Source organism: Parasteatoda tepidariorum, chromosome 12 (genome assembly GCF_982258835.1).
Source record: "Parasteatoda tepidariorum strain Cologne lab strain chromosome 12, Ptep-v5.0, whole genome shotgun sequence".
Taxonomy (NCBI): domain Eukaryota; kingdom Metazoa; phylum Arthropoda; class Arachnida; order Araneae; family Theridiidae; genus Parasteatoda; species Parasteatoda tepidariorum.
The window spans coordinates 29,518,822-29,590,910 of record NC_141766.1 but is presented as its reverse complement, the minus strand read 5'-3'; the positions used below and the strand labels follow the sequence as shown (position 1 = coordinate 29,590,910).

General features: G+C 30.0%; 3 protein-coding genes across 5 annotated transcripts; 2 read left to right on the top strand and 1 right to left on the bottom strand.

The window, feature by feature from the left end:
* The first annotated feature begins 11,767 nt into the window (after positions 1-11,767).
* LOC107450206 (E3 ubiquitin-protein ligase MARCHF3) lies at positions 11,768-26,941 on the top strand. 2 transcript variants are annotated; one of them, XM_016065953.5, is made up of 6 exons: positions 11,768-12,029; positions 15,880-16,244; positions 18,849-18,979; positions 20,863-21,089; positions 24,402-24,595; positions 26,513-26,941. In XM_016065953.5, the coding sequence occupies exons 2-5, from the start codon at positions 15,884-15,886 to the stop codon at positions 24,592-24,594; spliced, it is 912 nt and encodes a 303-aa protein (XP_015921439.1). In that variant the 5' UTR covers positions 11,768-12,029; positions 15,880-15,883; the 3' UTR covers position 24,595; positions 26,513-26,941. The 2 variants fall into 2 exon arrangements, with proteins under 2 accessions (XP_015921439.1, XP_015921440.1); XM_016065954.5 differs by lacking the exon at positions 11,768-12,029 and adding an exon at positions 12,553-12,701.
* Positions 26,942-31,486: 4,545 nt separating this feature from the next.
* Positions 31,487-49,087, bottom strand: Fpps (Farnesyl pyrophosphate synthase). The gene is made up of 9 exons (XM_016065947.4): positions 48,592-49,087; positions 45,054-45,225; positions 44,811-44,945; positions 44,638-44,718; positions 44,436-44,558; positions 39,652-39,816; positions 36,913-36,990; positions 33,528-33,662; positions 31,487-33,319 (listed from the first exon to the last, which is right to left on the bottom strand). Exons 1-9 carry the CDS (start codon positions 48,765-48,767, stop codon positions 33,116-33,118), a joined length of 1,269 nt encoding a protein of 422 aa, XP_015921433.1. The 5' UTR covers positions 48,768-49,087; the 3' UTR covers positions 31,487-33,115.
* Positions 49,088-49,265: 178 nt separating this feature from the next.
* Positions 49,266-70,598, top strand: LOC107450204 (uncharacterized). Of its 2 annotated transcripts, XM_087156095.1 has the most exons (5): positions 49,266-49,381; positions 51,771-51,948; positions 54,198-54,419; positions 65,357-66,252; positions 70,410-70,598. In XM_087156095.1, exons 2-5 carry the CDS (start codon positions 51,776-51,778, stop codon positions 70,415-70,417), a joined length of 1,299 nt encoding a protein of 432 aa, XP_087012221.1. In that variant the 5' UTR covers positions 49,266-49,381; positions 51,771-51,775; the 3' UTR covers positions 70,418-70,598. The 2 variants fall into 2 exon arrangements, with proteins under 2 accessions (XP_087012221.1, XP_087012219.1); XM_087156093.1 differs by lacking the exons at positions 49,266-49,381; positions 51,771-51,948; positions 54,198-54,419 and adding an exon at positions 54,768-55,004.
* Positions 70,599-72,089: the final 1,491 nt, after the last annotated feature.

The window sequence follows — 72,089 nt, the reverse complement described above, 5'->3', positions numbered from 1 at the left end:
TACTGCATTGTTGCGACTAAAATGTTGTAAAATCAGTAAATATTTTGTGATAAGATCTCATCAAATACAACAATCAAAACTGTTAAAAACGAACTTGGTACTGCATTGTTGCGACTAAAATGTTGTAAAATCAGTAAATATTTTGTGATAAGATCTCATCAAATACAGCAATCAAAACTGTTAAAAACGAACTTGGTACTGCATTTTTACGACTAAAATGTTTTAAAATTAGTAAATATTTTGTGATAAGATCTCATCAAATACAGCAATCAAAACTGTTAAAAACGAACTTGGTACTGCATTTTTACGACTAAAATGTTTTAAAATTAGTAAATATTTTGTGATAAGATCTCACCAAATACAACAATCAAAACTGTTAAAAACGAACTTGGTACTGCATTTTTGCGACTAAAATGTTGCAAAATTAGTAAATATCTTGTGATAAGATCTCACCAAATACAACAATCAAAACTGTTAAAAACGAACTTGGTACTGCATTTTTGCGACTAAAATGTTTTAAAATTAGTAAATATTCTCATCAAATACAACAATCAGAACTGCTAAAAACGAACTTGGTACTGCATTTTTGCGACTAAAATGTTGTAAAATTAGTAAATATCTTGTGATAAGATCTCATCAAATACAACAATCAAAACTGTTAAAAACTAACTTGGTTTATATTGCTCTAATATTTAAATTAGGAGTAAAGTACCAAACTGTTTTCTTATCGTTATTCTAGTTTTGTCTTAAAATATGAAGAAATCTTGAAAACAATTAAGTAAAGTTACGATAGATCAAGTGAAACAGAAAAAGAACTCTTCTGCGAAAAATTTATATTTTTCTAAAAATTAACTACCTGCTCCATTGAAACTCTCATCTCATCTGTCAAAAACCAAAAATTTTCTTATAAAATAATCTTCAGTTAATGAACAGATGTTAAGATTTCTGCTCGCGGGATTGAGAGTAATTAAAACTATTTCAGATAATTTAACGATAAGGAAATTTTTTGAGAAGTGGCTTTAGCTGCATGATGTTATTGATCCAGAAGGTTCTAGGCAGAAAAGATAGCACGCAAATCACTCTTACTCACGTATTCAATTAAATAGCAGCTACAAAAAGATAGTAATTCAAACCAGCATTTACGGAAATTCTGAGATAATTAATATGAAATATATTTAACATAAAAGATGGAGTCTTTCGGTTCATTTGATTTATTGCTTACGAAAAGGTATATTTATGTGGGTCACTTTTTTATTATTCGGTTCATTAATCATTGATAATTACATGAACAAACAGACAGGGTGCACATAAAATAACGCGTGGTGTTCAGAGTCTTATAACACGTAATGTATTAAGCGCAATGCACAGAAATTTGACGTACCTGCTCGCTCAGTGAAGTATGCGGTTTCAATTTCAGAAAAAGACTAATTTAATACATATGGGATGAAATTTAGAACTTTAAGCATGATAAATGAGTGCGTATATTTTTCAAATTGAGCAATAAATAAGAACTTTCTTAATTAATATAAATTATTAATATAAATGGGGTTTCTATGTAGCTGTAATCCTGATGATGTGCCCTGAAGTTTATAGCAACATATATACCACCCTCTGCTAAATATAACGTTTTTGAACTTAACATTTCGTCAAAAAATAAACTAAAAATGTCATTTTTAAAAAATGAAAAAAATCTGTAACTTGTAAAGAAAAAACGACTGTAAATTTGAAATCAGTGACTTAAAAATATCCAAGATTCATTAAAACAAATTTCATGCTGTAGAAAATAATACAAATTTCCCGGTGCTATTAATATTTGCCATGGTGGCGCAATAGGACCAATAGGACAGAACGGGGATTCGAATTCCAGCGCTGACACCACAATATTTCATCCATTCTCTTTCACGCATGAAAACTCTCCAGTGTCCAGCACTCCTTAATTTTGAAACCATGCTAGTTGTAAATGGTCAAAAACCATAATGGTAAGAAAATACTCGTTACCGTAACCTTTACGGATAATTGTGCGGACAGACTGCTGCCGGTGATTTTACCATATTTTAGAATGAAAATTCTAACAGTGACATTAGTTACATTTTTATTTACACTCTATAACAAAAAAATCGACGCACCAAGAAGGAGTAGTCCGATTGAAACGAAAATTGGTGGATAGGAAGACAATGTACAGAATAGTAAATGATTAAAATTTCAGAACAATTGAATAATTTATTGCAGAGTTACAGTAACAAGTTCAATAAGGTGTTGATCCGCCTCTAGTTTGAATACAAGCTGCTACACGGCGTGGCATAGACCGATAAGGCTCCCGGATGGTCTCTTGCGGTATTTCCTGCCAAATTCGATTCAATTGCCGAACGAGGTCATCAACATTCCGTGCCAGATGCAATCGCCTTCCCATCCCAGACATGTTCGATGGGAGAGAGATCTGGTGATCTGGCAGGCCAGGGAAGAGTTTGACAAGCTTGCAGACAGTTCATAGCAACACGTGCCGTATGTGGTCTGGCATTGTCCTGTTGAGAAACCAGCCCAGGGCGTTGCAAAAGGAACGGTACCAAAACAGGTCTTAGGATGTCGTCGACGTACCGCTGTGCGGCTAGTGTGCCTCTAATGACGACCAAAGAGGTCCGGCTGCCAAAGGAAATGACACCCCAGACCATAATGTCCTGTTGAGGGCCGGTGTGGCGTGCAATAGTGAAGGCAGGATCCCCCCTCTGCCCTGTGCGTCGCAAGCCCTGTGCGTGCCCAAGAAGCAATCGGATGATTGCTTCTTGGTGCGTCGATTTTTTTTGTCATAGAGTGTAATTTTGTATATTTGTAGAGAATTACACTTTTAAAAAAAAATTTAAAAAAATTTTTGTGCTTGTATTGTTATTAATAAAAACTATATTGTAGAAAAGTATGGTTTTTAAATACGTTATTTCATTTTTTTTTTTTTCGTTATTCAAGATTATTAATTGACTTCAAAAATCATTTTTTCATTTTTGGAAAAAACTGATTCATTTTAGGTAGCCACAACTGTAATTATATTTAATATAAACAATTGATGCAACATTATTTTTAGTAATTTTATTTACTTAATATTTGTTTATTACCGTACGCACACAATAAAGCACGTTCTTTTCTCGCTATAAAATGATTCAATTATTTGATAAAAAATATTATTCTTAGTCATTAAGGTAATAAAAATTTAAAGAATTACTATGACTTTGCTGAATAAATATGGAATTATAGTCTCCCGCGTCCTAAGTATATTTTTCTACTCCTAATGCCTATAAGCATGAACTTAATAAATATGCATTTTGTGCAGATAATTTGCGCCATTAAATTCTCGCAGACAGATTACTTTAATACTTTACGTTAAGTACGTAACTCAGTACTTAGATAGTGGAGGTAAATATCTTTCATTTCATCTTAATAAGAATAATTAATTGTACAAAGTTAATTAACTATGAAAATTCAAATGCTTGATGAAAACACTGTTTTAATGGTTTATTTTTATGTCGTAGAAAGCATTTTTTATATTGTATTACGCGAAAAACATCTTAATAAGTTTTGATCTAGTCAACAGATTTTTACATGCAAAGATGCATTTATTAATTATTCTAGGGGTTAATTTTAAATATACAAACTGTCTGTATTCTTGATTATCGAAAAATTGGAAATTTCTCAATATATTAGAGGTAGTCGCAATCTGGAAAATAGACGACTCTCTATTAATTTAGTCAAGACACAATAAAGAAATTTTGATATTATTTTTTAATTATGTAGTTTGATTGTACTAAGTTTTAAATAGAATCAGTCGAATGGTATCTGAGGAATTTAGATCTAACTTTTTTAACAGTTTTTGTTTTTTATTTTAAGTACTGTACATTTCTGCCTTACAAAAAATAAATAAATAAGCTTTAACCTTTCATTATTTGAGTATATTTAGAATGTTTATAGATTATTGAAAGTCTTTCAGAATATTCATAGATTATTTGAATATTTTCAGAAATGCCTGAATTTATTTATATATGGTAATTATGTACTGCTTATTGACTCAGAGATGCCAATTTGTTAAAAATATTTTTGTAGCTGTAAGTGCTGTACATTTCTGATTTACAAAAAAGAATTCATAAATAAATAAATACGCTTTAACCTTTCCTTATTTGAGTATATTTAGAATGTTTATAGATTATTGAAATATTTTCAGAATATCCATAGAATTTTTGAATGTTTTCAGGAATGTCTGAATTTATTTGGTAATTATGTACTGCTTATTGCTTATTCACTCAGAGATGCCAACTTGTTAAAAATATTTTTCTAGCTGTAATAAAATTTTTTATTTAAATAAATTTGTCTTAAAGTTAGTTTTCTGCCACTGCATATAAATATTTCACACAAAACGTCCACTTATCTTAAGGATAAAAGCGAGAAGCATAAATCAGCTTCATCAACTCTACTCAAATCCAAATATCTCGAGGTGAGCCTTTTCAATTTTGGTAAAATTAATAAAAATTCTGCGAGTTTTGTTTTTATCTTTCCACCACTATATGAAATATTTCTGACAAAAGCACAGCATTTAGCATCCCTGTTAACCCAGTAACATCCATTTGTGCCCTTTTTAAAAGACGCAAGTGGGTTAAGAACAGAATTGAATTCATGAAAGCAAAACTTATATGATTTTAGCCTTCTGTTTGTATAGTTCCTGCATTTGTAGTGAAATTCCATCGGATTTAACAACAGTTCAAATAACTTAATTAGTAAATAATTTTTATAAATTCTAATTTTACTAACGTCTTGTCTCTCTCTCTCTCTCTCTCTGTTTTGTATGCCTGTTAAGGCAGAGGGATGCGAGTGTTCTTGTTTTCCTATGGCGCCATCTATGGCCAAGGTGACTTCTGCCACACCTGTACGTCAAGCCCGTTTATTGGTCGGACCCATTCATACATCCATTCATTCTTCCAAAGATCGTAATTTTGACCAGAATCAGAGAACAACCAATCTCCAATTAAGTACCCCCAGACGTATTGATTTGTTATGGGAACATGGAGGACTTTGCGAGTCGACAGATTTAACGTGCATCAGTCACCATTTTACTACACGGGCAGTCTTCGGCCGGTAGGGTTCGAACCCTCGAACTCATTAACGTCTTGTACTTTAATTTATAACAAAGATTCTATTTAATGACGAGAGTGAAAAGTTCGGCGTTGAAATAATTGTTGGCAGCTTTTAACCACATCTTATTAGCTTTGGCAATTTTTTTTCTTCTTTTTTTTTTGGGGGGGGGTAGATGTCACAGTGGCCATACTTTTAGGGGGGAGGAAATTAAATTACACAGTCTTAATAGTTTTCTAAATTTTACACATACGAAAAATTTTACACATTTCTTCCTTGTTTTTAACTTTAAGGAATTTAAATTTATGATAAATAACAAAAATTTTCTTTATTTGTCCGAAATGGTGAGAGAAGATTTTAGAGATTTCTAATTATTGAGGGGGACATATAACCGCCAACCTTCCCCCCATCCAACGACATCTATGTTTTGGAATACATCTAAATAAATAATACTTTTCCCATTTTTATTCTGAATTCTGACATATTTTTTTTTCTGCAATAATTTTATTTTCTATAATCTCTTAATAGAAATAGGAATGAGTTTTTACACCACAAATTACTTAAATTCTTTAGCAAACCAATTTCATTTCTTAAAAAGCCTGTTTCTCAAAAAGAAAAGCTAATCAAAATTTCTCTTCATTGGGAACAAAAATAAATACTTAGAAAAAATATATATTTTGACGAATGACCAATAAGAGCCAATAATCTACTTTAGTCGCATTACACGGCAGGCACAGCAAAGCACTCGGAAAAACATAATTCGGATTTGTAATAACTTTTGAATATTTTATGAAGAAAGAACAGAATTCGAAAAAGAAAAAAAAGAATAACATGCAGTGGAAAGTCCAATTACTAATCTTCGGTTTTGATTTAATTTCAACAATACTGTCATGGTGCTGCCATCTATTGGAAAGGTGTCAACTAATTTTATTTAAAATTTTAAGACAATAAAATTAGCTTTTCTTTCAACTCAAGCATAAAATAATATATTTTATAATAATCCTTCATACTTAAAAGAGTTTCTTGATCCTTTTTTTAGATTAGAAAAAATCGAAACTTAGTGGTTTTCGCATTTTGCTGCTTTTGTATTGAAATTATCAGGACGGTTATGCCATCTATCGGCATTTATTTAAATTTTTTACTATTCAACAACTTTTCTGGAAAAAATTTATTGTTCTACATTTTTAACAGTAATTTTTTTCTGTTGCGATGCATATTTATCTTTATATGGCATAAGTTTCTCTACTTGCTTGACAGCACGTAAAAACGATTTTTACGAAATCTGAAATAGACTAAAAAAATTTCACAATATCTTTTAAAAAAATTCTTTGTGTTTAATTATTATTGAAAAATAACTACACTAATAAAAATTTTAGGTTTAGTTTGAAAAATACTTCTGAGTTAATAATTTTATCAAAATAATCATCTTAAACGCTATTATATAATGACAGCTCATACTTTATCTGTCAGAATCCTTTTCAAAAAATAAGTTCAAAAAGTATACACATCAGAAGTAGCAAATAAAATTTAAGCAAGAAAGAAATAAAAACGATCAAAATCTGACAGATCAGTAGCAAGGAAGTCTCGACAAAAACATCAAAACCAGTTTATTTGTCGGGTGAAAGTTGTAGGTATTTCTAATGATCATCTTTCAAATTCCCTCTGTTTCCTCGCATTATCCAACAGATTTTTGATGTTGTTTTTTATAACGACATTTTCAATAGTGATTTGTAAGATTTCATTTTGTTCTTCCCGATCTTTAATATATTTTATGGCCTCTAAAGTGCATCTTTTTTTATATACAGTTTTTAACGAGAATGAGGTGTTAAGAGTGGTGATTACGAAACACCGAATCATGCTGTATTGAGGACAGTCACAAAACTTTTAAGAAAAATTATATTTTGTAATTTTAGGTATGTTAAATTCTTGTGATCACTCATATGTTACTATATCATGAGGAGATATAAAAGACAAAAGTAAAAACATTTAAAATAGAAAAACAATGTTTTTAAACTCGTGTTTTACTTATTAATGACAATTTGCATGATTTGCTGTCAGCAAACTGTGGCTAGCGAGCCCTGTGTGATATGTTTGCGATTCGAGAGACTTGATGTCATTGGCGTCTTACTAAGTGGGAATACTGAGTGGTTCTACTTCTCTGCTACTTAGGGAGTCGTAGGAATGTGATAATTTGATAATATATTTCAGTTTATGATGCGATAGGTTAATGTCGTTTATTTTTTGTCTTGAGAGTTGTTTTCAAGGGAGCAGACAAATGTAGATTTATGTTTATAAACCGATACTTTATTTATAAATACATTCAGACAAAAAGCTAAACTAATTAAAGCTCAATTAGCTCAAATAAATTAAAATCTGTAGCTTACTGAACAAATCTAATTTCAAATTTGAGATCGCTATAACGGAATCAATTAAGATGAAATGCTTGTATAAATGCAACAAAAAATTTGTTCTCCATTGTAATTTATAATTTAATAAAAGACATCCAATGATTAGAAATCCATCCAATCTTTCGAAATAAACATAAAAAATTATGTATATTATTCCGTAACCTGAAACTCTATAAAAAAAAATTAAAATTCAGCCCGAATTTCGAATAACACTTCCTTCATGTTCGACAGAAAAAGGATTTTACATCCTACGGAAAATTTTACCTTCGCAATTCTCTTAATACTATTTTTTTTTTCATTTCAATCATTGATATATTCCCTATTGAATCTAGTTATCAAGTTTTTAGGTTGTATTTTTTTAACTTTTACAAAGTTCAAGTTTTAAAAATACTTATAACGACCCTAAAATTTTAAATTTAGCATTTCTATGAAAAATAAGAAACAAATATTCAAAATATTAATTAGTTACTGAATAAATAAATTCCGGTGATATGAAGATTAAAAGATTATTTCTTCCGAATGAAATTCCGAAGATTAAAATGAGCTAAGAAGTTAAATCCCTTTTCCATTTGAAGGGGACCAAAATTACAAATTTAAATATTTAAACAAAATAACTTTTTTTGACAAAAAAATTATTTTTTTTTATGAATAAAAAAAAATATTTTAAGTTTGCTTACAAGCTACTTAAATCAAAAATCCATTAATGTTGAGAACGTCAAATAAAAATAAAATTCTTGAGGAGGAGTCAAATTTAAATATTGTCTTTTCAAGACAAGAAGCTACAAGATTGATTGCTTTTAAATGGGTGGGTGGGTCAGAACTGATAGCTGTCTATATCCTTTGTTTAAAGGTGTAAACTAAAATGTTATTTCTTCAATTTTATGAATAGCAAACTAGAGAGGGAAGTTTGTTTGGAATATATATTAATAATCGTTCTTTTTTTTATTTCGTCATTTTATTAAGCATATACAACTTTTTATACAATGTTATTTCATTGTCGTTCGCTTGTTTAACATCATTTTAGAAAATTAATGGAAAAACTTGCATCTTGGAATATTTTTATTTGATTGTTGCTTCTTCAGTTTTCAAACAATCAATCATATTTTTTTCTCTCTTGTTTTGTATTTCAATCTGCTATTTGGTACAGATCAGTCACGTGATTTATTCTCGCCGTCTCGTAACCTAACAAATAGTAATTTTCCTCGTATTTTAAACATATTTGCGCCCCGCAGTGGACTGATCGTTAAGACAACGTTCACAGCAGATCACCGAAGTCAAGCATCACTGTCTGCGGTCAGTGTGCGGGTCGGTAACCACTTGGATGAGTCTGCGTAGGAGCCGAAGGTGTGCGGTATTGTTCCTCGTTAAACTGTTCTACTTCGCGTGCAGGTCGTCGGGCTACCGAAGAAGGGGTGCCATCCCCTCTGCAGAAGATGAAAATTGAGATGGCATGTATTCGGATCATCCTCAGGGATGTTTCCCAGACCGTCGCCAATAGCCCATTGTGCAGCTCTAGTGTGACGTAAATGAATTACTACTACTACTTATACATATTTGCCTAACACCGCTTAAGCTATCATTTTGTCATGTTTTCTAAATCAAACAATCGTTTTGACCGGGTCCCACAATGGACATATTGTAAGACCCGGTTCCCACTCAGTCACCGAAGTCAAGTATCACTGGCAGTGGTCAGTGAACGAGTGGGTGACGACCACTTTGTTAAGCCTGTGATGGTACCGAGGTTGAGTGGTATCGGTCCTCTTATCGGTCTGTTCAGCCGTAAAGTGCTCAACTTCGAAGAGGCGGATCGTCGGATCACCAAAGGAGTGGAGCCTTCCCCTCTGTATCGGATCAAAATTGCGATGGCATGTCTTCGGATTCTCCTCTGGAATGTTTTCGGATCGTCGTCAATAGCCCATTGTGCAACTCTAGTATGACGCAAATAAGAAACTGCAACTACTACAAACATTACTCTACCTGAAAATGTTCCTTATTAGGTGCTGAAGCTCAAACTCTGAACTGGTAATCTTTTCTTTTCTCTTCTACGCCATGTCAATAGAATATTTGTTTGATTGTTGACACCACATTAGAGCTACCGAAATGAGCTTCTGGCGATTGTCTTAATGATGATCCCAAGAAAGAAGAAGTACAAGTGCACACTGTACTGCCTCAATTTAGATGCATTTTTATTCATTGGTACACATACATGCAAGCTTATGTATCCAAATACATAAGTACAGCTTATAAGCCTTTGTTCAGTCGAAAGATGGATAGTACAATTCAGAGAAAGACAGCACAGAGATACATCCATTGTTACGGTGATATTTGAACCCATATCCACGATACAGCTCATTTAGCGGACGATGCCGCTCGGCCAGTGATGCCTCTCGCTGTTGTTGTTGTTCATTTGTGTCGCACTAGAGCTGCACAATGGGCTATTGGCGACGGTCTGGGAAACATCCCTGAGGATGATCCGAAGACATGCCATCGCAATTTTGATCCTCTGCAGAGGGGGTGGCACCCCCGCTTCGGTAACCCGACGACCTGCACGCGAAGTAGAGCACTTTACGGAAGAACAGTTTAACGAGGACCCATACCGCACACCCTCGTTCCCTACGCAGGCTGATCCAAGTGGTCACCCACCCGCACACTGACCATTGCCAGTGATGCTTGACTTCGGTGATCTGCTGGGAACCGTGTCTTAACGATCAGTCCACTGCGGGACGTGATGTCTCTCGCAATTAAGATCATAATGCAGGTGGTGATAGTAATTACCCAGTCTTCTCACCGCGTGCTTAAACCATACCACTACAGAACTGGACTTCAACTTATCTAATTCTAAAATTTACCATCAAAATAAGGATCGAACGTACAAACTTCTAATAGCTTCGAATTTCTTCTATCTCCAATCTGAAAATGAGAACGTTGACAGAGGCAAGAGACATATCTAGTTTTGTATTCAGCGATTGTCAGCTTTGCTTGTAGGTAGGTAAGACTTAGAAACAACAGATCGGCTGGTCTCGAATGTATTCCATCTGAACTTTTAAAAGTTGATGAACGAGAGCATATTAATGCTATCCATAAGATCATGCATTAAATTTGGAACATGGAGAAATTGCCCATTGAATGGGAAGAAGGATCTGTCTGCCCCATCGTTAAAAAGGGAGACAAACTTGAATGCCGTAACTGCAGAGGTATTACTTTCCTCAGTCCTGCAGTGGACAGAACGTTAAGACACGGTTGCCAGCAGATCACCGAAGTCAAGCATCACTAGCTGCGGACAGTGTGCGGGTGGGTGACCACTTGGATCCGTCTGCGTAGGAACCGAGGGTGTACGGTATTGGTCCTCGTTGAACTGTGCTACCGTAAAGTGCTCGAATTCGCTTGCAGATCGTCGGGCTACCGAAGCAGGGGTGTCATCCCCTCTGCAGAGGATCAAAATTGTGATGGCATGTCTTCGGATCATCCTCAGGAATGTTTCCCAGACCGTCGCCAGTAGCCCATTGTGCAGCTCTAGTGCGACGTAAATGAGCTACTACTACTACAACAACAATTACTTTCCTCAATAAGGCATATAAAATCTTCTTCAATATTCTTTTTGCTAGAGTCCAGCCTGTTGCTGATAAAGTTTTTGGAAACCACGAATGCGGATTGCGTAATTTCGATCCTCTGCAGAGTGGATGGCTCCCCTTCCTTAGTAACGCCACTTACGTCGAACTTAGCTTACGTCGAACAAAGAAAGTACTTTGCATACAAAGATATTCGAACGTATTATCTCTTGATTGTCTAATGGAAGAGCAATACTTCACAATCATGAGCATAGTTGCATTTAGTGAACCTTGAATTCTGCAAATAGAAGTTTATTGGTTTATTGGAATTACATACATTTTCTGATTTTTGTGCTCAAATTAGGCGTATTAACCTTTCTCAAATAGAAAGACAGATAGCACAATACAGAGAAAGACAGCACAAAGATACATCCAGGATAACAGCGAGTTTCGAACCCGCTACCTCCACGCTTTGCACAGCGTTTGGCAGTTGATACAGCTCGATTAGGGAGACCCTTAAGTGGAAGCAGATCTTTTTTATTTACTTAATGTTACGCATATATTTGTGCAGGCTTATAAGCTTTTGTCAAGTTAACAGACAGAACAAATTAGAGAAAGACATAACAAAGATACATCTAAAGCTGCGGTGGGGCTTGGACCTGCTACCTTTAAGCTGCAGAGTCTTTGGTGGAGTAGTGAAACCTCTCGGCCAAGAAGGTCCTGAGAAGCAAATCTAAGGATATCTATAACAAATTGATAATAGCTAACTTATTAACCCATTAGTTGCTGGTCTTTTTAAAACTTTAAAAACAAATACTTGAAACTAGCATTTTAAAGCAAACGCTTTCTGATTAAAATGAATTAAGCTTTTATCTTTGTTTGTTTTGCGTTTAACGTTTTTTCTTATTTTTTAATTTTTTTTTAAAAAAAAACTGAATACTTCTAGGAAACATTTGATAATCAAGTAAGTTTTGTAATTTGTTTATTTAAATTCAAACTGTGTGCCTTAATTAGCAAAAAAAAAATTTATATATTTTATAATATCCTTAAAACGAATTTTAATTAGGTTAAAACATTAAGTATGCTGATTTAAAGCGAAAAAATCATTGAACACTGGTATATTTCGCTTCCATTCAATTTAAGCTGTGAATACCATTTACAAAAATCATTCAGGCAAATCTCATAAGGTTGAAATATCTTAGTACAAAAAGTGAATACATAAACAATTTGATGCATATTCATAAAAATTCCTACTCAAAATTATATTTCTTGTCTCTTCATCGTGAATCACCCTAAACTGCGAAAAATAGTGTGTAATCAGTTCAATCTCTCCGGATTTAATGTTGAACAACCCAAAAAATTATGTGAAAGAATACTTTTGTCAATTTAACCACAAATTTAGCTTTCATATACAATTTAAAGAGTGTATAAGAATTCTAAACGCCGAAGAGATAAAAAGTTAACATTAAGATCTCGCTCCTTCTGCATAAATAATTTTGCTTTCGAAAACTCCAATGTTGGCAAGTTTTGATATCGACTGAAATTGTTTACAATCTATAACGAATTGACTAGTGTTTGTGGTCGTCTTCAATGCTGTTTTTCATCTACAGAAACGTAAGTTCACCATTAAAAATATGTATGTTTTTAGTTGCAGAATAGGGATTTTTATATTTTAATTTTCAAGTGTCTGTAAACTGTATTAAATAATTTTAAAATGTATAATTTCTATTCTACTTCGTTAAGCCTAAATCGAATTCTTCTTAACCTTTTTTCTTAAGGCTGGTACAACATGTGGACCACATGTAATGGTACAAATGATACACCGTAAGCAAAGAGTTCTCTCTGTGCTACACGTATGTTTGGTTTATAAATTAATTTGATTTTAAGAATTCGTGTATGTATATAACCTAAATTACTGATTCTTACTTCATATTGTCACCTAAAAATAACTGTTGATTCTTATGTGTATCATATCTTACTGCAACTATAAATTTTAGTGTTATTGAATAACAACCATAGTGACTAGTAGCTGCTACTTTACACCAAGTAGTGTAAAATAAAATTCAAGGTGTTTTATTTTCAGCAGATACTATCCTTGAGTATAAGTGTAGTGGGATACCACTGTGGTGTAAATTAGTTGCCGCTATTTTTAATGTTCAGATACATGAAAATTTTTTACAAAGTAACGACATTTTTAACCATACACTGTAAAAACTGTATTGTAATATCTCTTCGAATAAGGTGGAACACCAAATAAGGTACAATTTAAATCTAACCACTTAATAAAGGAAAAGTTTATACAAAGTTCATGCACATTCACACCATGCGTGAATTATAAGTTACGAAATCAGACACAAAAACGTACTTTCTCTAAATAAACATACCTTTTCTTTTTTTCCTTTTTCTACAAATTCCGATTTCTAATCCCTAAGTATAAAGAGTGGATCTGGGAAATATAGTCCCCATAGTTTGGTCAGAAGAGCACTCCAAAATTTGGACCCCTTAATGTTAATTTCACTTTTTACGTATTTCGCTATAACTCAAACTTTTTAGCGAATTCCAAAATTTTTGCGCGCAATTATCAAATTCGTTTGTGCAAAGATAATACCGTGCAAAAAATAATTTATGGTCAATATTAATTTTATTTAGTAATAGTTGAAAAGTTCAGAAATGAATGGTAAACATTTTTTTGCATCATCTTAAGGAATATTATTTTAAAGGACAAAATACAAATTTTGAGCAAAATCGTGCGAATAGTTTCTGAGAAATCGAATTTTAAATATCTGACTTTTTTGAATTTCAATTTCTCACGAACTTTTCGACCGATTTCACTCAAATTTTGTATATTTCCATGTAGCATGTGATCTCAATTATTAGCATATTTAAGATCACCCCCTCTATCCATCATGTCCTAGAACTTTAAGATCCGATCATTAGATCAAAAGTTTTTAGCGAACTATGTAAACAGTTTGCAAATGCAAAACTACTTAGCTGAGATATTTTTAACCCAGAGTCTAGAGTCAATTTAAAGGGACTGTTACTCTTTTTAAAGCAGAAAAATATGTAAGCTCAAGATTTACTTTAACCTCCTGAGAACCAAGATTTAAATAATGGCAGAAAAAGCGGCTTTTGCTAAAAAATATTAGCTAGGCAGGAAGAAAACTCATGAAAATAAATGCAGCTCATAAGAGCTTTTAAAAAAAAATTAACAATTATAATTAGTTATTGCATGAAAAAATTAAAAATTTTAATTTCTAGCATTTTTTACATAATGAAGGATTCTTTTAAACAATTTTTCTTTACACTTTGGTCATGAAACAAAATTCACTAGACTTAATTATGATATCTATTTGCCATAAAACTGCCCAAAATGCAATTTGAATGAATCTTATAACCTTTTATGAACTTATAACTTGTAACTTATTAGCAATTAAGCAATTTGAGTGAAACTTATAACCGTCGTTGTACAGCCGACCCAATTTTGGGTTTACGACTACTAATGTTATTACAAAAGAATTTTTATTCTATACTTTTTGCGTCTTTTTAAAGAATGTGATTTTACATTTAAAAAAATACAAAATTTGAGAGAAATTGGAAGAATTGTTACTGAGAAATCAAATTTTAAAAATGCGACTCTTTTTTTAATTGGTTCAACGATGAACCATAACATACGTACCTTGAGCCATATTTAAATGCTAATTTACTGCAACCTTTGCAATGTATTTTATAACTATTGTATTATATGTATTATATAAGTTTACGACTATCAATGTTCAACTCCATGACTTAGTAATTTTGAACCCAATCCAGAAGACAAGGGAACCCTGTATCAAGTATTGGGCTAAATTTGTTTTCGTGGAGGACTTTTTGATGGAACTAATCCGCATTTGCGTTACATGGAGAGGAAAACCACGAAAACCACCTATGATTAGGCTGATTGAAAGAGGACTCTAACTCACGATCAGATATTTTACGTTAAGCTCCTGACCTTTCTCATAAATTTTATTTGCTATTAAATATTCAGACCAACGAGAGTAAACCCAAATGCATTTTTACATAGACAATCGTTTTTTAATGGCATAGAAAAAGAAAAAAAAATCAAAAATCATAATTTTTTAAGTGATGAAATTATACCAAATATTGTCCTCTTATTGGACGCCAAATCTACGGAGATTATTAGGACTTATTTGGCAGAAACAAGGTAGTTTTGTCCACGCAAAAAAATTATATAGTGCTTTTTTTAAAACTAAAGTCGACAAATGAAAGACATATTCACTTGTCATCTATAAACTATCAATACTACAAATATAAACTATCACTTTTTCCATATTAATGACATTGGACCACTTTTTATGGCTTTTTCATGATTTTTTAAAAAATTGTTTTGGAGTAGAAAATATTTTTTAAAACAGCTTCCTGATATTTTTATATACTCTTTTTTTTCCAATTTCAATATTCAATTCTTTTTTTTTCCAATTCAATTTATTTTTTCCAATTTTTACCAAATTCAAAATATAGTTTTTCTTAAAATTGCTCTGAGATCTCAACATATAGAATTGTTTCTTGACATTTTGCATTTTGACTAAAAATGTTACGAATTTTTATTAATTTTTATTATTTAAATGCTTTTTTTTATAATTTATTAAAGCTCGTATTGTTAATAATTGTTCTGGCAAGTTCACCTTGGCTTTCCAAGGCAGGAAATATTGCAGCGTAAAAAGGGCTGAAAAACCAAACTATCAACAACAACAAAACAAAACTACAAAAAAAAAGGAAAAAGCTAAATTTTATTGAACCATCATACTTTTTTTCAGAAACATGGCGTATAAGGCGAAAGAAACAAATTTGCAACCCTCACTATCAGATGAAAGTTTGAATTCACCTTTCCAGCAAAAACCGGAATCTCATGCTTTTCCAGAAAATCAACCAACTTGCTCGACTACACCAAATGATCAGAGTCCAAGAGAACAAACAACATGCCTGATTACTCCAAATATTCGCATTAAGCATCTTTTTGTTTACAACTTCCCATCTGAAATAAGAGAATCTTCACCATTTGACACAATTGTCAAATTCCCATCTAAACTTCAGTCACCAGCAGCCAGTAGTGGTCCTATTTGTCGTATATGCCACGAGGGTGACGATAAAGAAGATTTGGTGTCGCCTTGTAGATGCACTGGTATAATTAAATTTTTTAACTCTTTTATAGGTATTTAACTGTTTATTGTGAAAAAACTGGCACTCTTCCAGACTAATCAATATACACATGGTGTTCCGTAATCACAGCCTTTAATATATATTTTGAATATTATATATATTTTAATAATTATATATATATAAAATAATATATATTTTAAATACTTTAATATTTAATATATATTTCATTAAAAAATGCATTAATGATTTCCAATAGTTGAGAAGAAACATTCTTCGAAATTTTTTAGTAAATATTGAAAAATGAACTTCAGGAACAATATAATTACAATTGTAACTGTCGTGTTATTTAGTTCAGATAAAGAAAATTTTTATCTGTTTTATGAAAACTTTTGCTATAATGGAAAAATAATTCGCGAACATAATTATTGGAGATGGAACTGCTAACAGGGCTGTCAACTTTCTATGCTTTTTGGGAAAATTTCTTCCAGTGGTAGCTCATTAATGCTTTAATGTATTAATCTTTGCTTTTGTAAATTTATTTAAATTTATTTTCCACACCACTGCATGAAAATAATTCAAAATTTTATATAAAATGCCACTTTGTTCAAGCCCTCTGGTGGTTAAGTTCAAAAAATTTTGCAAAGTTGTGAAATCTCTGAACGTTTTAGTTTTTAACAGTCTACGCCCCGCAGTGATCTGATCATCAAGACATGGTTCGCAGTAGAACATCGAAGTCAAGCATCGTTATTTGCTGTCAGTAAGCAGGTCGATAACAACTTTGGTTTGCTTGCGTAGGAACCAAGGGTGCACGGTATCTATCCTTTATTAACTGTTCTACCGAGAAGTGCTCGATATCGCAAGCTGGTAGTCGGGCTACCAAAGCAAAGGAGCTATCTCCTCTACAGAGGATAAAAATAGTGATGGTATGTCTTCGAATCATCCACAGGGAAGTTTCCCAGATCATCTCCAATTGCCGATTGTTCAGCTCTAGTACGACGTAAATAAAGTACTAACCTATCTCTAATAACCTACAATTCTGTAATATTTATATATATGACCGTCGTTGAACAGACGACCCAATTTTGGGTCAATGACTACGAATACTCAACTCCGTAGCCTTGTAATTTTGAATCGAATACGGAAGACAAGGGAGCTCCTGGATCAAGTATAGGGAGAAATTTGCCTTCGTGGATGACTTTTTGATTAAAATAACCAACATTTGCGTTACATGGAGAGGAAAACCACGAAAATCTCCCACGGTTAGCCTGACGGCAAGAGGACTCTTACTCATGATGCGTCTACTACTGGGTGCGAAATTCGTATCAACCAGCCATCGCTGAGATTCGAACCCGGTTCGCCTCATTGGAAGGCGAACGCTCTATCCCCAGAGCCACCACGGCTTAATGCAAAATTATTTGGGAAAAAAAAGCGTAGTAGTAGGCAGCCCTGTATACAAGAACTGTTAACACAAGATACCAATTGGAGTCTTCCTGGCCAAGCTGTCACGTCTTTCAGCCAGGAAGGTAATGAGTTTGTGATGTCCTTCTTTAATTAGTGAGCCATCTGTTCTTCAATTTGACAAGATCTTATTAGACAGCTTTGTAATGAGCATACAAGTCTGCGTATTGCAGTTATTGACATTACAATTTCAGAGCACTGTGTGAGTTAAAACTGATTTAAGTAAAAAATAACATGACTTAAATGACGCGTGTACCGACGGAAAAAAATTGTGCACAAATTTTAAATAGTCTTCTGTTATTATATCGTTTTTAGATGCAAACTTTTATAACTCTTTCAATTTTTATCCGATTTACTTCCAATTTTTCTTACAAAATGCAAATTCGATTCCACCTAATTCATTACGAGTTTCATAAATGTGAATGAAATAATAAAATAAACTAAAATACTTTGGGACTAAGCAAAGGAAGTTTCTGACACCTTTAATTTTGAATACTGTGAACATTTTTTGTGAAACTGAATATTGAGAATTGTTATCTTGAATTTTATACGGTATAGCCATATTTGATTTATTATTAAATTAAACTCTTTTCGCAATCTTGTCCAATCAATATTCTAATTCATAATTTGAGAATATTAGAATGTTCAAGTATTGTTACGCATTGAAAGCTACGTAGGGAAATATCAAATGAAATTAAATATTTTATTAAAAAAAATAAGGCATTGAATAAATAGAAAAGCATTTTTTATGGTATTGTATATTATGTCAAATTTTTCGATATAGTTAAATTGAGAACCTTTTTGAGAAATATTTGTCAAATAATTTTTGCAACTTTTAAATTAGCCATATATGTATCTATTTTGCCAATATTTATTTAGCATGCAAATATAAAACTATTTCATAACATGAAAAGAATATATTAATAAAAAGAATAATAAATTAAAAAAAACAATAATAAAGAATAATATATGCAGTGAATAGCATGAAAAGAATAAACTAGCAAGAATAATAGATAGAAAACAATAATAATAATAATAAAGATCGAAACCAATAATAAAGATATTAATAAAGATAAAAACCAATAATTAAGAAGAATAGATAAAGAAACTATAACAATAAAGAGGAAGTTATAAAATATGATGTAAATTATTTTGTACTTTATTTCAGGAACAGTTGGACTCGTCCATAAGAAATGCATGGAAAGATGGTTAAGCAGCAAATGTAACAACACTGTCGATAAATGTGAAATTTGCAATTATCCATTTGTTACCATTCGCAAGCCAAAATCATTTTATGAAGTATGTATTATTTTATGTTTTGTACTAATAATTAAAGAGATTACTAGAGGAATGTGTTAAGCAAGATTTTAATGAATTGAAGAGCTTTTGTTATTGTAACATAGTGACAATCTCCCTTTTTCTAACTGTGATAACATTACATCAAACGTTAACATTGTTAACATCAAACGATAACATTGTTAACATCAAACGCTATTATTGATTAACATCAAACGTTAGTATTGTTTCCTGATTGTTTTCAGCATTTCCCGTAGTTACAACACAGTACGCAGAAACATTTTCTACATGGAAATCTCGACGTGTTTAAATGGTGATGTGTTTCTAACCTTAAAGTTCTCAAATAATGCAGACGATATTTTAAGTTATGAAATTACACAGAGCACAAAAACGTACTATTTCTGACTAAACAGTCTTTTATTTCCCCCGGATCCGGATTTTTGAACCAACAAAGTATGAAAGTAGCAGCTAAGTAGATAATCTTTGGTGAGTAGTGCTGTTGAATGTTTGGTAATGTTATTTTAACTTTTTGAGTATTCCCCGATATCTTTCGCACTAATGACGCAAATGAAGTTTTACACACAATTTAAAATCGTGCTTAATCAGAGATACTTCCATCTAAAAATAATTATTTACAATAATTTATTATTAATAATGAGCCAAAATAAAATTTAGTTTCAAGATATAAAACTGTTACACCATTTTAATATACCTAATTTTTAATGACAATAATCCAAAATTTGAAGGAAACCAGTAGATTAGTTCTTAAAAAAATTAAAATAAAGCCTTTAAATTATTTAGAAGTAGTGGTGGGTTAAAATCTTATAAATGGAGTTTTTTTTTTTTAAAAAAAAAAAAAAAAACCAAGAATCGTAAGTTAAAACATACATTTTGAAAAAATTGGAAGTGTTTTCTAGCTATCACATAACATGATATTCTAGTTGTCGTCTTAGGAAATATATAATATTGCCACATAAAATGTCTGTTTGAAAAAAAATTTTACAAGTACTGTTATAAGGTTGGCAACTAAGTTTCCATTGTTTTTAACCTCTGGACCTTTCCCATTGAGTGAAGATCTTCTCTGCAGCAGTATGAAAACATTTCATTATCTTAGCCTATTCTCTCCAGTTCAATTTTATACAAAATTTGGTTCAATACACAACGCGAATGAGGCGGATCCTCTCAACTGTTTGGGTTTAAATGCTTAGGTTTACCTCAAAAGTAAGGTGATCTAAGGCATGAGAAGGGGTTCAACCGTTTCTATTACAGAACAAACTCTGCTTCGTGTATATTTGAGAAAGAGAGAACTTCTCTGAGCAGAACCGGCTTTTGTTTACATGATGAAGCAGCATTATGAGGAATTATACTTACATTTTGGCTTTAAGCTTTGTTAACAAGTAACTTAGATTCGTCGCAAAATGAAAATTTGACAAACTGCCCACTGTTTTTCATCGAAGAAAAAAGTGCGTCTTTGAGGTCAAACTCTCAATTTTTAAACCTAGAATACCAATCAAGAGCTAACGCTATGGCACCCTCTTTCAGCACAGCACAAGTATCACGAACAGCTTTTATAGTCTTAGAGTAAAAATAAAAAGACGTTAAATATGCTCATTTATCAACTTCTATTTCAATGATCTAAAAATTCAAATAAATTCCTTAAAAAAATAACTCGCTTGAGCAAAATATGCTACTTTTTTGTTCTACCAGAACATATGTCTAATATCCTTCAGTTAATACATTATGCCAAAAACATTTAGTGACATGCGCTATGTTAAAAGTTTAAAAACAGTGGGAAATTAGTTGTCAATCCAATAAATAAAAGTGGCAGAACTATTGATTTCATTCAATTAAAAAAAATAATGTATTAATGATTAAATCTATTTCAGTTTATTCAAACTGAAAGGCATTCAAATGCAGTTAATCGGAGCAGTTTTATGGGTGACTTGACATGCTTTTTCCTTCTTACGCCATTGGCCTTTGTCAGCGGTATGCTTTGTGTTGAAGGAGCTATGAAACAAGTACTTATGGGAAACAGCCTAGAGGCTGGTTGCCTGATGGGATTAGCAACCTTTCTGATTACTTCCTATATTATATGGCTTGTTTTAACTGTTAGGTATGTATGTTATCCTATACTTTTGATCTAGAAATTTTGCATAAGTTAAACCCTAGTTTCGCACCCAGAACATTTTTGTGATGCGAATTGCTTATTAAAAGGAATAAAAAAATTATAAAGATTTTGAATTTTCGCCTTAAGGTATTGCTTAAAGGCAGCATAAGGTAAATTTATATAAAAAAAAAAACTTTTGATTATTGAAATTTAACCTGTTTTTATGGCAGGGATAGCCTGGGCGGTAGGGCGCTGGGCCCATGCCCGAGAGTTCGTGGGTTCGAACCCCACCGGCCAAGGACTCTCTGTGTTTGTAAATGGTGACTGATGCAAGTTAAATCTGTCGATTCGCAGTCCTCCATGTTTCCGTAACAAATCAATACCTCTGGAGGTACTGAATTGGAGATTGATCGTTCTCTGATTCAAGCCAAAATTACGATCTGTGGATGAATGAATGGGTCAACCCTATAAACGGGTGTGACGAATGGGTGTGGCAAAAGTCGAATTCTTGGCCATAGATGGCGCCTCTGGAAAACAAGAATAATCGCACCCCTCTATCTTAACAGGCATACGTCAACAACAACATGTTTTTATAATACTTTATATACGGGTTGCCCAAATGAGAATTGGACATGTGCGATTGTGTCAGAATGACTGCAGCTATGGCAGCGCCATGGAACAGAGATATAAAGGGTTGTAAGATGTGTACACTGCGTACAGCGTTGAACAATGAAAGCTGTTTGTGGTAAAATAAACTGATCGAAAGTAAAGTCTTGCTGTACATGGATGCGTCCAGATCGGAGTAACGCGTGGAAGTACAGTTTCTGATTGTAGAATGTGAGCGTAATGCGGTATTGTACTCTGACGAAACCACTAAAATCAATTAAAAGCGAACAACCATACCTTCTCCCACAACAAGTGATCCTTCTCCGTGACAATGCCCACCCACACGTCTAGCGTGAAATCCCGACAACCTTATAAAATTCCCGTTATTAAGTGTTGGGCCACCCGCCGCACAGTCCTGATTTGTCACCCTGTGACTTTTACATCTTTAAGCCACATAAGAGAAAACTACGTTTCCATTCGGACGAAGTGAAGAAAGTTGTGCACGGCGTTCTCCAGAATCAACAACAATTTTTCTACAAGAGTGGTGACTCAGGGGATAGAGCGTTCGCCTTCCAATGACGGGAACCGGGTTTGAATCCCACCGATGGCTGGTCGTTACGAATTCCGCAACCGGTTCACACCGACCACAGTGCAGACGTAAAACATTCCTCAGTGGATAATGAGTTAGAGTCCCCTTACCGTCAGGCTAACTATGGGAGGTTTTCGTGGTTTTCATCTAGATGTAGCGCAAATACTAGTTAGTTCCATCAAAAAGTCCTCCACGAAGACAAATTTCTCCCAATACTTGATCCAGGAATTCCCTTGTTTTCTGGATGGGGTTCAAAATTACAAGGCGAAGGAGTTGAACATTGGTAACCGTCAACTCAAAAGTAAAAAGTAAAAGACGATTTTTTTTCTACAGCGAAACAAAAGTAAAATTTCTTTATCTCGCATTTGAAAGGGCATGTCAGCATAAAGCTAACACCTTCTAGCAGAGAGAAGGCCTCAACACTGATCAATTTAGCAGTCAAGCGTGAAGAATATAAACTGCGCAGTGGAGGAAAAGTAAGAAAGATGTCACTATATTCGGGCTACTAAGGTGCACCGTGAGAGAAAATATGAAAGATGTAATTTCGTTTGGACTACTAAAGGATCAAATTTCTTATTTGTGGTAACCCACGCTAAGGCCTTCTCCTCTCTTCTAAAAGGTAAAGATAAGACACGCTATTTTTAGTGGTCCAATCAATTTCAATGCTCTTGCAACGTCATATAGTATCTTTTTCAAGAACGAATGTTCTCTTTATTTTTCGAAATATGTCGCCAAGCCTAGGATTCCATTAAGGCTACCAAACTATAACCTTTTTTCATTAATTCCATGATACCTATCGCAAAAGATAGCACGAATTAAATTTCTGTCTGGCGTGCTTAACTTTTTACATTGTTTTGATAGCATATTTGTACAATTTGAAAAAGAAATGAAACGTAACTATATGCAGTCACGCATGATTACTTAAATCCTATACCATAAAGGTCTTTTAACTTGCAACGGAGTATAGATGAGAGTAGGCCTCAGCAAGGGTTACCATAAACAAGAAAGTTGATCCTTTAGTAGTGGACTGATGGTAAAGACACGGTTCCCAGAAGAACACCGAAGTCAAGCATCACTGGCTGCTGTCAGTAAGCGGTTGGATGACCACTTTGATAAGCCTGGGTAGGGTGTGTGGTATCGGTCATCATTAAACTATTCTACAGCAAAGTGCTCCAATTCAAGCGCAGGTCGTCGGGCTACTAAAATTGGGGAGCCATCCCCTCTGAAGAGGAACAAAATTGCAATGGCATGTCTTCGTATCATCCTCGGGGGTGTATCCCAGACCGTCACTAATAGCCTATTGTGCAGTTCTAGTGCGACGTAAATTAAGTACCTACCTACCTTTAGTCTCGCAAAAGTACTGACCACTTTCGTATTTCCCCCTACTGTGCAGCTTGGAAGCACGAACGTAGTGACATCTTTCTTATTTACCTCCACTGCGCAGTTTATGTTCATTACGTCGGACTACTAATTTGATTCGTGCTGAGCCCTTCTCTCTTATAAGAGGTCCCGCGGTGAGCTGATAGTTAAGACATGGTTTCCAGTAGAACACCGATGTCAAGCATCACCGGCTGCGGTTAGTGTGCGGGTTGGTGACTACTTGAATCAGTCTACGAAGAGACCGAGGATGTGCGGTATTAGTTCTCGTTAAACTGTTCTACCGTAAAGTGCTCGACTTCGTGAGCAGGTCCTTAGGCTACCAAAGCATGGGTGCTATCCCCTCTGCAGAGGATCAAAATTGTGATGGTATGTCTTCAGATCATCCTTATGGATGTTTCCCAGACAGTCGCAAATACCCATTATGCAGCTCTAGTGCGAGGTCATTAAACTACAACAACAACTCTCTTATAAGAGGAGTTGAGCCAGCGCACAATGCCTATTACATTGCAGTCAACAAACTGTCCATTGCGAGAGTGTTTTCTCTTATTGCTCTATTTAGACTCCTATGTTGTTGAGCAAATCAACGTTGGGAAACTTTTTCAACGTAAATATTAATATCAAACCGCAATGGACAGTTTACTTCAATTATACAAGGATTCTCAAAATGCATGCTTTGAAGTTTTAGCCTAACGCTAATTTACTTGCAATACGCAACTAAATACATTGGTTTTTCTCTTTCAAAGGTACCACATACGATGTTACTTAAAATGGCGGACGAAGAACCATAACGTCAAGTTGATGAAAATTACGAGGATTTCAACTGCAAGTGATGGTCTAAATCACTCGTGTATTCAAATTGTCACTCAAGAGCCAAATAACCAACCAAATTTTGTCTTCAACCCAAATGTAGTCGTTTCGATTCCAGAGGCAAGCTGAGGTAATAAATCATTCAAGTGCTTTTTGAAGTAATATTTAGAAAGGAATACTTAATTTTTATGCTATCACGGGAAAAAAAACCGTTGCATCTCTCCGTGTAAAAACACATTATTTAACCCTTTCGAAGGCAGTGGTAAGTATACTTCCCACCACTATTTAAAGTCCAGGGTAAACTTTTCACCACTTTTTACTTAGGTTTCCATTTCTTAATTACTTCAGCTTTCTTGAAGTGCGTTTGAATAAAATTGGTAACCATTTGTTAGTTTAAGAAAACGTACAAAAGTTATAAAACACATAATTCCTTTTGAAGTTTGTAGCATTTATAAAATTTATTTGATAAATAACGAAAAAAAAAAGTTAATAAGTTACTAATAGGTCGTGGTAAATATACTTACCACCAAAAAAAATGGCATTAAAATTTAGATTAATTTCTTATAAGCTAAGTGAGTTCTTTTTTCTTATATCAATTTCTATTCCAAATATACATTAATTTACCTTTACTAGAAATAAATGGCCCATTAAAGGGTTAAATATAATAATAAATTTTGGTAGAATGTAAAGTATATACTGAGTGGCGCAAATAAAAGTGAACTGTCGAACATAGTACCAGGTACTAAGTAACAAAGGAAATGTATAATAGTTCCTGCGAAATGAAATTTTGAAATATTGTAACTCTGAAGATATTTAATGTATTTCGTTCAAATTTTGTATTTTTAAATTACATTGGTGATCAAAATGGGTTACAGGAGGCGTAAAGCAGAACTCTCTACGTATGGTAACACTTAGCATGCTTTCACCACTTAGCGTGTGGAGAGTCATGGAAGAAGGAAGTACGTTAGCTTCTGTCGTGCTTTTCAAATAGATTAAAAACTTTAAAATAGGAAACTATATAGAACTGAAAACAACATTGAACATAGTGTGTAAAAGATAGTGTCGTGGAAATTTTTAAATATATTTTTGACAGTTAAATACGAAAAATGTTAGAGGAAAATTTCGTAGTGCATTCCTGTACAACTGAGAAGAGGGGGAAGGAGGAAGGGTCAAGACATGAAACCAGTCTTCCATGGACATGGCGTATTCGAGCACTGCGATCGTGAATTAGGACCATATTCTTTAGATTGCAATTACCCTTATATTAGATGGTCAAATCCCAATACGTCGAAGAGAATTATGTTTATTCAGAGAAAGTACGCTTTTGAGACTGATTTCGTATTTTAAAATATATTTTTTTCCAATGCCCACCTGTGTTAACATCCGTCAATTCAGGCATATACAGGACGATTTTGTTGGCCTCTCTTTCAGGGGCACCATATTAGGTGGGCCAACGTCGCTCCCACAGTGAGGACTGATAGTACAGAGAAGGAAAGAACATTCATGTCTTGCCCGGGATTCGAACCCAGAACCTTTCTGATGCAAAGACAGTTCCCTGCCCCCTACACAGGCCGGTCGGCGCGTATTTTAAGATATTGTCTTCGAAATTAAATAGCATATTTGAGTCCCCCATTTGAATCATTAAGATTGGCACATTAGTGAACATTTGTTCATTCTCAGCCTCAGCAATATCTTTCTGTTGCATTATATTCATAACATCAAATGAAATTCATTAAATCATGATTAAATCATACACATATAAATATTAGGCTGTAAATGAAAAACGCCTTCAGTATTCTTTGCGCCGCTAAGCTATAAAATTATATGATTAAGCTTTTATTGTTCTTAGCATTCTAGATTAGGTTCTAGGCATAATAGGAGATTGCTCATAGAAATTTAGATTGCGAATACAAGTCACTGATTATCCCGCAGTTAATCACTTTTAAGGCTAAACTATTGAAAGAAAATGTGATTGTAAAAGTTTTAACGAAGTAGTTTATTTTAATAAAAATATTTAAAAATAAAAATTCTTTTTTTCTCTTTGTAGGTTTAAATGAATAAGCCCACAGGACTCTTAAGGAAAATGAATGAATGCTTTTAGCACTATGAAAAAGCACTATAATGGAGGATGTGCTCATTGTTTTATTATATTTGTTTGCTTCATTGCAGTTAAAACATTTTAAAAATGTTTTAACTTAGTAAAGTTTTAAATTTTAAGAATCCTTTAACCGTAGATGCTTTTCTTTATTATTATTATTGCTTATAGCACTACTAATGCTCATAGCACTAATGAGAAGCATTTTAAAGAAGCACTATTGTGGAAAAAGTGCAAATTGTTTTATATTTGTGTTGCTTTATTTCGATTTGAGAACTTAAAACTTGTAAAATTTTAAAATTCTTAACTTTCCTTTATGGTTGTTTAAACTTTTAATTATTGAACTTTTTTTAAGTTAATAAAATTTTATGAAGTTTCGCATCTTTTATATTTATCTGCAACTCGTTTTAATAATGGGCAGTCAATAAAATGGTTTCCTTTATCTAATAACCTTATACGTCTAAAATATTTCCTATTTTATCATGGTAAAGACAATGATTTCAATATTGTTCAAATTATGATAATCTTAATCGGTATCTAGAGAATTTATTATGTTACTCAACAACAAATTTTGAAATTTGTTACTAAACTCATCAACAGAAGCTTACTATAAACCACTTTAACAGTTTTCTGCAGCCTGTTTCATTCCAATGAAAATATTTGCCCACGCATCTGTTAAAATTTCTTTACGGTGTAGTTCCCAGTGGATCACAAAAATCAAGCATCGCTGCGGTCAGTGGGCAAGTTGATGACCAATTTGATCATCCTGCAAAAAGATCGCTCATACAGATCGTTGTACTCTCATAGCAAAAGAGCCATCCCCTCTGCAGAGGACCAAACATGGCATGTTTTCGGATCATCCTCTGAGGATGCTTCACAGATAGATACCAATAGCCCATTGTGCAGCTCTAGAGCAACGGAAATAAAGTACTATTACTTTAAGGTACAAATTACAACACGTCGCTTCTGCAAATGGAGTTTAATTTCAAAATAATGTTTCATAGTTATTCAGTTAGAAGCACCATCTAATGACAAACATTTTATGAAATTTAGTGGCAAGATATCTGGTTTTCGAAGAAACCGTACACTTTTTATCTCATCATCAATGGCTCGACAGCCCAGGGTGGGCCTTGGCCTTCTCAAGAAGTTTTTTCCAGGTTAATCTTTTTCCTGCTAGCATTTTCCAGTTTTCAAGACCAAAAGATCTTTTTCTATCCAACTAAAATTCGGCACGCCTCTTTTTTCCTGCGCTAACTGTTCTGGCCAATGACAGACCCTTTGGCGTATCACAAAAACTCTTTGTGGTACGGTCTTCCTCTATTCTGATAACGTGGCCTGCTCATTTTGTTGTTTGTCGTTTAATGAAGTTAATAATGTCAGGTTCATTGTATGAGTGATAAATCTCTAAATTAGTTCTTCTAAGTCACACACCATTTTTTTTTTTTTAATTCCTTCAAAAATACTTCTCAAGACCTTTCTCTCAAAAGTACCCAACATAACCTCATCCGTACAAGATATGGTCCAGGTTTCACAAGCATATGTTAAAATTGGTCTTAAAATAGATTTATGTAATATAACTTTTGTTTTTCTATGAATTACATTAGATTTTATGTATTTTCTAATTCCATTAAAACATCTATTGGCTATAGTGATTTTTCTTTGTATTTCCATTGTAATATTGCTCCTATTGTTGACAACAACAGGAACTTCTATCTACTACTGGTTTTTCCTTTTTCAAAACATCGGCCGTTTGTGGGACATCGGATACATTCAATATTGCTTAGCTTTGGACTCATAACTAACTTCTTTGGTAATGTGATATAAAAAAAATTTAAAATACTGTTACTTACCCTAATATACTTTTGATGATGTTTATACTTGCACTAACAGTTTGAAAACTCTCAAAAAGTATAATCGATTGTTTAACTATTATGGTCTGAAATTATGTAAAAAAAAGTTTGTTTTTAAAATTAACAAATAACTTTTTTTTAATGAACAAATTAATCAGGTTTAATGAAGAAATCAATCAGGAAAGCAGTTCAAGTCAGGATCCCTCATTAGTTGTTTCTACTCTACAACTTAAGTTTTTTTTTTAACCAAAAGTGATATTTAATTTAATAAAACTGTTCGGATACTAAAACAAATTTTTACATTTTGAGTTCTGTTTGTCAAAATCCAAAGATCGCAATGAACAGGGGAAATACCTAATTTTTAGAGTAAAACTTTCTATTAAACCTAATGAAATATGTTAAAATTCAGACACCTTTTTTAAAGAGTTTGACTGATATATCTATAGTACGGCTTTCAGGAGAACTCTTCCAGACACCCGTCTCGTCGTGGCGGGTACTACGGTTACAAGGGACGATCAATTTGAATAGTGGTATGGGGTGAATAGTTTTGTCTTAATCTTAGCGTAGGTCGTCGTAAGTAAACCAATCGACACCTTCTTTCCTCCATTTCACCCCCATTAGAAATGTACTCTCGCTTGTTACCACAGCAGCAGACAACCCCATACTTTCAGTCTGGAGGAGTTCTCCTCAAAGCTGCACTATATATAAACACAGAAAGATACTCAGACTAAAAAAAAAAAACTACAAAATGTATATAAACAAAGTTTATTAGAAAAATATAAAATTTAAAAAGTAATACTTTAAATATTTGAGCCTATGTAAGCTTTTCATATTACCTATGAGTCTACGTAAAACATAACAAATTTTGCAATGGTATAAGATTTTACACAAGTGACATTAAGAGGATATTTCCACCTTTCCATCTAAGCAATTCAACTTTGAAGAGCCAAAAATATAAACACTTTTATTATTAATACATAACGGTAAATAGAAAGATCCTGTGCTTTCAAAATAAATGCTAATAATGACACAGCCATTCTATCACTTTTTAGGAAATATTCAGTAGTCTTTTTAAAAGAATACATTAAAATCATTTTCACAGAAAAGAATCAACAAATATATATAAAAATTTAATATATGAATTAATATACTAAGTATTAATAATAATTCAGAATGAATGTTTTAATTTGTTTAAAAAATACATTTTACACTTTAACAGCAAAAAATTTTATAAGTTTATTAATGATACAATTTATTAATATTTGCATATCTTTGATAAAGTATTACATGCATTACTAAAAATGTACCTTTCAGTAAAAGCCATACAAAACCTGTTGCATTTTGGCTGAGACAATTCAATATCTCAATTTTCTATAACTTTTTCTTTTAGAAAATAAAAGCATTAAGCTAATGAAAACTGAAGCAAAACTATATTTATATTAATGCTGATTAAAAATAAGTATGATGCTAAATTTAGATTTTTCTTTTATCTAAAAGAGCAGTTGGGATGACTATGTAGTGACAGCAATAATGTATTATGTAGTGACAGCAATAAAATAACTTTTTTAATCTTATTCATATAAATTCAAATTAAGATTTCAGCTTTGATTAACTTCAACTGAAACTAATAAACTGGAAAGCATTTCAAACTTAGGATAGAACAAAGCTTTATTCCTTGAAGAATGGTTTTATTTTCACTTTAAACTATGTAATGCTAATTTGATGTGTTTTGATATAGTTCTCAGCCTCATAGGAGAAAAAATTTATACGAAATCCTAATTTCTATTAACCTAATAAATAAAATTAACAAAACTATTGTTTAATTTCATTGGATAAATAAAATAGTTTGCCATTTTATAAAATTTAGCTAATTTTTCTTTATTTCCTGAGCAAAATAATTAACTGCTTACATAATGTACTTTAAAGCATGATTTGCTTACATAATGTATTTTAAAGCATATACTTCAAGCACATATAATATTTGAATGTTTGATTAGTCACAAATTTTTTTCAAAGCAAAAAATTTTCATGGTGTAATAATAAATAGCAAACAATTCTCTGAGATATACAATCTCATTTAAAAAATTAGAGGAATAAAAAAAAACACAAAATATTAAGTAGAATAACTAAATTAAGCATGGTTTAAAGAAAAATGCTTTTTTTTTTTATATCATTATATAACTTAAATAACACTAAAATCAATAAGATTAAGCAACAAAAAAAATACTTTATCAATAATTTAAAAACCAATAACATGTTGCTAATAAATAATGTGACTTTCTTTTTGATTTCTAGAATAAATTTGTACATTATATTATTTGTTACTTCCATTGCTTTACATTTAAAAAAAATATTATTTTCAGGATATGAACAATTTAGTAAACATCATGTTCTTTTCTATTCTTTATGAATCAGATTTTTGGAAACAGACAATTTAGATTCCTGTGTTTCACTTTATAAGATTGCTACAGATACTGAGAAATAGTACAAAGATTTCATACAAACCATGGATTTTATTTTTTACACATCATTTTGAAAGATTAATGAAATCAAAATGGACATAATATAGTCATATTAAAATGGAATCATGACAGAAACAAAAAAATTTCATGGAATCAAAATATAAAATTCTTAGAATTAATAGAAACCAAAAGAACTATTCATACAATCAAAGTGCCGGTTCATCAATCAAAACATTGATTGCATGACTATTGAACTATTCAAGGAAATAAAAGATCACTCATAAAAAAAAACTTGATTTCATTCAAAAATACATGAAAACAATGAGTCACAGCTATGTATGTCATGACACTTTTGGATCTTATGAACCAGAAGCACCCCAGTGTCAGAGTATCCATTTTAAATTTACCAACTCCACATAATTTTTCCTAAAACCTTATTCAAGTTTTGGTAAGAAAAAAAGCAAAATGTAATTCAGCTGAAGCAGTGAAACCAAAATTAATGGAGCTCATGAAAAAAATATCACTTGATGACTTCCTGCACTCCTTTAAAAAAATAAGATATTTATAATTAATGTGGAATGGATTGGTAGTAGAAAACAATAGTAAAATACAACTTTGTATATAAAAAAAATAATTTATTGTCACATTATTTAATAACAACTTGTAAGAGAAAAACCCTATATACATAGAAAACAACAGTAAAATATAATTTTGTCTTTAAAAAAAATTTTTTTTAGTATTGTCAAATTACTAAATAGAAATTTGTAAAAGAAAATAAACCCTATATACAATTTAAGAATTATCCTGAAAGCACAATTCTGATTTTATATACATTTAAAGATATAAATTGGCACTTAAGGCAAACAACACATTGAAACCAGAACCATCTTCATGACAATATTTGTTTCACGACTCTTATTTCGATCAGTAACATTCTCTGCTAATAAACCACTTGTCTAGAAAACTTCCCAATTTTACTGATGAGTTAAATATTATAAATTTCCTTAAACATATGCAGTACCAGCTATACCAGTACAGTAATCTGGTGCTGATTCTAAGGAGCAGTGACTGGGATTTTGTGATCAAGTTTGAGTGTAAGTGATGGTCTATATCACTAAAACTTTCTGAAAGCTGATAAAATACAAAGGTAGTTTTTTTTTTCACTTACATCATTCACTGATTTAACATTGCACCCTCTTTCTGAAATCCAACTAAGAGTGACCGAAACACGTCCATTTATAAAGCTTTAAGACTAGTTTACATGTGAAGACCTCTGATCAAGAGTTTAAAAATGAATAAAAAGAAATTATTAAAAATATCAAATTCATTTAGTTAAAATATGAAAGCTTTGGTTGATCTAATTTAAACGATTTTAATAAAATACATGCTTTGTACAGATATTCTTAGCCCATAAAAAATGCTACAACAAAAATGCAACATTGGTATATATTAAATTGTTTAGAACCACCACTAGGTCAAATTTAAATACAGTTCAAATTTAATATGCACAGTGCACAAAAAGAAACATCCTGAATAGCTTTTGACCTAATAATCCAATTAACAGCATCGCGAAATACAAAGTAAACACCTCTCTAATCTCACAAAAATATAAACAAGTAATTAGCAAAGAAAAGTCACAAACCATCATTAAACTAAGGCTGAACTAGTTAAGTATTGGATATAATTCCAATATTAATAGGTACCTTCAAGAGAAGAGAATATATAAAAAATAATTAAAACCGAATAGTCCCATACCATCATTAAACCAAAACTAAACAAGTTAAGCCTTGCTTATAAATAAGATATTACTAGTTACTTCCAAAAGAATGAGAAAATTTGGCTTCAAGAGAAGGGAAAACAATAAAAATAGTAATTAATAAAATTATATACATATTAAAAAATATGTTACAAATAAACAAATTGCCAATAGGATTGTAAATTTGATATAAATAAAATTATATATCATGATTATAATAAATTGATTGTAAAATTAGATAGTGAAATTTTCTTGCAAATAAATTTTCCCCAAATGAAAGAGGTAACTATATAACTACCATCCCAACAATACAACATTTTCCACCAAATTTGGTGGACTGTCAAATCAATATTTAGCAGCATCCATAAAAGAGCTATAAACTCTTTTATTTTCTTTTGTCAGATACATAGATAGAAAACAGAAGCACAATACTTTGTGGGTGGTAATTTTCAATAATATTCACACAAATATACCTGAGTACATGGCACTATTTTTTCCGTTTGTACATTTTATTGAGAAGGTAAGAAAAAAGCTCTTGCATTGATGTATTGTTCAATTTGTCCTTTATTAAACCATTAATATCTGAATAAAGCTCCTGCTCAAACTTCATATACTTATCCTGCATGTTCAGAGTTTTATAAAGGTTCATAACTTGTGAAATTGACTTTTCATTTGAAGTTCCATAATTTTCCTGCAAATAGATAATTAACATTTCAATAAATAACAGTAGATTTTAAAACAAATATTATAAAACAAATTTTTTAACACCATTAAGGGTTAACAGCAACACCTTTTTAATACCATTAAGGGGCCCAATATTTCTGGTATAAATATATATATGCATATATAAATATATGTACACCAATTAAATAAATTTAAACTTAAGTTTAGAGACTAACCATCCATTCCTTTTTAAGAGAATCATCCGCAGTTTCCAAGAATGTAACTGCAAACCATGAGCATTTCCCTTGAGCAATATCAGTTCCCAATTTGCCAGTAATTTCAGGATCTCCATAGCAATCTAAGAAATCATCCTAAAATAAAAAATATTGAAATTCGAAGAATGAGGCAAGAATATGTCTGTAGACAGAAATAAAGATTTCTAATATAGTTAGATGATTCAAATTTTTATTCAAACAAGGTAAAAATAAAAATATATATAATTCTCAAAAGCCAGGTTTTTCTATTTGCCCTTAAAGCAGATTCTGATAAAGAGGTGAGTAATTTTTTGGGGGGAGGAAGGCTGTAATAAATCTTTTCAAGTCCTTGTTTTTACCAAAGTAAAGGTTGAATATAAAGTACAGTAGAGAACCAATTATCCGGGATGCTCGGGACCATCACTATCCCGGATGTCTGAATTTCCCGGTTTTCTGGATCGACCAGAAAGTGTCGTTAATTGATGCTTTATCGAATCCGAATTACAAGGAAAAAGTGTAATGCATAAAGTAAGAGAAAAAAGAGAGGTACTCCTAACTTTAAAAAGAATAAAAAAATTTGCAAGTTTAGACAAGAAAAACAAGTTTAAAAAATACAAAATTCTCGTATTTATTTTTTAAAAATAATTACAATTCCTAAATTAACTAATATAAACAAAACCAATGGTTAAATAATGCAATATATTTCATACCTAATTATAAGGGGGAAACGATAAAATAAAAGGAAAACTTATTATCGAACTGAAACGATAGTTAAAAAAGGCACTAGCATAAATATTAAAACCCGGAACAAGGCAAGATCAACGGAATTTTAAAAAAAAACCTAATGATAAAATTTATGAATAAAAAGAATTAATTTATTGAGTGCGAAATTTATCGTGAAAAGAAAAAAAATCAAACATAGTGAAATCAGAAAAACAAAACTGCAATCTGCTTCATAAAATAATCCTATGTTTAAATTAATAAACAATTCTCCTTTTATTTTTATTTTTTTTTTGTTGATAAAAACACGATATTTAATTACAGCAGATGTGATTCCACATCAATAAAAACTTGCAAATGATATCGCACTTCCGAAGAATGAGAATTTATTCAGAAGAAAAAGATTTTATTTTTATTAATTGATCTCAAATAGATAAATATATTTTTCTCTTTCATCTTCTGTTCACTGATATGCATGCAATGCATTTTCCCCACACCCCTCGTAAATCAAACAGAAAACGAAATCAGCATGCCACACCCTTGAGCTTGATTGATGGCCTGAAGGAGAAAATAACATTCCTCCCTTCCCTGCCTTCAAGGTCGCGGAGGAAATGACGTTTCTCTGTGTAAACGGGGGGGGGGGGAATTCTCCCCTTCCTTAGATTTTCCTCTACTCAACTTCAAGGATGAGTTCAATTTCCGCTTTTTTTCATAATCGTTCTAGTTTAAAATGGTGGGAAAACCAATAGAAATTTTTCCCGGTTATCTGGATACCGGATAAATGGTTCTCTACTGTAATAAAAAGGTACGCTCTAATAGTTTACACAATTGATTTATAATTCTTTTTCTAGCAAATATATTAATATTTCGTTTGCTAAGCTATAAAATGGATTTGAAGAATTCCAATATTCAAACCTAATAATTTTCTTTAAAAAGAAACTTCACATAAACATCAACATTTGATTTGTTCCAAAAGTGAAGAATCTGATTTTGATGGAATTGATTAAATATAAGATTGAAAATAAATAAAAAGTTGGTCATTTATTTTCATTTTGTGATTCGTTAATTTTTAATCACATACACATTCTCAAATTATGATTATGTTTCTTCTGTAATTAAGTATCTCTCTCAATTCTTTTTTTTATAATGCGAAATAAAAAAAGATTCATAACTAATGACTGTTTTCTAAGTATAGATTTTATGTTTCAAAGATTATTGTTTTTCATGTGTATTTCACACATGTGATACTTGATAAGAATCGATGTGATGCACACTATTCTGCATTTTTAAAGATGTTACCTTCTTTCTTTTCACTGCGAATAACTTTTATGCGATTTCAAACTTTAATTACGTATTTGGAAAACGAATTGTGACCGAATTTATATGTAGTACTTCGTATCAATATGATTGAGATTATCTAATTACATTTCATACTTTATAGTATGTTAATGGGAAGAAAAAAACGGAAGTGCGGCCTTTAAGGCGGTGCGGAATAAAATATTAAAGCGGTAAAAAGTATAAAATATTAAAGTCAACTCCACTTGGAACTGATATGAAAATCCAAAGGGAAGACTGGTTTGTCCCTGAAAGCTCATTCCAAAAAAAAAAAACTAATTTCAAGTTGAACAGGAAGAGTTTTTCACAACATAGCCCATCTTCACTCTGTAATAACACTCAGGGAGAACTGATTTTACACATTATTGATTTGTCAAAACTTAGTATCCAATTGTCCTTTCTGTGAAAAATGGAGATGAACTATTCTTCCCCCTTGATTTTCATATATTATTATTATGGCACTCAAGGTATGCTTGGTATGATACATATGTAACTTAAAAAATCATCTTAGTATGTTGTAAATAAAATGTACAGTTTCATAATCTTTTTATAATTGTTGAAAAACTTAATTATGATAAAAATGTTGATCATTAATTGAAATAAATGATCCAGCACATGGCTAACCATCTTTGACAGACTCTCTACAATCATTGGACTATTTTTACCCATCAAATACTTTTGTCTAAAACATTTCAAATGCTTTTGTAGTAGAAATTTCATAGCAAAGACACAATTTAATGCATGTTCTTTGCTCAATGACATTTGTAATTTTGGAAAATTGGCTGGATAAAACTTTTTTTTCTCTATTTAAAAGAAAATATTTTCAGGCAATAAACTTAAATTACTTTCTGTTTATTTCCCAAGTGTTTATAAAAGCTGTGAAGATATTTGATAAAAGTTTGCAAATATCTTTTATTTATGAATTTTAAACGAAGCATTCATGGTATATTTTGATCACAGGAATACTTAATAAGAATAAGGTGAAGTTTAGATAAAACTCCCTCCCAAAGTTGTTGATTTTTTTCTACCCTTTTCACTCTTTTATCATTTTAGATTGATGTTTGGGAAACAATTTCTTCCAATCATTGAAAAAATTGACTTATTGAACATCAAGTAATACAAAAAATATTCAATGTTAATGGTGGTAATTTTGCTAGGTATTTTGCTCTCTTCAAATTTCAAAACATCTTATAGATGTTCAAGTAATGAAAGTTTTTGTTTAGATACTATAACTTTATTACAATGATTAATTAAATATTTTCAAAAACAGCTTCAGTAGAAGAATGGATTAAATCTAAATAATAATCATTACCTGAATCTGAAAAAGAAGACCAAGTTTCAAACCTAGATCTCTAGTTATTTGAAATTCTTCAGCTGTTTTATCCCCAATCTGTAATTAAAAACAAGAGCATTAAGGACACATAAAATTAAATTGAAAAGTTATAAGAATAAGTTTACTCTAAATTATAACATTGCTTTAATATGAAAAAAAATTATTAAATATACATTAATATGTGCACAGCTAATGCCTATTCCTATTTAGGGTTGCATCTTGAATTCCATTTTTACACTAGTAGTCATCAGTTATGGTAAGAGTTAATATACTCACAGGCTTTTAATTTTTAATAGACAAGCTCTATTGGACAACCAGTCAATTTTGATTTGTGAGGAAAATAAACAGGAAGGTATTTGACAGCCGAGCTCAAAGACAAAACGTAAATATTTTCCTCATAAAAGCCTCTTCTTTGTTTTGAAAGTAAATGAAAACCAAATCTGAAGCAAGCTAAAATTTTCATAAATATGCAAAGGAAACCTCACTACCTAATAGAACCGGTTGAACCTCTTTCCTTGCTTTGGAATTCTAACTTATGAGGCTTGTTATGAGAAAAACATTAAAAAAGAAACAGTTAAAAGGCTCCACACCATTCGTCTTGTACATTCAGTTCATTGAAAGACCTGTTTATGTTTCCATTAGGATTGGCGTTTTGGTGTTAAACACTGGTTTAAACTACCAATAACTGATTTTAGCTATCAAAAACTAAAATGAAAACCCAGGTCATGAAAAACAAAAGAGAAAAGGAGCTAGTGAAATTTCATAACATACAATTTAAATTACATTTAACTGAGTTGATAATTAGATGATTAAATTCCATGTACAATCTACTTAAAACATAAAGCAAACTTTTAAAATAATTATCCAAATTTCAATTCTCTTCATTAATATGATTTAGCTTTAGACTAATTATGGTAGGTAGTTTTAAATAATTTAAAAGGGTTTAGATATAATGATAAAATTTTGAAGTTAAAATAGTGCTAAAACTTTCTTATAAAAACTCTATATGAATGAGGATATGGGTTAAGTTCAACAATGTGATACATGTAAGAATGAATTGTTACAAAATAGTGCAAACTTACAGTTAGTTGAACAAGTTTAGATAATATAATAACACATATTATAAAATAAAATTAAATGTAAATTCCCTTCTTTTTCAATTGTAATTATTTATAATTGCAATTCATGTAAAAAAAACTCAGCAGAAACAACTTAACTTAAAACAAAACAGTTTTAAGCTAAAAAAAAAAATAACGTTACAAAGATACCAAAAATAAACAAAATATGTCCATACAGGCTAAGGAAATAAATTTTTTAAATTTTCACAAAGAATTTAATTTAGTATACTTAAAATTCAATAAATAAGGCTAATAAAACATACAACTATTTAAAAAAAAATTAAGGGTGTATACACACACATATTATGACCAGCAGATACTTAGATGTCATTCTGAGAATACATTCTAAAATAAAGGAACATAAAAAGATCTAGTAACTAATGTGAAAGTATTTCACTCATGTGAGATTTCATTGTGAGTGAGAGTACAAAAATATCAAAATATTTACTTAAAATATATACTAGATGAATTTTGACAAATTGACAAAATTTAAAAACAATTTAGAATAATAATACATTAAACATAAAAAATACATTAAAAATAAAAAATATATAAAAAGAGTATAACGGTTTTAAGTATCCATTTCTGCCAAATAACATGAGTCTAGCAAACTGCAAAATTTTAAAAAAAATAATAATATGAAGAAAGGTATAAATACATAACTACCAACTTTTACTGTCTTTGACAATAATTTTTCAAAGTAGAAGGAAATTTAACAATTTATTTATATTTGTGGACAGAAAATATTTTATATTTTGGCAAATCTAAAACATACCATTTTATGATTTTTATGCATTTATATATATTATCAATTCATATCAAATGGTGGTCAAAAACATTTGAAAATATATATATTTTTAAATTAAATTGAATCTCCTAAAGTTTGTTACCAATTAAAAGTAAAATCTTCTGGTATATTCTAAAAAATTGAAAACTGTGGTGTGAATATTTTTCACTTAACCGCCAATTGATTAAATTTTACAAAGACTAGTATTGTATCCTTAACACAATATCTCCTTTTGATGATGTACATAACATCAAAAGAAAGTGCTTTCAATATTTTTTTTAAACTTTTGTGAGGAATTAAATCATTGTGAAAGAAAGTATCTTTTTAAAAATTTATTAAGTATTTAACAATTGGATTTTCTTATGAATGAAAGAAAATGATGTTGAGTTCTGATAGCTATATAAGAATGAAAAGTTCAATTATAACAGATGTTATAATGGGCATTAAATTAGTATGACATCTAATGGAATAGCTATGGAACTTTATGTTTTGGTCATTTAAAAGGAAGTGTCATTGTAGTGGGAGGGGGTCATACTAAAGACTGTAGGGAGTAAAAAAAAATATTGTTTTTGCGAGCTTAATATGACTTCTTAGAACCGTCCCTATAAATGACCATGAACCTGGATCATGACTAATGATTAAAGTGGATCTTTAAAAATGCTTTGCTGTTTAAATAGTGTTTGTTTTTCATCATGATTCCAAATTAAAATCGTGCAAATGCAATTTTAAAACATTTAACGAGATTAAATATTGATTAATATAACTATTTACAAAAAAAGAGATTAAAATATAAAGGATAACATAAACACTCACAAGGTGCATAGCAAGGTGAACTGGTAAACAAAATGTATAATATGATGTTTTGTACTCAACAATAGCATTGTATCTTTCCATAGTGAAGAGGTCATATTGTGGTTTCCCATGTGGGGGATTACTTAGCATGTCCAAGCATTGTCCATAAACTGTTTTTTCATTTGTCTAAAATAAAGAAAATTGAATTGAATACTCTCAACAAATAAATATATAGTGGAACCTTGATATCACAAACTTCGATAACATAAATTTTTTGACCTCAGGAAAAAATCTTAATTTCCTAAGTCTGTGCTAAGTTTTGAAAAAAAGATCAACTTTTCTTAGCTGAATACTTTTTCGGTGAACCTTGATTTCAAGAAATATTTTTGATCAATATAAAAAAAAATCTTTCTATTTTCTTAGTACCTAAAGAATTTATAAGATCTCTCACTCTTTGAAGCATTTTTGTAGAATAATTTTATGAGTGATTTTTTGAATCCCTAGTAAGAAACAAATTTTAATCTTTGAAAAGAATTAGTCTGAATATGTCCTAAAATGAACAAACAAAAATAAATAATGGTATAGATAAGAATATCTGCTTATAAGATTAGAAAAAAAATTGTTAATTTAATAAATTCAAAAGAAACTGATATATATGATGAAGTAGTTACTTTGGATAGGATGAAATAGGATATGGTCATTTTTTTATTTTATTTTATAACCGTCGTTGAACAGCCGACCCAATTTCATGGGTTTACGACTACTTACGTTCAACTCCATAGCCTTGTAATTTTGAACCAATCCAGAAGACAAGGAAACTCCTGGATCAGTACCCCCAGAGGTATTGATTTGTTGTGGGAACATGGAGGACCTTGAGACTCGACAGATTTAACGTGCATCAGTCACCATTTACTACACGGGGAGTCTTCGGATATGGTCATTTGAAATAATCAGAGATATTTAAAAATAAAAAAAAGTTACAGCATCAGAAGATGATGATAAAACAGAAAAATAACCTAAAATTAAATGCAGCAAAAATACTGCTTAAAGAAAAGGCTCTTTAAAGAAAATACATGGTATACAACTTTTAAAGTATTACTGCATTTAATTTGACTAAATTGTTAAAAATATTTTAATTGAATTAGTCTGAATTCAAATTTCAATATCTCAAAATTTTTAGTGTCCCCCTTAGAACCCTAGGAGTTAGTAATATGTAGTTAGTTTCAATGAATCACAATTTTATGAAAAAAATATAAATGTTAGATAAATAAATTTTGTTAAAATAGTAATAAAATTAAGCATAGCTATTTTTATGTAGATATTTCAGATTTTATCAAAATTTCAAGAAAAATATTTATGATCAATATATCATGCTAAAACATTTTTATTTATTCAAATGAAATTACTTAATTGTCAAGCACACAAGAGCAGCTGACAAAAACTACAGAACATAATTTTAAGTTTACACAACTGTATCTGAGGGGCTTAATTTCGAAAACTTCTACAAATGTAATTTGAAACTCTTCTCTGCTATTTAATTCATCCTTCAAATAAAAATTGAAATAGCCTTATAGAAATTAAAATTTTTAATTTATCTTAAACTTATATAATACAGTAGAGAACCGATTATCCGGAACGATCGGGACTATCGCTATTCCGGATAACTGATTTTTCCGGTTTTCTGAATCGCTACAAAAGCCGTTTTTTTTAGTGTTAAACACAACTAAAAAAATATATATATTTGTAAATAATCTTAAAAATAAGAAAAAACGATGAGGTAATACACTAATGATTATTTCTGAAGTGATGGTAAGGTAAACATCTTTCAAAAAAGAAAGAAAAATCCTAAAATCTTATGAGGAAAAAAATTTTTTTTTTTTTAAAAAATTGCGGGAAAATTTATCGAATTTCGTTCCGGTTTTTTGGTTTTCCGGTTTTCTGATTTCCGGATAACGGGTTCTGTACTGTACAAATTTTTTCTCTCTATTATTAAACTTCAAGAAAGTTGTTCAAAATTTTGAAAGTGATTTCAAGTAAAAAATAAGCATTTAGTAAAAGATTTTTCATTCTAATAAAGATTTTAGTTTTCATAATGATCTAACAAACAGCATAGAGAAATATTTTTGTAATTAGCATGAAATGCTCCAACCTGATAACATCAAATATATACTAAATTTATTCTCTCGGTTTACACGTAGTATGTTCTTATATATATCTCTGAGTGTGTGTGTGTGTTTGTGTAGTGATTTGTGGAGCAAGGGAGGAAAAAAGACAATAATTAATTCAAGAATTAAACTTATCAAATTTAATATGGAAGAAAAATAATTATACAGTGACATCGATACCGGAGAGCTGCTTACACTCAGCGTTGCAGGACAAAGACTGATTGCTATAATTAGATTGTTCTGTAGAAAAAAGTTAATTTCATATTCGGGACTTTCCCTTCTCGACAGTCTGGCACCGTCCAACAAAGAAGTAGGTGGTTTCGATGACAGATGATGGTGAATTAAAACTACCACATATCTCTATACCACCATACTGCATATATATATACTGCCAGAGAATTGTAAATTCATTAATGAAATAGTTTCGAAATTTAAGCAAGAAATACAGCATCATAAAACAGCATCATAAATATGTTTGGCCTTACGTCTTACTATGTCTGGTTTGAAAAAAAAAGCTTTTGATTTTAAAATGCAGTCAACAAGGTTGCAAATTTCGAAAAATTTTAATTTCTTGAAACTATTTATGTTAAATAAAACAAACATATAATTATAATAAATATAAGATGTTAAGAACTCAGATGTAATGATTGAGAGAAGCACGTAAAAAGATCAGGTTTTTTAAAGATTCTTCATCATAAAAAATTGACACAATAAAAAAAAAATTTCATTCAAAACCAGGTACAAAAAATACAACAATTATTTAGAAATAAGTCACAAGGTTGGCTTGTCTAAATCAATGTGGTTTAAAACATGATATAAGCCAAATGTTTTTTTTTTATTTATTTATTTTCAAAATAAACAAGACTGGGCATTATTTAACAAAAAAACTTTTTTAATAATTTAATTCATCATTCATAAAAAATACTTTTAGTTTGTATAGAATCAAATGATAAAAATATTAAAATTTCACATAAAAAAATTTTAAATTTTTCAACTATTTCATAAACAATTAATATTTAAATTTAAAAGTTTATGTATGATTGTGTTTCCACAAAAATATCCATAAAAATTTTTAAAAAAAAAAAACAATGTGAGGTTGACAAATTTAAGATTAAGTCATGTTCTCTATAAAAAAATTTTTAAATAAAATACATCACCAAATGCATGTTCAGATAGCCTTTAAACTTAGTTAAATAGTATTATTGAACAATTTATGATAAAAAAAGGTTGACAACGATAGAATATGTTTGCTACAATCAAAAGAAGAAACGACAAAAGAACCACACATTATTTGTGTACATTTATTTTTATTCATTAAAATAAAGTTTTTTAAATAAAAGTATTTCTCTTTTTATTTTAATCCAGTAGTGATAAAAAATAATTTTACTATTTTATAAGCATTATTTTTATTTTTTTAATGATTCCATTATTATTATTCTTTTCAAACTGAATATGCATGTTAATAAAGTTGTAGTAGATATTTTTGAATTGTTTATTAAAAACATTAATTAACAGCAAAAAAAAGTTGCCATGAAATACTTTGAATAGTATAGTTATTTTTAATTTGGGGCTTAAAATATTATTTCAGCCTTTGTTTTTAAAGAAAAAAAAAATTTGAAAAAAAAACAACTTTTTTCTCCAAATCTGATATCAATAGCGCTTCAGTCAATGTAGTTAATACAGAATAATTGTGCCATGTTTGGAAAAATGATTTTAAAAAAATAGTAATATATTATGAAATTCCTAAACATAGTTCTGACATCATTCCTAACATCTAAAATTCCTGACATCATTCATTGTATTTCTTATTAAAACACAAAATATATGAAGAAACTGAAATAGAATTATTAAAAAAAAAAAAATTCCATGTTACACAAAGTCATAGGAGGTCTGCTTGTTTGAGACCACAGAAACACTACTTGGAAGTCAATCTTAAGTGATCCACAGAATGGATGACCAATTCTGGTAGAGTAAGCATACCAACAAAAAAGGGTTTAAAAGACTAATCCTTATAAGTATTAAAAAAATTTACTTTTAATCAATTAAAAAAGTATTATATAAAATGTCCAAAGTTCAACTTATTAGCCGAATAAAACAGTCATTAGTAAAAATTAAATTGGCACCTGCAATATCTTTTTCGTCATTCATATAAACACTTATGAACATTCAATTAATTGTATACATTAACTTTATAATTTAGATTTAAATATGCTTTAATCAATTTAGTTATATTAAGCAAATTTTATTTAAAAAATATGAACAAAAAAAGTTTTGAAATTGATAGAAACAAGCTCAAAGTTTCATATAAACGAATTGCATTATCTATACACCAGTTTGTTTTCAGGCTTACAAATTATTCAGATCGAAAGTTTCTTTTAATTAAATTATCTAATATTTATTATAAAATGAAGCTAGCGTGCAAGTAAATGAATTTTGAGAAAAAATAACTAAATAAATAAGACTGACACAACAGCGCATAGAGGGCTAGTGTAGTGCAGTTGTAATAGATTGTCAAAGCAAAAAATCTGTTTTTATCTATACTAAAATAACACTAGCTATTTTTAATTTTAAAAAACTTTTAAATATTACATGAAAAATACTTTAAAAAAGATTAAAATAATAAAATTATACAAAAAGTACCTGTAGAAATTCTTGAACAATTTGATTGTACGACTTGCTCCCTTCAAAAAATTTTCTCAAAACTTTATAGACTCCAGATTGCAAAAGGAAACTATCATTTAAAGCAATCATTCCAACTTCTGGCTATAATGGAAAAAAACTTATAAAAACTTACATCAAAAACAAAAATGGTAAAAAATATCAAAATAAAAATATAGTTTACTTTTTTATACCAACAGAGTTCTCCCCTTCGAAAAACAGACTCATCCATGATATCATCCGCAACAATAAAAAATGCTTGAAACTAAGAAATTAAAATAAAGAATTATTTGGTATAATAATAAATTCACAATTTCTACATTTTCCACTGAAACTTGACTAATATAGGCTACTTACCATTTCTACACACCATCCTAAAATACTGGCATGAAATATTCCTTCAGCAGTCGCATTATTCGACAGAACTTTATACGCTTTTACAACAGCAGTTCCACGGTTTCTTTTACCACTTTTCATGTTGTAGTCCAAAACCTATAAATAAAACATGTAATGTAAAATTCAGAAAACGAAACAGAAAGAAAATATAAATTTGACCTTTACCAATCAATATTAAGGTAAAACAAATGATAAAGATTTTACCTTCAAATGCCAATTTGAAACATCAGTTAGTGACTGGCTGTCATGTTCAATTGAAGCATTAAATACAACATCACGGACAGCAATGAAGTCTTCCAGTTCTGATTGATGCAACTGATTGATTTTTAATTGATTTTGATTGGTTGAAGTAGAACTACTAAAAGATCTTGAACATCTAAATATAAGAAATTTGAATAAAAAATTAACATATTTGTCATGCAAAAGAACATGCAATAGTTTTTACTACAGAATTGCTTTTATACTACAGTACGTGAAGTTTTAACTCGATATTGCTACACAGCCCCATGGCAGTATTGCAGTGACACAACGACATTGTCGCAGAACATTACAGAGTTCTTGTAGAAAGATTTTCTTTTGAAAAGGAAAAAAAAATCTCCTTTTCTTTTCTACAGAAATGTACACGTAATATTTGAATCATGAATTTAGAATCACTTTTTGATTTTTTTATTTAAGCTGATAATACTTTTTGATTTTTTAATTTAAGCTGATAGTATTGTAAATCGATGTAATGTTTCAATTGTATTTTTGGCAAACATCGATATTCACATGGATTTTAAATAACCCAATATATTTCAAACAGTATGGAAAATTTGAATCGCGCATTTGAATATTTACTTTTAACGGCAATGATTAGATCAATTTTTTAGCAGATATTGCTATTCATTTCTCCATAGTTTTTAAATCCGATATTTTTTATACAATATTATTTATTTACAATAATCTAATCTCAAAACGAAACATGAATTTGAGAAGTACGATTCATATGATTTCGCCGTCAGTATTTTTTTCGGCAGTTGCTATTACGGATTTCATGATTTTAAAATATTTTTTATTGTGCTGACTATCTACAAAATGCAAAGAAGGAAATAACTTGTGCATACCCTCCCCCAAGAAAATGCCAGAATATCATCCATAATATTAGAATAAAAAATTATTACATGTTCAATTAAAAAAAGTGACACAGCGCTTTTTTTGTAAACACAGCACTTTTGTTATTTTAAAATAGTAACATATATGTTTGTTATTATTAAAAGTATCTTGCAGAAAAATATTAGCACTACAGAGTTTTGTAGCAGATAGCTCGGAAAAATTCTGCCACAGGGCTACTTAGCTAAATTTTAAGAAAATATTTTCTTTTCTAGCAGGAATTTCTCCATTGAATAACAAGAGAAAACACCTGTTTTCTGAACAAGAAAGTAGCCTGTATCCTCCCAAAAGAAATTTTTCAATGAAAAATTTGAAATATTTAAGCACAGAACTAAAGACTTAATACCTATGTAAATCAAGTACATTACAAAGGAGAAAATAACCATACATATTCATGAAGAATACAGCTGAAATTTTATCAATAAAGAATAACATGACTGATTATTTCATAGCAATCAGGATCAATTTTACATTAGATAATCTATCTTTTAAGTTTATATAGGTTTATCATTACAATCATCTACTTTCAAGAATAAACCATGAAAATTATACTATTTTTTTATAATCATACATTAAAATTTAATATTATACTATTGAATAATAAGTGGGACATTGATTTTTTTTAGCAATGGAATTTTAATGAAAGTTGCTCAGTTAATCATGGTCACAAAATATTTGACAAATTTTACCAGAGCAATAACTAATAAAAAGGAAACCTTACGTATTACGAAAGCTAAATAATTATAAAATATAAAGCTAAGTAAATCAAACACTAGTAGGGAGCAGAGAAGAGGGACGGTGACAATCTTAAATGTGACAATCTATTTACATTACTCCTTAAAATATATATAAGGGAGAGGAGGTGTATAGTATACACATGGTTAGAGTGGACATCTTGAATACATTTCTTATTAATTGGACGAATTTCCTGTGAGCTATTATACATAAACAAACATGATGTACATTTTCATGTGCAGACTCACACTATGAATACTTAAGTAAAAATTTGTAAAAAATGGTTTCTACGTTGAAATAAGTAACTTTCGAATTTACGATTCACTCTTTTATTGACATATTTTATTTTCAGAATAACAACAGAAGGTGATAATATATTAGAAATGATGTTTTTACCAATTTAATAATTAATTTCTATACACATATTCCATTTAGTTTCCACAATTTCGGTTTCAACTAGGTTCCTTAACACCTCACATGGATTGAACTAGAACTTTTGCAGAGTTGTTTAATTTTTTTAAGCCCTCATAGTCAAACCACTTGATTTTCTCCATGTCAGGGGGACTAAAGGGACTCCCCACCCAAAAAAAAAAATTTCAAGATCAAAAAATTATACAGTTGAACCTCGCTAACTCGAACCTCGATTTCACGAATTTTTCGATATCTCGAACAAGAAAAAAATTCCCTTCAAATTTCCTATACACTCAATATTAAAAAAAAAACCTGATTTCACAATTTTTTTTTTCTAATCCCTCGATAACTTGAATTTTTTTTCCATAAATAGAGTAGATTTTTTTTTAAAAAATATTCCAAAGAAAAAAAAACTTAAGAATGACTGACAAGGCATGGAATGATGTGTCTTCCTCTACGATAATGAATGGCTTCAAGAAGTCTGGATTCATTAAAGATCACGAAATTAGTCAAACAATCAATATCGTTAATTCTGCTGAAAACTACACCGAAAATGATTGGAACAGATTGACCAGACTCATGAAACTTGATGACAGGAAATTTCATGACTTTGTAAAGGTAGACGATGCAGTAACAGCGTGTGGTCAGTGGGATGACAATGATATCATTGTTCAAACGAAAGCTTCTTGTGAACTATCAGAAGAAGATATGAGGAAATCGAAGATTTACCACACAATGTTACTAACAAACAAGCACTTTCTGCAGTGGACACTGTAAGGAGATTTATTGAGAGGCAGCCGTATACATCAGAGGAGACATATAAAGCTATAGTCCACTTAGAAAGTGTTATAGACAAACTTTCTTACATATCTTTAAAGCAAACAACAATTGAATATTTTTTTAAATGAAAGTGTAAAAAGTGCTTTTAGAATAAATATGGAATAGTAAATAAGGTACGTAAAGAGCATTTTTCTTTATTCTATCATCGATAACATGCGATTTTCGATAATTCCAATTTTCGATATCTCGAATTTTTTCTCCTCTCCCTTCAAGTTCGAAATATCCAGGTTTGACTGTATTAGCAAATATATATATACAGAATTACTCTATTAAAATATTTCAAACACCCCCCCCCCCCAAGTATTGTCACCCAGCATACTCATTATATCTTGCTAGAATTTGAAATTTCAGCCTTGAGCTTAGCAATAACCAGGAAGTGATCAGAATCTTAAGTTGCACCTCAATAGGTTCTAACAAAAGAAAGTAAACGGAACTACATATGCTGATAAATTTCACCAAAATGGATCCAGGAATTCACTTGTTTTCAACGTTGGGCTTACAATTACAAGGCTACAAAAATACTATTGATAGTTGAAAATTTGATTCGGATAGGTTGTTCATAGTCTAAAATATAATTTTAAAAAAATGCGAAATTATATATACTCACACATGCTTAATAAGTCTATTTTGAACAATGTCTGATGAGTTTCTATTATTGCCAACTTCACTAAAGATCTGACGATGGGATGGTGCACAAGAGTACAAACCAGAAAACAAATATTTAGAAGTCGCGGATTTTAACGACGACAAACCCTGTAATTTACTGATGGTACAAACAGACATTTTCTATATACCAAGAGAATAAAAACTGGAGAAAAAAAAAAACAATAATGAACTGTGATAACCGAAAAATATTTTCTAACTACAAATAAATCACATGCCGGATTAATGTTTTCAAAATCAAATTTAGCCGATCGTTTCTTAGAGAAAAAAACAAAATCCTCTCGATTCTACAGCTTGATTTAAAACAAAAACAAATAAAAACTTTTTCAAACTAAAATTCTTTAATTAGATGTTACCATATTTACTGAATGAAATACTTATTGCCCGCACTAGTTTTTGTTTTCATATTCACTTTCAAAAAGTTGTCAAATTCTTATGACGAAGGCAAGATTTTTGTTGCCATATTTTTACACAAATAATTATGAATATTAAATTAAAGGTTCGTCAGAGTAGGCAAGGGACTTTAAAAACTGATATTTTTATTAATAATTAAATAATTTTATACTATTATTATTGAAAAATTTACTGTTAATGTCTATAAATACCGATATCCTAAGTAGCCGTTTTTATATAGTTGCTTTGTAACCGTAACTTAATAAAATGTCTGTTTTGTTTTGATTTCACACAGTTTTGTTTTAAATGTCTGCAGTGAAATTCAATTCCTATTAATCCAGGTAGACACTATTTAAACATTTCTTAATGTAATCGTGTTGAAAAAAATTATTTTTTTTATCCTTTGAATATTCTTTATAATCCGCGAGATATTAATTATAAAATTAATTCCTTCCTTGTTACTCAACTTACAGTTTTTTGTCTGTCATCGTTTAGTTATTGTTTATTATCAGCAGTGTAAAAACATTTATATTTTTTTAAAAATATAAATTTTTGTCTCTATTTATGATTACAGGAACCGCGGGACCGGGAGGGCTTGGGAGGTCTATCGTTTTTGGAGAATAAGACGCAACCCCTTCTAAGATTATAATTTTTCCCTTAATGTTTGTGTAATTGAAAATAGATATTTTTTTGGGTCTGAATTTTTAAAAAATATTCTTTTTCAAGCGAGATTTAGCATTTCCATGGCGAAAACTTTACTAAATGATCCCTTTCTCAACCCCCGCAGAGGAAATATACATTCCTTTTGCGGACTCAATGGGAAAATTCTTGGTTTGGATTCAAATTTCCCAGCGAAAAGAATAAAAATAAATAAAATAACAATGAAACAGAATAAATACCTTTAAATTAGAGATAAATAATTTTCGGATAAAACAATTACTCTTATTAAATTTGTTTTAATTTTAAAACAAATCGATTCATGAAGTTGAAATTGCAGGTTTGAATTCTAGATTGTGTGAGGTTTAGATAATTCGGACCCTGTTAACACTAATATTTATATATGTAAATACACAAGGCGAGAGAAATTCACACAATACACATCCATGGTCACTGTATGATTAACATATTTAGAGGTGTTTTTCCATAAAAAAAAAGAGAGCTTTTATTGTTTTTAGTATTGAGTCTAACATCGTAAAATTTTAAAATTTTAATTTTAAGAAATTCTCAATTTAAAGTTTTAAACTATCACAAAAATATTAATTATGGGAATCAAATTTTATACCCTTTAGTAAACATGCCTAAACATGTTTTTCAACCTATACATTTCATTACTGTGGCTACTGCTTGCAGTTAAACTGTTACGTCATTATTGTTTGAAAAGGGGTACAAAAAAATTTCAAGACTTATCCAAGAACTAATTTTTTTTTTTTCTTCAGAAATTTGTCCAAAATTGTTACATAGTTTCCACTTACGACAACTATTAAGAATATATGCTTACAATAATGAATTATTTTTCAATTATGATATAGAAACATACATTTACATAGTGAAACAGATTTATTAACATTATATGAAAACATACATCCTGATCTATATTATCACATTATTTGCAATCATTAAGTAAATCTTTGAATTAAAAGCTCTATTTTGTTAAAAAAATTCTTTAATGATCTTATTAGTTATATTTCCATGTATGTGTAGATGTTTCAAAAAATGGTGTGATTTTTTTGTGTGATTCATTTTTATAAGAAATAATTTTAGAAAAAAAAAATTTCAACAACAAAAAAAATTAGGTAAATTTCTAATTCTTGATATTTTTTGTTAGGATTCATTTGCTTCATTCCTAGTAAATAGCACTAATTTTGGATATTTTAAGTGTCATTCAAAAACCAAAGTCATAAGAATAGCCGGATTTTTCTCCTGTCATTGCTACTAACTTTATTGTTTTTATCTATACTTTTGCCTTCCTGTATCACAATTTAAATTTGAAAATAATTCTGTCGCATTAAAATTGTTCGAATATAATCTGTATGAATTTTATTGATGCACTTGCAATTCTCAAAAATAAGTACAATTCTTAAAATTCTGTCACCAATATTTGATTTCAAATATTGAGACTAAAACCTTGAAATGCTTACAGGATTATTTTTTAGTTTTAATAGCAATATACATGTTAACTATTAGTATATTTTTGTTTACTGTTAATATGGTAAGATAAATTGCATTCCTATAGCTTGTTGGTTTTTACTAATTGAAAGAGACTTAAAAAGCTGATTGAGAGATTTTTTTTCTTTTGTTATACTTCTTCGAAAATCTACTAAGTTAGGTTTGAAACCAAGCATCTTTCTTACCCTATTCATTAAAAATAAGTTTTAATGAATAGAATTTTTTTAACTTAGTCACATAACATATGGCAATTTTTTCACTAATCCAATAAAATATATATATAGCGTTAAAAATTTAAAATGCAAGTTTTGTTTTGTTTGTGTCCAATATTCAAAGTGACTTTCTATAAGATCAAATCAGGTCTTATATATTTCTGGAAATCGAAAATTTAATAATACATACTCGTTCTATAGGTTAATTTTTCATTTAAATGTCACTCTAAACTTGTGGTGTTTTTTGCTAAAAATTGTTTGATTTTGTATTATATCACTTTTTTATTGATGCATTAAATGTGTAATAATATCTTTTGACTATTCTTTAAAAAAAAACCTTATTGATAATTAGGTACCATGGCTTCTGCATACTTACCCATTGAAACAGTGCTAAAGGTTGATGATAATGAATTTTTATTGGAAGATAGTGAGAAACCTAAACACCCAACTCTGATATCATTTAATTGTGTCTCGATTGGTACCCAGTGTGATTGGAAATTTGAGCAACCTGATAACAAAAATTGTACATTGTAAGTATGAAAGGTTTTAAAGACAAGTATAATGATTTAAATGTAAGAACTTTTTCAAATTTTTCGGAATTTAAAAATAATAAAAATCTTCATTTTTAAGCACTAATATAGTGATTTAATTGTAAGAATATAAATAATGATTAATTGCTTAGGAATCATTAAAATCTTATTACCTTATTTGCTGTAAAAATTAATAACATAAAACTAAACAGTCAGGCAATGTATTTAATTTATTCTTCAAATGTCAACTTATAAAACACTTAAGGGTTTTATATATTTTGTCACAAACTTTTATCCTCTTTTAAAACTCAAATTCAATATTTATAGAAATCTAAAATAAAATGTTTTTTTTTTACCTTTTTCATTAAATTTTTTTTAAAAATAATATGCCTTTTATTTTATTCCCAATTTCATTTTTCCTGTAGTGTTAGATTTATTTTGTTACAAGGTCTTGTTTGTCTTTGTTCTTCAAGACAAATAAAGCTCTTGAATCTGTGTTTTGTACATAAGTAAATTTTCCTCAAATCCATTTTCTTTTCTTCCTTTATTGTTGTTTTGTTTTTCTTTTCTTCCTATGTTGATTTTCACTTCGAATTATGCAAAAAGACACAGTTCACATTCAAAGTTTCCATAATTAATTCTACACCAATCTATTTCGGCGTATAGTCATTCCGTAGTGTATGAAAACCCCATTCGTTTTACATGATTCAAAAATTTATGATTTTTGACAATTGTCAAAAACAATGCCAAATGGATTTTTTTTTTTTACTTGATGATTAAAACAAGAAAAAACCTTCGATTGTCAAATACTTTCCAAACCTGCCTAATTATGTTATTTTTTTAAAGTGCTTAAAAATATTTTTTCAGTGCTTGAAAAGTGCTTATTTTTTGTTGAATAATTTGGCTACGCACCCTGATACAAAATGCTTATAAAGGAATGATGATATAATTAAAAGTATTTAAATTAATTTTATATATTTTAGTTGTATTTTTGATTTTTTTTTCTTGTTTAAAATTAAATCCGTAATGATCACAAAAAGTTTAAAATTGATAGATTTTTTTTATTGACATGTGTTTGACATTAATTTAGAATTATGTATAAAACTAAATTATAGTGATCAATAGAGCAATTGATTGTTAAAAAATTATATTTATTAAGTATTCATGAGGAATATAATGTTAAGCTTTAAATTTTTTTGTTCATTTTTAAATCAAAATATCTATTATGATTTAGTAGTGTAAATACACCTTGTAAAATGAACAGTATGAAGCAACTGCAAGTTTTGTCAATGTAATTTAATTTGTAAGTAATTTAAGTATTATATTAAATAATTATAAATGTGTTTTGACAATTTAATTTAAATGTGCTAAAGTTTAAAAAGTCCTCAATATTTCTTTGGAGTACAAACTCTGTTTTGTAACTGTACATGCCATTTATTTTTATATTCATGCAAAACTTGAGTTATACATGAGTGTGTAAATGATTATTGTAACAAATTGCTGTACAAATGCTACAAATTTATCCATTGCTTGACAGTTTCAAGCCTTGGTGATATTGCAAAAAACTAAAGTACTACATTTTTTTAGTATTGAATGCTTTGTTTATTTTATCCTAATAAAAATTTTATACATTTCAATTTTCAATTGAGCCGTGAAAATTCTCTTCTGATACATTGATATGCAAATTTTGAAAGTATCCAACATTATTTGTAAACAAATAATTTACAAGTCAATTATTTGCTATTTGGAGCATGATCATTATAGAATAATAAACTATTAAATGTTTTGCTATTAAATGTTTCAATTTTTTAATTAGTATGCTGATACTAAAAATTTTTAACTATCATACTTGTATTAAAAACTTATGAACCTCATTCAGAATTTTAAAAGACATTTGTAAAAATATTATGAAGAATTGAAAGAAGTTTTAATTTTTATCTATGCCTTTCATGCTTTAAAAATAAAATAAAACAATCAGTTTTTCATTTTAAATTCAAATTTATGACATTTTAAATTTAGTTGAAAATTTTAACTGTCAAGTGTGTGCTCTGATATTATTAAGTTATTTGTTAACTTAATAATTAGATCAAGACAAATCATACTTTGATTAATTCAAATTTTCTTACAAAATATAATGTAACTTTATAAGATCTGATGGCATTTTATTTTATTTTGCAAGAGGAAAAACGTAAATTCAATAATTTTTTTAAATATTATCGTCTCATTGTTTTTATTTTAAATTTATGTAGGTTGTCTGAAACTGAAAGACCTGAAACAGAATTAGCTGTTATGAGTTCAGACTCTCTTATAATCCCTGATAAAAATACTTGTGATTCTTCAATGGTTATTAGAAGCTGGTCCGAACATAGTGATTCAAGTATCTTATCAGATCAAAAAATATTTATACCTGCTACATTTTCCCAACAATTTGCATCACATATTCATTCTGATGATGAAAAATCATTGCTTCAGTGAGTATTATAAAAACTTGTATCATTGATAAAAAATTTTGTAATTTTTAATTTTAATCAAAACTTACTCTTTTATAACACTATAAAGAGTTCTTACAAGAACCTGTCAAAAATCTCTTTTATTACCAACTGAAAAGTATATTAGAAGCAGACGCAAATATTGAGGCTAGCTCATCAAAGGGTTTCATTTTAAAGCTTGCTGTAAGTTTTGCAAATTGGGATATTATGACACGATAGCATTTTATAGGCAAATGGAATGTTGAACTATCATTACGACTTTTCAATGACTATTTATACTTTTTCAAGGACATGTGACAGATCTGTTTTGATATGGGTATAGGTTTTTATTTTAAATTTATGTAGGTTGTCTGAAACTGAAAGACCTGAAACAGAATTAGCTGTTATGAGTTCAGACTCTCTTATAATCCCTGATAAAAATACTTGTGATTCTTCAATGGTTATTAGAAGCTGGTCTGAACATAGTGATTCAAGTATCTTATCAGATCAAAAAATATTTATACCTGCTACATTTTCCCAACAATTTGCATCACATATTCATTCTGATGATGAAAAATCATTGCTTCAGTGAGTATTATAAAAACTTGTATCATTGATAAAAAATTTTGTAATTTTTAATTTTAATCAAAACTTACTCTTTTATAACACTATAAAGAGTTCTTGCAAGAACCTGTCAAAAATCTCTTTTATTACCAACTGAAAAGTATATTAGAAGCAGACACAAATATTGAGGCTAGCTCATCAAAGGGTTTCATTTTAAAACTTGCTGTAAGTTTTGCAATTGGGATATTATGACACGATAGCATTTTATAGGCAAATGGAATGTTGAACTATCATTACGACTTTTCAATGACTATTTATACTTTTTCAAGGACATGTGACAGATCTGTTTTGATATGGATATACAAACTATGAGAGAATCTATAAAAATGTATTCACCAAAGTGGCGATTATTAAGAGAAATAGATAAATTGGCCTTGTATGATGTATTTTGTGTTGAAATGATGTAAATATTATAGATAATAAATGGATATTTGTATTTCTCTTTGAAATATTGTTGAGTAGAAGTTTGAATACTTCATTACATCTCAAAATAACTTTGTACCATCCTACAGTGGCAGTAATGGTACTTGAACTTTACCAACTTTAGAGAACACCTAAAACATTTTTTAAAAAATTACTTAATGTTCCCACAAAGTATTTTTTAAAGAAAATATTTAGATAAACAATTAATTTTTTTTTTACTTTGTCAAAATTTATAACATAAAGCAAAATAAGAATTAAAGTTTTATTCATAAAAATCACAGAAATTTATTCACTAATTTTAATTAGCAAAATGACTTTGTGTTTTAATTGTCCATTAAATGCAGGAAATACAGAAAATTTGCTATATAAAAACTCATTTTAAGTACAAATGTTTTAGGAACAATTAATCATTTTTAATTTATGATTTTTATTGCCCTTTTGCAAATTATTAATTTGACACAATTTGAATGTAGAGAACTGATAAACAATGGAGGTATTACAATAATAATACTCCTTTTAGACTTTTAAACATCAGAGGATTATCTAAGCCAATGGGGTAACTAAGGCAATTTTACTTTATGTATTGATTATCTCTGAGTTTGATTGTCATCAGTGGAAGTTTTAGACCTCATATTTTAATATTGTTTTTGTTTTAAAATTAAGGTTATAAACCTTTATTTCAGCAAATACTTTCATAAATTTGTATGTTTCTTATTTCTAAGTTGAACTCCTTATAAACATATTTAAATAGATTTTAAAACAATACTTTGATGTTTGGTTTACTTCATTTATTATATTTCCATTTTAATTTTTTTTAAATTCATTGTTGTTCCAATTTTCATAGTTGCCGACTTTTTCATTTTTTTAAAGACTTATCATAGTGAAAAGCAAAGTAAAAGCATCAAAGTTATTAGTAGTTTTTAAAAATTTTATTAGGCTTTTACGCATACAGTGTAACGTCCCATATCCGGACGTCCCTTTCCCGGAAGGATCGATTTCCCGGACACTTTTTAACAATCAAAATAAACAAACATCTCTTGATCTTCCCCTCCCAAAAAAAAAAAAAAAAAAAAAAAAAAGGAAACAGAAAAGACTACCAAGTCCGTGGAGTGACCATTAGTGACGCTCCTCTTCTGGAATGCAGGGAAAGTGGGTAATTTGTTTTCAATAGAGCACAACTGAGTCCCCTCCCCCCCCCCCTTCTTTCGTATGCAGCTGGCTAGTAGATGAGGCATTTCCTGGAACCTTTTTACTGTAGAAAAGGGTAAACGTGGAGGGGGAGTATGTCCTTGAGAAACATTGTCCATTCAATATTTAGGAGGCGGGGGAAAAAAAGGGGGGTAACATTCTTTCTTTAGCATTGACATGAAAAAGATTTCAAGACTCCCATGCCACTGAAATATGAATTTGACTAACAAAACTCCTTTTATTCCAAACCAAGAACTAAATTAGATTTCTCCGAAATTTATTCCTTTTTTTCATGCAGTGCACCTGCAAATACATTATAGGAACAGGCGAATACCTTGGCGAAATAAGTCTTGCAAAATACTCTGAAATTAATTTCTCTCGCCAAATATCTCGTATTTAAAGCAATCCAACACGTCACATTTGTTCGTTTTTACCGATCTAGCATTTGTGAGTTAAGAATTTTTGATTATCGACAGCTTGCTTCTTTTAATTATTTTTATTAAGTTTTTTTGCAAGTTATTGTTTTTTTAAGTTTTTAACTGCGTCATTTTTATTAAGTTTTAATTGAGTTACTGTTATTCGTGTTAAGTTTTTTTTAAAGTTATTTTTGTTTATTACCTTTTATTTTTCTGACGATGTCTTCACGTCCGTCGAAGAAAAGAAAAAATGTTTCTTTATCAATTAAAGAAAAAGTAGAGTTACTGAGAAAATTGGACATGGGCACTTCAGTATCTAAGTTGTGCGACGAATATAAAGTAGGAAAGTCTACTGTGTACGATATAAAAAAACAGAAAGAGAAGCTTTTTGACTATTTTTCAAACTCAGACACACCTCTTGCAATGAAGGATCGAAAATATATACGAAATGCTAAACACGAGGATCACGATAGAGTTATGATTGAGTGGGTACGACAACGCCGTAGTGAAGGCGTACCGTTAACGGGACCAATGTTAATGGCTCAAGCGAAGATTTTTCATGAGGATATGGCCATTCAAGAGGAGTGCAGCTACAGCACTGGATGGTTGAAAGCCTTCAAAAAAAGACATGGTATGCGCCAGCTATCTATTTGCGGAGATCGTGCGGAAGCTGACACCGAAGCTGCTGAAAAATTTATAGATGATTTTGAAGAATTGATTAAAAATGAAGACTTGTCACCAGAACAAGTATATAATGCCGATGAGACTGGACTGTTTTGGCGGTATGTACCCCGAAAGACTTTAGCCGCAGCTGAGGAAAAGAATCCAACCGGTGTTAAGGACTGTAAAGTAAGAATGACAATTATGGCGTGTGCAAATGCTTCAGGTACACACAAATGCAAATTGTTTACAATTGGTAAAAGTGCACGCCCTCGCGCCCTAAAGGGTGTTAAAGTGTTACCCGTAAATTATCGATCTAACCGAAAAGCCTGGATGACCCAGCAACTAATGGAAGAATGGTTGGACAACGATTTTGTGCCGCAAGTCAGAAAGCATTTTCAGTCGATTGGCATGGAAGAAAAAAAACCACTTTTAATACTGGATAATTGCTCTGCCCACAAGATACCGTTATTGATGGAAAGGGCAAATGTTTCTGTTGTGTTCTTGCCACCCAACTGCACATCAATTTTGCAGCCGATGGATAACGGTATCTTAAGATCCTTCAAGTGCAAATATAAAACGCAATTCTTGATGTCAATGCTGACCTCTTTAAATGATGGCCAAAACTTACAAGACTTCGTTAAGTCTTATTCCATAAAGACTGCCATATGGAATATAGCAAAAGCGTGGGATGAAGTTGATCAAAAGACCCTTAAGAATGCTTGGAATAATATTTGGCCAGCAAATATTTTTTTAGGTAATGATGAGGACGAGCCCCTCTTTGAAGGTTTTCGTCCAAACAAAGAGAAAGAAAGTGTGAGAGAGTTGTTGCACTACATCAAAAGTCATTGTGAGAGGGAAAAATTAGATGAAGAAGATGTTGTAGAAACACTAAACTGCGACGATGATGCACCAACTGTGTCCCAATTAACCGACGAGGAGATCAAAAACATAGCTTTAAACAAGCAGGATAGTGACACAGAAAGTGTAGATAGTGAAGAAGAAATAGCAGAAGAGAGGATTTCAACTGACGATTTAGTTAATCATTTAGATATTGCCATTAAAGGACTGGAACAAAGAGACTATATTTCTGAACAAGAAATCATGTCCCTTCATAGGATTAAGGAAAAATTGCTCAATAAGAAACCGAAAATGAAACAGCTTTCTTTAAAAGATATGTTTAAAAAATAAAATATTTATAGTGCCTACGCATTTTTTATTAGGAGTTTTTTATTTCTATGTAAGGTAAATAATTGATCTTTATTTTACGTAAGCATTATTTTTTTAATATTTTGTTTGATTTAAATCGTTGAGAAAGGCAATTTTTTTTCTGGTTTCTTGTAACATTAATTTAATTTTTTTTGTTGTCATTTTAAAGCTTTTTAAATGATTAGTTGCGATTTATTTACGTGATGTGTTATGGACTTATACTATGCTTATTTTAAAAATCAGAAGTTTTTTTTTCCTTAGATGGTTGAGTCAGTAATTCCCTCTTCTTTAATGCATTTTATAACTGCGTATTTGGCGTAATTTTGATAAATAATCAATTTTCTATAATGCTAATGGTTAGTTGATTTTCCCGACGACCACGATAAATTGACAAATTATGTGTTAAAGTTTAAATAAAAAAAAAGAAAGAAGAAATAACAGTTTGGCGTGTCGATAATCGTGACGTCGATTGTCGTTTTCAATAAGTACGATGGTTTTCTGTATTTTTTCTTAGTTCGTGTGGTCAATTATGTCTCGAGGTGTAATATTGCGCCAGATTATTTTTTAAACGATTAAATAAAGCATAGTAATATTTAAACATTATTAATGAATAAAGAACAGACATATTTCGGCCGTTTTAGAATTCCAATGCAATTCTTTTATTCACCTCATTTAGTAAAGGATAGCTGTGTATTTTCTTTAAAAGATTTCTTTTCAACTTGTCAAGTGATAACAATCCTCCCCCTCTTAAGCCAGGCGAAATTAATATGCCCTTCTTTAACGTTGTTTTGACAACCACTAACGTGATTCTTTCAGTCCCACAAGAAAAAATAAAGATAACTCCATCAGCATGCCGCGCCCTAACGCTTGATTGATAACTTCCCCGCCCTCAACTTGAATGATCTCTTTACACATATTTTCTCTACACAAATAAGGAGGGAATGGATTTTTCTCCCCCACCTACCCACCTTAATGAATGACGGGGAATCCCGCTTCTTCCTTGAATCGTTCTAGTTCAAAATGGCGGATAGAGCAAATTAATATTTTCATTACTACTGTCAATTTTTTTTCGTTTTCTAAATTTTAAGCACTAATTATTTTTTTTCTAATATTTTGTTTTCGATTGATTAAATATCACATTCAAATACTAAAACATTATTGCCCAAAAAATAACGTTTATTTATTTTTTGCTTCTTAGATTCAGATCGTTTATTAGATCATTTTAAGCTTTGTTTATCTTAGGGGTGTATTATACGGAAAAATCTATTATCCGGACTTCGGGAAGTCCCACCGATTCCGGATACGCGACGTTCCACTGTATAAGGAAAAATTTTTAGGGTTCTGGTTCTTATATGTGCTTTTTAAATTCTTTATGCTGTGGTGGTTAATAACTTTAAGTTAAATTTTCAAACCCAGAGTAGTATGTTAAATCATAAAATTTTCTGCCATTTGAAAATATCATAGGTAAAAATCATGAAAGCTGACATGCATGCATTTTAAAATTTCATTTTGATACATACTTTTTATAATACAGATTTTCTTTTTATCCTCTTATTTTCTATATCTGTTTTTTTTTCTTCTTTCTGTTTTATTATAAAATCATAATGTTTTTAAGTAACATTTTTTAATTTAATCATGTAAACTTCGTTCGAGTCACAAAATCAAGCAGCAGTTTCATCATGTGACTCAATATTTGATCAGAAAAAATATTAAAAATAAATCAGATTTGTGACAAAGCGAGAGACAGTATCTTTTAAAATCATGTGTTGTGGAAAGTAGGAATTAGTGGACCACTTTTGAATGTTTTAATTATTTTAAACGAAACTAAATGAATCTCAGACCTGCCAACTCTCAGGCTTTAGACCTAAGTCTCAGGATTTTATGCCCAATCTCAAGACTTGAAGCCTCTAAAATATATTCGCAGGCTCTTTCCTAATGAGTATATAGATCAGAGGATTCATGCATAGTTTGCATACAAACCTCACTCTCCATCCACCATATCAATTATAGTATGTTGATAGTTTTTTTTTTTTTTTTTTTTTGCGTTTGCAAAAATTAAAGCAAAAAATAACTAGCCTCGTTTCTTGATATTCAAGAAACTTGATTTTGTGCTTTACAGTGCAAAGATTTTTTAGAACTGAAGTTTTCCTTTCTTTTGATACAATCAATATACTATAATATTGAGTCTGTAACAGGTAAAGTTATACCTACAACTGTGTTGTCCAACTTAAAGCTGGCATTATTAACCATTCCTCACAAGGATATGACAATGAGAGAATATTTAGCCACGTAACAAAATTCCAGGCTTAATTCTGTTTTTTGTCAAAGTAAAATCAGAATTTGTGGAAAAAATTTTTGTATAATGTTTTAATAAATGTTAAATCCGTCACTCAATCTGTTTTTTTTTTTTTTTTAAATAAAAGGAAGAAAAAAATTTAATTTTTAGAGACAATAAAGTTACTTGCATAAATTTAATTTAAAGAATGGTATAAATTTATTATTTTTTTTTAATAATAATTATTGTTTTGCTTATTCTCTGTGCCCTGTTTACAAAAGGTCTCAGGTTTTAAGAAGTTATCAGGTCTTCAATCTGCATGAAAGAGTCCCTAAATATGTTTCTATTATTTATGTTTATTCATGAAAATACGTATTGTGGACCCTCTTTAAATTTTTCTAAATGTACGATTTCCTATTTGTTACAAATTTTATGTGCTGTACATTTATTATCTTAAGCAATCCATAAAGTTATTCTGTATTTGGATAAAATTTTGATGTTGAAATCTTTGCTATATCATTAGCTTTATAAAATCTCATGTTAAAAATGTTTCTTTAAGGCAGTCATCCAAGCTGCTGTAAAATTAGTACACTCAAACTTAGACCACCCTGAAAGTAAAGCAAACACGGAACTCCGAGAGAAATCACACTAAAATTATTGTTTTTCAATGAATCCCTTGGCATGAGGGAATTGAGGGCAACAAAAAGGCTGACTCATTGCCTGAAGTATGAACTCTTTGACAACAAAGCCATTCCTCTAGAATTGTGTGAAAGACTTGTTTATGAGAAAATTATAGATATCCTCAAATATGACTGAGCAGCAATGTCAATGGGTAAATCCTGAGCCAATATCCAAGATCACTGGAAAATGTGTTACCACAAACCCCATAGAAAAGTTATTGCAAACTTTAAACTAAGGTCAGGTCAGGACTACTTAGCAAAACATCTGAATAGAATGGGTATACTCCCATCAAATATTTGTCAAATCTATGAAATGGGCATCATGAATGCTGAACAATTTTATATGTGCCCAGGTTCAGAGAGAGAGTCCCTGATACTTGGTGAAATTGTCACATTACATTGGACTGCTGGAAGTTTAATTAATTATTATTGATTGAACTCTATCCATTCTTTTTTCTTGTTTCTTTGTTAATCCTTTTCTTGTTCATGTTTATTTATATTAATCTTTTTAGTTTGTTCATGTTTATATTGTGTGTGTTTATTATAGTTCTTTTTTCTGTCCACTGTCCCTTTGTGAGACATTGAGCTGCCTGAGTGGGCTGCTCTATGGATTGAAATTCCTGCTAGTCACATGTAACAACATCATTGGACAATCAAACAGATACCTGTTGAATGGGAAGAGGGTTCCATACGTATCATTTTTAAAAAAGGAAGCATGCTGAAATACTGCAATTATTGAGGTATCACCCTCTTAAACCTAGCATTTAAAATATTCTCCCATATCTATGTAATAGGTTATTACTGTATACATTTACTGTTATTGGTTCGACAATGTGGATTTCCAGCAAGAAAATCTACTATTTCTCAAATTCATCCTATTAGACAAAATTTAGAAAAAGCTGTTAAATGTAATAGTCACACCTTTCATCTAAATCATACCTGATGTATTAAATCTATTCTACACTGAAATAAGATTGAGACAAGGTGATACTCTTTGTGCATCTTTTTCAATCTCAGCCATAAAAAAGCTATTAGAAATTGTACTATAGCTAGAAGTAATGAACTATAACTACAGGTGCCGTTTTTTCAGAAATCTATATAGTTATTAGTGCATGCTGATGACATCAACATTAATCACAGAAGTAAACAGGCAGCTGTGGAGACTTTCATTTCTCTAGAATCTAGAGCCAGAGATATTGGACTTGCTACAAATGAGGATAAACAAAATTTATGGCTGTAGCAAGCAATGCGCATAACTCCACACTGCAAATAGGATTTTATATTTTCAAGAGCGTTGATCAGTTTACATTTCTCAATACTATCATTTCTAAATATAGTTATGTTAAACTTGAAATTAACAGATTATTCAAGGCTAGTCGATGCTATAATGGCATAAAAATGTATTAAATCTTTACTACAAAATTTCAAGACAAAAATAACTATTTATATAACTCTTGTTAGACCTGTCATATTGTATGATAGTAAATGCTGACCATCACTAAAGACATGTGAGAATAAATTTTTGATTTTTGAAAGAAGAATTCTTTATAAAATATTTGGCTCAATTAGAAAAAATTATACTTTGTTAATTCATGAAATCTATCAACATCCTAATGTTGCAAAGTCGTCAAATACTATCATATCAAACGATTTAGGCATATTGTTTAAATGATGACAACTCAAACCTTGTTAAAACGGTCATCTTTGTAAGCGTCCAGAGTAACAGAAAATACCTTATACAAGTTGGATTGATTGCGTAGAGGCAGACTTTAAGACATAAAAGCCAGTTGTTGGTGAACTGTAGCATTTTAACAGATCCATTGGAAGAAGCTAATTGAAACAGCTTTTGACTGAATAGGCTGTAGTGCATTAAAAGAAGAATAAGTACATTTGTTATGCAGTTGGGAAAGAAATTTTATACATAGATGCTTTAGTTATTGTATTGTCATCCTATTTTCAAATTCAAGAATTTGCTGTGAAAAATGAGAGATTTACTAATTTTATGATTGTTTTTTTAAAACCAGGAAAAAAGGTTTGACATGGATACAAAAAACTGACATAATCAAGACTATCATTTCTTGAATAACACAATAACTGACACCTTGTACTACATTTTTTTACTTAAACAAAAATTAGGTCAGAATGAAATTTTTTTACATAAGTCAAAATGTCTCAAAATCACACTGAGTTCTTTGTTTAGAAAACTTTTATCAGGCAAATCTAGTTTAGTAAATTTATTTAATAACATTAATTTTTTTTAAAAATATTTAAATTAAATTAGTATAGAATTTAACTATTAAACCTTTTAACTTTAATAAAGATTGAAAAACAGTAAACCAATGTCCCCCAGTCCCTCACCAATAGGGAGTAATTTATTGAAATTGTTCATCTAACTTTCTGTAGACTATGAATAAGAAAATTTTTATTGTGTTTTATTTCTGTCAAATTTTAAAATTTCATTAATTTTTACTAAAAATGTGTATTAGTATCTTCTAAAGTTTCTTTTTTGTACTGTTCAAATTTTTTGTGACTAATTTTTTTAAATTTAATTTTCAATGTTTCTTTTTGTGTATCTGGAAACAAAATTGGCAAATAGCTCAATTCTGCACAAAAAGCTTCATAAACTTTAAATATCTATTGTTTTGCTATTTTGTTGGAGTAAAAATATAAAATTAAAATTTCAAAACAAATATAGGGTTGGCTAAACTTACTTGTTAAGGGTTGACTAACTGTACCAGACATATTTTTTAAAATTTTACCTGCAAACGCTCTTTCTTCTTAAAATTGTTATAAAATTTCTTATAGTAACTTAGGTGGAATACCATAATCAACTTGAGAAGGCAGTCTAAAATTATCCAAAAAGAAACTTGCTATTTATGAACGGTTTTTTTAATATTGAAACAGTAACAGATTACAGAGTTTCTTGAATTTTTGTTAAATTTGCTTTTTGCATTTAAAGTGGTAGCAAAATTTATGTTTTCAGTATTTTATTTACAGATTAATAATGCTGAGTTAGACCGTTTTTGATCAAAAAATAATGAAAATAATTTTGATAATTGTATAGCTGTTTATTTACGATCTTTAATTTTTTAAAGTTTAAGCAATATGTGCTTAAAATTGTAAAATCAGCAGATGGTTCACTATCACATAAAAGTTAGCAATTATGGAAACAGCCCTGTTGCCTGCTGTTTGATGGGAAATGGTCCCTCTTAAATTGTGACTTTCTTTTGCATTTAAATAATGTATAAGAAATCATAAAGTGGTTCTACTTGTTATTTTGATGCTATTTATTTGACCACCAATGTGTTTAGAACCAGTCCTCCTCTGTCTGTAAACAGCTAGACATGGAAGTTCTTTTTGTTTATAGAAAACATATAAATGTGAATACTTATAAAAAATTTAACAATTGTGCTTTAAGTGTCTTTATATGAGATATTTTCTTATTTCTTAACTTTTATTTTCTAGGCTAGATTACAAAACTAGAAATAAGTATAAAACTAAGCAGAGACGACAAGACCCATTCTATCGCTCTCAAGAAAGAGTACGACAAAGAACTGTGATGCGTTTAAAACGTCAAGATCCTGGGTTTCGCGAAGCAGAAAGAGAAAAGGGGCGTTATAGAATGCGTTTGAAAAGACTGGACCCTAAATTTCGTTCCCAAGAACGCGAGCGTCAACGTGAGAGAATGAAAGCTAAACGAAGGGATCCAGAGTTTCGTGAGAGAGAGAGAGAGCAACAAAAGACAAGATTGCATGTAAAGCGGTTAGATCCGGCATTCAAAGAAAAAGAAAGAGCTCAAGATCGTCTTAGAATGAGATTAAAGCGTCAAAACAACAGTCTTTTTGCAAATTTGCATGCAGACGATATTAAAGTTAGCCATGAAAGTGATTTAAGTGTAACTTCTGACAAGATGCTAAAGGACATGTGCAAATCTGAGGATTCTCGGGAAGAGTTTCAAAATCAAACTGTTTTTCCTGAAAATTTCAGTGCTAAATTATTGTCCTTAAAATCACAAGAATCTGTTATTGAAACTTTTCACTTCAAAAAACAACAAATTTTGAATTTTAATTTTTATAACACAAACAAAGAACAATGGCTTCAAGAAATGTGTTCTCGAGCTGTGGCTCAAACCAGTGATATTAGTGAGAGTGATACGTTACAATCTGCTTCAGTGGCTGAAGTAAACAGTGATATGATGCAAAAATTGCCGCTGATTAAAAAGAAGGATCTGAAAGATGAAAGCAGCTCTGAATCTTTAGAAAAGATTAAATCTAGTGAACTGTCCTTGTCAGACTTACAAAAATACACTAATTCAAGCCATATCACTGTGTCAACAGATAAATATTCATCAACAAATACAGGTTTGTATTTAATTTTATTTTGTTTTTATTATTTATTTTTTGCTGAGCAGACAGTTTAATTCTTAACAGTTGACCTCAAACTCAATTTGATGTAGAATTTGTTCTCTTTTCATGAAAAAAATTGATCTTCTCCACTTTAATGAAATACTTCATATTCAATACTTATACAAATAAACCCAAACAGCTTGATTTTAAAAAGATTCATGGAAACACCAAACTTCAGAAGAAATACATATTTACTTTTACTTTATTTAACTAATAATTATTGATTGGTTTCAATGATCTAAAACTTATTTCCAATAACATTATTTTAATCTCCTACAAAATGAACTGCAATTTATCCAATTGTTTCACTTTAGTTTCTTCACTGATGTGAATGACTACAGTAAAAGTCAAAAGCATATTTGCATTTATCCATCAATACAGTTACTCATCAATAAAGTTACTCAGCTTTGCAGAAGGCTGATTCCATTGCAGAATTTGCAGGAGTCATTCTTTCATTTGTTTAAATGCATAGATGTAAATACTCAATACTTTGCCCTTATGGGGTGATATAGAAAAGGGAACTATTCTAAAACTACTACTCATACAAAGTATTCTGTGGAAAACAATCCCGGTAGATTATAAAAACTTTAATTCTGGTGTTTAGACAAATGAAGATTTGTTTCTGGTGTTGTTTTATGCACCAAATCGATTGAGACCGAACACGAGATGATGGAATTTGTAGTTTAGAAGATATAAGAACTTCCTCTGCTAAATTACAATATTTCACTTGTAACAATTTATGCATTTGGCATTGCTACCTAGGCAAGTGTTATATTGTTTTGTATGTATTTTTTATGACGAATTGAATGTAGCAAAATGTGGTTCAATAGAACTAATTGTTGAGAAGATGGCAGAATTGTTTATTTTAAAATGTCCCACTTCTGACCTATTCTTATTTATACATCTGACATTGCTATGTGGTTGCAATGTAATCAAATAGTTATTATTTCTATTGTATTTTTTATGCTGAATTGAATGACTATAGAACTAATAATTTAAGAAGTTATAAAGCAAGTACACAAATAATGTAGATGGACTAATAATTTAGAAGCTGTAAGGGAAGTCTTAAAAAATATGTAATTTTTAAGAAGTACAGTAATTGATTTATTGAAACATTGTTATCTAGACAAATTAAACATTGTTTCTAAGGCATATTTTATGTTGGATTGAGAGAGACTAAATTCAAATCAATAAGACTAACAGTTCAGAAGTTGCAAGATTTTTTTTTCTGTAAAAAAAAAGTACTTCTTTTATAACTGTAGACATAAAGTAATAAATTCTAAATGAAAGAATAATGTAATCAAAATAAAATTTAATTTTAGGCTAATATAATAATTTTTAAAAATAAAATGTTTTGTGAAATTTGATGTTACATAATATTTCATCATAAAATAGTCCCCACTTTTAATATTTTTTGACAAGTTTTAATATTTTCAGCTTCGTAATATGTGTGATGGTCAAATTTCATTTATTTTTTAAACTTAAAGCTCAAAATTATCAATTTTTTTCACAAAAAAAGTTTTTTCTGCAAATATATTTTCAATGTTTTTTATAAATAATCTTATTGTACTCAATGCATGAAATAAAATTTTATATCGATGTAAAATATTAGTAGGGATGTATAAGACAAGTTTCGATTTTCTAAAAGATTATGACATCAATAAATCTTATAGTAATGCATAGTCCCATAATTTTTTATTATGAATTTTTATTTTTGTAACTAATAATAATGTAAATTGATTTACAAAGAAAATAATGTTTAGTGAAGAAAATAATGTCTTAAGAAATCAAAGAAAAAATATTGAAATTATTAAAAAGTTATAAATCTGCAGTGTGGGATCCTTTAATCAAGTTACAGATGTTAATTTGAATAGTTTTTCAATACTTAGAAAACAATTTTATTACTTTTTGTGATAAATTTTGCAAAACAAAATTAAGTAATAACTGTCTTTTTTCTTTGGCTCAAAAGTTTTTGCTTTCAAATATAGAATGATATTCTACACAGCAATATTGAACATACAAGCATTACTTATTTTTAATCACCCTAATGATAACTTACATATTTTATCTTTATGAGTAAATCTTTATAATTAACTGAGAGTTTCAGTGATGATGAATTTCTGCGATAGTAGGTCTAGTTTTTAAGAGGACTTCAGCAAATAAAATATAATTTTTTTTTAATTTAGTTAAATTACGTAAATTTATGAATTGAACTGTTCATAAATCTTATAGTAATGCATAGTCCCATAATTTTTTATTATGAATTTTTATTTTTGTAACTAATAATAATGTAAATTGATTTACAAAGAAAATAATGTTTAGTGAAGAAAATAATGTCTTAAGAAATCAAAGAAAAAATATTGAAATTATTATTCAATGCTGCTTAGAATGCCTTTTTGTTACTTTTTCGGGGTAAAATATGCAAAATCGAAAATTTTTAATTTAAAGTATCCGCTTTAAATATTACAATATCCTTTTTTCCTTTGGGTCAAAAGTTTTTGAATGTAGAATAATATTCTGTACTACAACATTGAACATACAAGCATTACTTATGCTTGAATTACACTCATACATTTATTTTACCTTTATTATAAATAAGCCTTTTTAACTGACAGTGTTTTAGAGATGATAAATTTCTATGCTGGTGGGCCAAAGTTCAGGAAGACTTGCGCAAAGGAGGTGTAAAATATTTCAAATTTAGTTGACTTGCATGAATTTGTGAATTGAAGGTAACAATTTCATTTACTGGGTGAACGATTCCCCATGCTTTCTAACATTTAAGCATTACCTTGCATACGAGAATGTTAAGCAAACAATCATGTTAAAGATAAACATACATAACACTGTAATAGTGAACTACTTCATGAATCAGTTAACATTATTTCTTATACATATTACCATTCTTTTGAAATGCTTATCTACAGCAAGAAAATGCACATTTCCATTTGCAAAATCATGCTTTAGAGTTGGAGAACTAGAGCTTTTGCCCAGGCTACTAAAATACTGAATTTAATTGAATCGTGTTGATTAATTTTGACTGAAGAAAATGATAAGTTGTTGTAATCAGTGTAGATATATGGTGATGAACTTGAAAGGGTAGCATCAAATAAACAGTTTAGTTGGTGTTTTTATTTTGTGTCAAGTCATTACTTGATAATGAACTGAATAAAAAAAAATTGTTGTCTTCACAATTTCAATATGCATAAATAGAAAAAAGGTAATGAATGTAAAAGGAATAAAAAAAATTAAAAGTGAAATGTACGAAAAATTGAGGGGAGACCCTCATAAACAAACTTTAATGGGACCTGGTTTGTTATTTTAAATGTCTGAGATTAATCTTTTTTTTTTTAGTTTAATAGGGTATTGTATTATGTAAGGAGCACAACAATTTAAAATATTCCCACTAAAAAGCTGGTTTTCTTCAGAAAAACCAGTTACCTCCCCTAAAAATGCGTTATTACTGAAAATAACATCCTGGTAAGGTGAGATGTGATGTAGATCATCATATACCCAATTCCACAACACATATGAGCTCTCATTTCTGATAGTTTGGTACTGTTGAGCTTCCATTTCTAATTTGTGACTGGCTATGTTAGATCACTTCTAAAGATTTTTATAGTTTAATAAGAAATATTGAAATTACCTACTTCTTAAAAATTCTTAACGTAATTGAAGAAATTTTAAAAAAAGAGTAGGTTTTTTCTTTTTTATCAAAAGAGTTACGAACAAACTGTTGCCGTAAGTTCACTATTTTAGTCAATGTAGCCTATTGAAATTGTTGTGTGTATATTTGTTGTGAATATTATAACGTCTTCAGGTTACGCACTCTCTACACTTATTCCCTTGTTTTTACTAATCTTGGCAAATCTTGCTTTTTCCCTATATTTTACTAAGAAGGTGGAATATACTTACTGATGATAAAGCAAAATTTGCCTAAAACATGGTAATGGAGAGGAAGAAAGTGTGGGGAAATTGCACAATCTTGAGACATATGTTTTATTTACAATTGTTTTGTTATATACCAGGTAAAAATGCAACTGGCATAAATATAAATCCATAATATTCGATATGATTACCATACTTTTATATGTTAATTTTCTTTTTTATTACAGAAAACTGAGAAGTATCATATGGCCAGATATGTATAAGAACTGTTGTGTGATGTTCCTAATAACTTCCTATTTAGAGTGCATCTTGTCGTTTGCTTATTTGTCATTGCATCTTGTTGTTACTCAAACTTTTTGTTAAATATATTGTAAAATTGTCTTTTATTTATTTCATCATTAAACTTTTTCACTTTACAGATGTTTTATGTCATTGTATTACATTATACCATGATTTTGCTTATTTTGTCATTAACAGTTTTGCATTCACCACCCAACCATGACAAAGCATATAGCGCCATTTTTCATAGTTCCATCTTTTAACAGCCATGGTTGGAATCTCACACCATTTCAATTTTTTACCATTTGCCAGAGGACATGGACAGCATCTGAGCTAGTACCTATCTCTCCAAACTTCTACATAGCAACTAATAAGAGGACTTTGTTGCGTATACACAATATGGCGGTGATAAGGATCAAACTCATTGCTCCAACTCTCCTCCAGTGGTGTAAATGACACTTTAACCAACTGCACCACTAGAATATCTAGGAGTTATACATTCCCTGAAAACATTAATCTCATTATGTTAAATTAATTTTACATTTCTATTCAAAATTTTGTCAATGTTTTTTTATTCATGCAGATTCTAAAAGGGGAAATCAAGCTTTATTATAATTGCATATGTTAGCATTCCCTCTTAATTTTGAATAATCTTGAAGTATTTTATTCTTGTTTAATTCCAATTTTTCAATAATATTTTGCATGTTTATATAAAGGACGTGAAATAAACTGAAAAATCTTGTTTGATAACTTTTTGTGTTATTTGAAACATTTTTACAACTTGAAAACATAGTTAATTTTGGTAAATATTTCAAAATTTTAAGTTATTTAAAATTTTCAGAGAAAAATTTTACTTAAAATTAATAAACTAATAATTAAATAGCTAATCATAATATTGTATTATTAAGTGCACAAAAAACAATTTTATAATGCTAACATGCTGACTTTGAATAAAGGAATAATTTAAGACAAATTGTGTCAATCAAAATATAGTTAATTTGGCAGCATTTTTTTAACCTTCTCACTTGCAAGATATTGAGGCTAGATAAGTTGATTTGAACAGTTGAAGCTCGTTTTCCTTTGAAATTTCTGGGGAAAAATTTAGTTTATGTTTTCAAAGTTCATCCAGATTTTGAACATTTGGCTTTAGTTTTCTTAGATGTGTTTAAATCACATCTGTCTTAATTTTTAGCATTCCTAATTTAGAAAGTAAATGAAACAGTACAGTCTGTTAGGTCTATTGTTTGTTTTTTTTTAAATTAAAAATATGTATAACATGGCATTGTTTTAATTGACAAACTTTATACTCAAGATTTTTTACTTTCAAATTTATATTAAAATTACTATATTACAATTTTTTTTTTAAAAATGAAGAACTAGTTTTGTAAATGCATCTAAAGAAAAAAATTAAAGCATAAGCGTTTTAAATTAGTTTTAAGTGTTTAAACTACTTTTTCTTTTAGATTGCTAGTATATTTCTAAATTATTTAATGACTTAACACAGGTCTTCAAATGGTGCTTTTTTAAATTATGAGAAAGAAATTTTTATTCACTTTGTTTTTATATTCCAATTTTTGTTTTATTTAATTATAATAATCCTATTTATGAATCCTTTCAAAATAATTATA

What these genes read in the sequence shown, in the direction of transcription:
- Fpps (XM_016065947.4), bottom strand. Translation starts at nt 48,767, where the DNA reads ATGTCTGTTTGTACCATCAGTAAATTACAGGGTTTGTCGTCGTTAAAA. An exon ending in TAGGATGGTGTGTAGAAATG is followed by an intron (nt 44,719 to 44,810) that starts GTAAGTAGCCTA and finishes TTAATTTCTTAG; the next exon opens with TTTCAAGCATTTTTTATTGT. An exon ending in CTCTTAAAAAGGAATGGATG is followed by an intron (nt 33,320 to 33,527) that starts GTTAGTCTCTAA and finishes ATCTATTTGCAG; the next exon opens with GAAAATTATGGAACTTCAAA.
- LOC107450204 (XM_087156095.1), top strand. Translation starts at nt 51,776, where the DNA reads ATGGCTTCTGCATACTTACCCATTGAAACAGTGCTAAAGGTTGATGAT. An exon ending in GATAACAAAAATTGTACATT is followed by an intron (nt 51,949 to 54,197) that starts GTAAGTATGAAA and finishes AAATTTATGTAG; the next exon opens with GTTGTCTGAAACTGAAAGAC. An exon ending in GATGAAAAATCATTGCTTCA is followed by an intron (nt 54,420 to 65,356) that starts GTGAGTATTATA and finishes TTTATTTTCTAG; the next exon opens with GCTAGATTACAAAACTAGAA.
- LOC107450206 (XM_016065953.5), top strand. Translation starts at nt 15,884, where the DNA reads ATGGCGTATAAGGCGAAAGAAACAAATTTGCAACCCTCACTATCAGAT. An exon ending in AGCCAAAATCATTTTATGAA is followed by an intron (nt 18,980 to 20,862) that starts GTATGTATTATT and finishes AATCTATTTCAG; the next exon opens with TTTATTCAAACTGAAAGGCA. An exon ending in TGGCTTGTTTTAACTGTTAG is followed by an intron (nt 21,090 to 24,401) that starts GTATGTATGTTA and finishes TCTCTTTCAAAG; the next exon opens with GTACCACATACGATGTTACT.